We start from the raw sequence: 71,162 nt of genomic DNA on the forward strand, positions 1-71,162 counted from the left end.
CCTCCGAAAGAGAAAGCTAGTTTATATTGGTCGGCTTGGTCTACCTTCATAGTCCAGAATCCATTTGCCACGTCTACGGTGGAGAAGAACGTGGCTCCTTTTACTTTGGCTAGCTCTTGATCAAGGTGAATCATGGGCCAGCGGGACAGGGGGACTTGTTTGTTCAGAGGACGGTAATCGATGGTGAGACGCCATTTTCCGGTTGGTTTTAGCACTGGCCAAATGGGTGAATTGTAAGTTGAATTACATTCCCTGATTATACGTTTCTCTAACAGGGTGTCGAGGATGTCTTGAATGGACTCGTAGGCTGCCAATGGGATTTTGTACTGACGTACGAAGGTCGGAGGTGCGTTTGGATCCGTGGGGATACGCACCATGTGGAGGTCAGTGACTCCACAATCGGTAGAGTCTTTGGAGAAAATTGACTGGAAGTCAAGGAACAGATCCCGGAGCACTTTTCTCTGTGCGTCTGTTGTCAGGGCATCTGCTTTCTCTAGTTGTTGTCTGATCTCAGCCTCGAACCCGGGATATAGTTCTGCAGCCTGTGCATCCCCTGGGCTGTCCTGCCCTGGTTGAGTTGCTAGAGCATACACCATCATGTCCCCTTCTGTCGTCAGGGAGGCTCCACAAATGGCTTCATCTTGCAGTGACTCATGACGCATAACCGTGATCATGTTGGTTGGGAATGTGTGAAGGACTTGATCCACGGCGTCGTCTTTGGCTAGAGAAGGGGGAAGTTCCCCAATGACCGGTATCGTCAGCTCGAAATCGTGGAATGAGCTGTCAATCAACATTCCTATCACTTGGTGTGCTTTCAATTGAACGGGGCAGTGCGTGAGGTTTTTCACAAGCACATACGTCGTTCGGTGGTTCACTTCCAGCAGTGGCGTGCCACAGACTGCCAGGTTGAGTTCCTGGAAGGAGGGCAGCGGTTGGAAGAAGGCCTGCGGACCCGGTAACCTTTGTCCCTTGAGGATTTCAAGTCGGATCGGGGCCCCGGCGGTTCGTGGAGGAATGACCATGTCAACCTCACTGGCGACCTGGCAGGCTTGGGGAATCGTTTGTCCAGAGAGCATCTGGACTGGGTCGTTGGACAGGCAGTATCTCTCGGCGTTGACTTGTGACCACAAAACTTGGTTTATGGTGTCCACTTGTGTTCCAAGTCTGATGAGGAGATCTGCTCCTACCAAGAATGAGAAGGGAAGTTGGGCTACTACGCTCACGAAATGCCAGACCTGTCGTTTTCCGATTCACACGGAGATAGCGCACACTCCAGTCGCTTTGATAGGGGTCTGTGGTATCTCTGCTGAGAGAAGTCGGTGGCAGCGTCGCACAAAAAGAGGTGGGGGTTCCAGTCTGCACAGATCAGTGTACGTTTCCATACTGATTGCGGATTTCTCGGACCAGAGTGCTACTAGGGTTTTGGAGGTCAGGATGCCGTTTAGGAAAACGTCTTCTTTGATGCGGGGAACGTATAATGACGGGTTCTCATTGTTTAAGGAACATAGGAATGAATCATGGTTTCTGAAAGTGTTTCCTGAATCATGTGGTGGCCCGGGCCCACTTGCCGTGGTCCTGATGGGATTCGGGCTGGAGTCCGTTTCTGGAAGGGGCAGGTACATCGGGGAGATTCTGCTGGGTGTCTGGATGGCAGTGATTTGAATGGGAGGACTGGCGTTAGGCTCGAGAGGTTTTGGGTTATCGACTTGAGCCCAAATGCGTCCCTGATGACAGTCGATGAGCGGGGCCAATCGATCCAGCAGGTCCTGACCGATGAGCAGTGGTTCTGTGTCGATGGAACAGATGTAGATGGGATGTGCCAGACTCATCTCTTGGAAGGTGATATCGATCCAGGCACGTTTTGTGATGGGTGACTGGTCCTGAGTGTAGCTGGTGATATTAATGTTGCAGGTTTCAATTTGCAGGGGTTTTCCAAGGGATAACATGGTTGTTTCGACTTGGGAGAAAGTGTTAGCACACATCAGGCTGATTTCCGAGCCTGAATCAAGTAGGGCCAGGGAGCTGAAGCAGCCTCCTATTACCACTGAGGTATATATGCGCTGTGCGTTGCCTTTCCGGACAAGGTCGCCCAAGAAAGTTAAGAAGGGAGCAGTGTCTGTAGTGAAAATTTCAGGGTGTGGTCTAGTGGTGCTTGAGTTTCCCCAACCGACAAAGTACACTCTGGAGGTGGGGATGGCGGACACCTGTTCTAGTCACATTGATGGGGGACCACCATCTGGATTCTTTGGGGGGCCAGGCGGTGCAGTGGGGATCTTAGAGGCATCTTGTTTCCCTACTGCCTCTGACACCCATCGGCGTATCAGATCTTCCATTTGTGGATGCATCTGTTGATGCCTTTGTGGAGGGAGCTCCTGTTGATTCCAGCGTTCCTGTTGATTCATGGGTCCCTGTTGATTCATGGGTCCCTGTCTCCTCCCATGTTCTTGTTTCTTCCAATTATCCTGCGGATTCCATGGGTCCTGTTTCTTCCCATGTTCTTGTGACCTCCCTTGTTTGGGATATGTGTTGTCATACTTCTCGTGGCGTCCTCGCTCAGCCCAATCCCTGCCTCTCTGTTGAGAGGTTGTTAGGTGCTGTGACCTCTGGTTGCGGGGCTGGGTTGACCCCTCCCTTCCTTGGTTCCTTCTAGGATCCTGTTGGACGGGTCGACGTTCACGATCCTCTCTCCTGGGGTGTGTTTTGGCCAGAGGTATCTCGTTACCCTCCAGCGCCAGATCCATGTGGGGTTGAGCTTGGATCCCCAGAACCCTGACGTCCTGTTCTTGTCCTTTGTTTTGGCGTGTTCGCGTCTCCCAGGCTAGTTGAGAGTACCTTCTCATCTCTTGCATCGAGTGGTCACCAGCTCTGCAGTGCATGGTAACATCATATCGCACACTATCGTGGAGATTGTGCAGGAACAAGGATTTGAAAGCTGTGTCGTTTTCCAGCCCGGGGGCGTTACGCCCTTGGAAGTACGCCGTTCTCAGACGTCTGTAATATTCCCTCGGAGATTCATTCTTCCTCTGCAGGACAGCAAAGGCACCGAGGGTTGCGGAGGCCTGGTCGGTGAAGAGTGAGTACTCTTCGCGCAGGGCCTGACATAGGTCGAAATAATTGTCTCTGACCTTATGTGACAGAGTTTCCATGAAGGCGTGGACGTTTCTGGCTGTCGTCTTCCAGACTAGCTTCAGCTTTTCTCTGGATGAGGGGTTGGTTATGTCCAAGAGGCAGCGTTCTACCTCACGAAGATAATCGTCCACGTTGGACCCTCGGACGTCGGGATCGAACCGATCGATGTCTTTAGACAGGGACTCGATCTGTCGGGTGCGAATTCCCTGTACCACTGGTGCTTCATGGTGCTCAGAGTCATCCGAATCCGGTTCTTCCTGGTGCTGGTCATAGAAACCATCTTCTTGGCGTGCCTTCGGATTGGTGGACCAGTTCGGATGTGACCCAGAACCAGATCGTTCAGCCGCCTGCGTGGTAGGTGGAGGATGGTTGTTAGACGGGTTCCTCCCTGATTGTGAATATCCTTCAGCCATCCAGGGCGGCGTTCTTCCGTCGTCCTGATATGGAGCAGGTAAGTTTCGTACAGGGGGAGCCCTTTCTAAGGTGAGTTGATTTCCAACGTCAGCTGGACGGGCGTTCGGTGTTGCCTGATGGTCAAGAGTCACTGTGCTCCTAGGGGTTTCTGCGGGCTCCGTCCTCGCGTTGGCCGGGGTGGATCTCTGATCAACGTTATTGATAAGCCAGGGTGAATCAGTTTCGGCCACCTGACGTTGGCGTGGCCGTGCTTGCAGTTGCTCTTCTGGTGTCTCTACTTCACTGGCTTCTCCGGATAAGGTGTCAATTCTTGACCTTGTTTCCATTCCAGAGGGCCACAGACCGTTTCCTATATATCTTGCCTCTCTTTCACTCTGACGTTTGACCTGCTCGCGCAGGTTTTCGCACTCCTGCAGTGTCTGGTCCCATTCTTCACGGGACCTATCAACTTCCTGTTGTAAAGAGGAATTCCTCCCTTGCAAATGGGACTTTTCATTAAGCTCTGCCTGATGTACTGCTTCCATGGCACTGATCGCGTCAGAGTGTTGTTTGGCTTTCATCTGGGATCGGCGGTCGTACAGGATGGCCAGTTGGCCCAGAAGTTTGGTTACTGAGCGTTGGGGGCCAAAAGGGTCTTCAATGTACGTGACTATTTCCTTTATCTTGTCATCACAGGCACTGACATCGTAACCACTGAACTCACTCACCTCATCAATCGACAGCTTCACCAGATCTGCGACCAAATGTGGCATGTCGTCTGGCCTTGAAGAGGCCTGCGCCCCACTTTGGTCAGAGTTACTCATTGTCTAAGTATTATAAGACAATCAGTGGATTACTTAAACTCGCTGGGATACCAGCGGGTAACAATCTTAAATTGCACTATACGATCAGAAACACGGGTGAGCTCTACCCTGTGTCTATCACGTAACTTTAGGCAGGATAGCTCGGCGGCTCAATCCTCTAGACCTAGTAAGCAACAATTAATCTCAAAATCAAAACTAACATGCAGAAAATCTCCAATCAAAGTTACTAACAACTGAAAATGCGGTCAGCAACCAACCACGGTTACGCAAAGCCCTAATATACCTGCTTGGCAAAGGTTTAAGGGAATCAAAAATAAAATTTTGAAAAGAAAAATAAATCTCTCGAATATTTTTTCTTAACAATCAATTATGATCAATTTTGAAATTTCGGAAAAAGAAGAAAAAATAAAAATTATTAATTTTGGAAGAAGAAAAAAAAATTAATAAAATTTAAATTTAATAAAAAAAATTAAGTTTATCAAAAAATAAATCTATCGAAAATTAAATTTATTGAAAAATTTAACTATTGAAAAATTAATTTATTGAAAAATTAATTTATTGAAAAATTTACTTATTGAAAAATCGATTTATCGAAAAATTAAATTTATTGAAAAATTAATTTATTGAAAAATCAATTTATCGAAAAAAATTAAATTCATTGAAAAGTTAATTTATTGAAAAATCAATTTATCGAAAAATTAAACTTATTGAAAAGTTAATTTATTGAAAAATCCATTTATCGAAACAAATTAATCTATTGAAAATCAACTTATTGAAAAATCAATTTATCGAAAACTAAGTTGGATTATTGTACATAGATATTATGACAGTTGGAATAAGATAGCCTCACGCAGGGGCACCATTTATGTTGTGCAATAGTAGGGGGACTCGACGTTGGCTAATTATCAATAATCATGGAATATGATTATTGAAACAATAAAGATTATTTATTAAACAAAATAATTCGATTATTAATTGAAGATGATCAGTAATCAAATAACAATAAAACCATTAATGAGTAAATAAGGAAGTTCAACAATTAAGAATTATTAAATCACTAATTTGAGAATGATAAAGTTTATTGATTAAGAATAATTAAATAATTAATGTAAACTTTAAGAATAATCAATCAATGAATAACAACTACTAATGAAAAACAAGTAATTATCAATTTAGAAAGTACAAGCTATAAATTAATAATGATAAGGTTATCAACCAAGAATAATGAAATAATTAGTCACAACAATAAAATCGTCAATTTAAGAATGCTACTATCTATATTAATACTCGAGAAGGGGCACCACCCTGGTTACAGGGGCCAACGAGTCAGTCTATAAGTATCAGTCTCATCTGATAAAGTTAAATTAATAATCTCAATAGTTAATATTAGGGATTATATAATAAACGATGAAGGGTTTGAGTTCAAGCACTGGCTATCGTTATCCAACTGTGTTCACATAAACATGTACCAATAATCACAAGATTCAAATACTTTAAGTATAAAAGGGGTTTATTAAAAAGATATAAAAGTCAAAGTTGTTCCAAATGATTCTTCATTTAACACAATCCGCTATCTCCAATACAGTCGCAGATCATTTAGCACGATTGATCACACTGCAATCCTTCTGATAGGGCTGTGTGTGTGTTTGTGTGTGTGTGTGTGTGAGTGGGGGGAAGTGTGTGTGTGTGTGAGAGAGAGAGAGGGAAAGGGGGGTCGATGACTCACGAAGTTTAAGAGGGCCGGCTTAACCCTGGGGGTTTGACTACAAAATTGGTGATGTAATATACACCAGGACTACAACTCAAAATGGCGGAGTCGCCTAAGGAATTTAGAGTCCGAATGGAGGGCGGGCCTTGATGTGTATTGCAATCAATGGTCAAAGGACCCCGTAACTTAGAGTCAAGATGGTCAAAGATGGCCGACTTAAACACACGTGGGACAAAGGTCGAGGGAGGACAAAGGGGTTCTTTGTCTTAGCTTAGCTTAGCTTTAGCGCCGAATGGCGTCGAGGTGCGTTCAGGCCCTCCTTGATATCAGAATGACTATATGTAATGCGACTATGTGTGTGTGCGTGGGCGAGGATGTGTATGTCGGCGGATGTGAGAGAATACAATAGAGAGAAAGAGAGAAACATATAGTAACACAGATCGGAGATGATCTTAAAAACGCCGTCAGAGACGATCACACAGTGAGGCCGGCAATCCAGCTACGTAAGATGTGTCTTTTAACAGATGCACGTCTTCTGTGAGATCGGCCTGACGGAAACACGAATCAAACAGGAAGCGCCGGATCGTCACCGCGCGCTTTTCACAATAAGATCGACACGGCGGTCTTTCTATAAAAGCACAATCATATAAAAACACGCTAAGTATTAAACTAGACTCTGCCCAGACATATGTCTCTTACTTCGTGTTGCTTCGCGGGGTTTCGTGCACGACCGGAGTAGCGCGAATCCCGGAAGGAGGAAGTGGATGATGTCCTGGCCTCGGGCCGCTGATCGCGGGGCCGCTGGGGGCGACGGCGAGATTGCGCTGGGCCGAATCGGAGAGGATTCTTCTCGTTCTCCTTGGCAAGGTCTTTGCCCGTCTCGGAGAGAATGCTTCTCGTTCTCCTTGGCAAGGTCTTTGCCCGTCTGCAGGAAGGAACAACCGTCGCCGGATTGTCCGTGGATGGCGGGGAAAGTGTCTCTGTTCTCGGCCAGCGAGTGAGGGGGAGCTTCTGCCGCGCGCTATTCAGATTAAAAGCTTTAAGTAAAAAAAAAAAAAAATAAGCTTACGATGTACTAAAAAAGGATAAGTTAAGCTTAAACTGGATTAGAAAAAATAGCTTTAAACTAAAAGTGAAACTACGAAAAGATAAGTTTAAAATAAACTTATGAAAAATCAAACAGCTGTTAAGTTTGTTTCCTTTGTGTTCTGTGGATCACTGAGAACTAAACTGGAGATGCTAGCTCTAATGTGAGTGGAACTGGAAAGAAATATTTTCGGTGTGTTTGCCCTTAAATAGCACCTTAGAGGTGACTCCCGCCTTCTAGCAGGACTAAGGGTCTTAGGCCAATAGGAAGGTCAGAGTTCAAAATCTGAGGCGCGGCTAGAGACACAGCAGGGGTCATTGACAGTTTCAACTGTAGCCTGCTCCCCCCCCGTACTTTAGGCTGGAGTGGAATCTTCCACCAGTCCTCATTTTATGGTTCTCTGTGGCTGTAGGTCCCAACAATAATAATAATAAATAAATAAAAAACACAGTAGGATATTTTCAACTTATATATTTATTTTGTTAACAAACTAACTCGAATGATCAATTTGAATAAATAAATGAATAACAGACAAAACAAGGCCATATTGAATAACCAACTAATATGTTGGGGTTAGGGTTAGGGTTAGTGATGTTATGGGCTCCTCTGGACCAGGGTTACTGATTCTCCCTCATCTGTTTTACAAGTTGATGGCCTGATCCAAGATAAAATAGAGCTGCTACCCTGAGCTGCTTGCTGCAGTTCCCTGTCCTTCTGCTTTTGGAGTCTCTCTTTTCTTGGCATTATGCTGCAAATTTTGTAAATGAGATAAATCAATGTTGTGCATAATTATCAAGAGTGACTTACATACTCTCTATAAAGCTGACAACACAGTACACACACTTTTTTTACTGTTTTGTGACAGAGTTGAAGCATAAGCAGCATTACACTAATAATATACCACAATATACCTCACCAGACTGTCGTGTAGCTCAACTTAAGACCTACCTTTCATTTCAATAAATACGATTTTAAATGAAACAAAACTAGTGAACTTTTCTAATTTGTAGAACAGTAAAACTGCCCATAAATTCTCTGTCTGTCTGTCTGTCTGTCTGTCTGTCTGTCTGTCTGTCTGTCTGTCTGTCTGTCTGTCTGTCTGTCTGTCTGTCTGTCTGTCTGTCTGTCTGTCTGCCTGCCTGCCTGCCTGCCTGCCTGTCTGTATCTCTCTCCCTCTCTCTCTTCATTAAACATGACAATCATTAGTAAACAGCTGGACAAGGCTTTGAAATCACAGAGTTTTTTGTTTGTTTATTTTTTAGGAAACGTCGGACCAGTTGCGACGTAATGTTTTCAGCGGCGCTAATGTTGTGGTTCATTTATCACCAAACAACGTCGGGGGATTGCACAAAGCTTGTGAGCGCCGCGGAGCATGTCGGAGCGAAATTCTCACAAGAACTCAAATAAATGCCCCGTCAGATATCAAAACACATTTGAGGGTTATTGATGACAGAGAGAGTAATTTTTATTCTTAAATATTGATGAATGAAGACAAAATTGGGCTCCAGCAGAAGGGCACTTTTCTCATCCAGGGCAAAAGGGCTAGTGCTTGAGCACCACTTGGGGTCTATCTGTGCACATACCTGTATACACCTGAAGAAAAAACAATAGTGCAATTATGTGCAATAGTGCAAAGTAAAAAAGGGTTTATGAGGTCACAGTGACCTAGACCTTTGAAATCCAAATAAATTCACCAGGCCAATCTTGAAATCTCACGTTCAAGAGGCCAAAAATATGTTTTGTAAGGCCACAGTGACTTTGATCTTTGACTTATGACAACCAACATCTAACAAATTCACCCTTGAGTTCAAGTGAATGTTTGTGCTTAAATAATTCACTGAAGGTGTTCTTGAGAACCAATTCAAATTCTGGAGCACGGCCAGTACATTGTAGAACTGTTTGAGGAGGATTCTTGAACAATTAACAAGCTTTTCTTTGTTTAACCTGAGCAGTGCTATGTGAAGCTACAGTGAGATGACTGAGGTGTTAAAGCAGCATACAAAGCCTGGAACGGAAGTCTGCTGTGTTGGAGGTACACTGGTCCTTGAGGGCTCGAGCAACTATATGCCAGAGCATTTCAGGCAATGTTTGGTTTGCTCCATACTCTAATTGAATATCTATCACTGGAACACTGGAAGTACAGTTTGTACAGAAAATCTTTGTTGGACTGGGAGGAAGCTGCTTAAAAGAGACGCTTGTCTAGTTGATTATTGGGCTGAACACTGTGCTGCGGTCAGAGCAACTATTGCAAGGAATTGAGAAAACTTAAAGTGTTGACTTTGAAACTGATCCTTGTGTTCGTGTTTGTGTCCAGTCTGGATATTTTTTTTTTTTTTTTTAGAAAAACACCTGCTTGTTGCTCCATCCTTCCCACTGCTTGTCTAGTGCCTGACGCACAAACTTTATATAGCTTGCTCACTCTCATAGTCACATGTTGAGTGACACTTACACAGACACCTGGCTTGCACAGAGCTAATAGTGAAACCACCTGTTTTCCCAGTCAAGCATCAGAGAAGTGACAAACACTTTACAATACATCCTGTGATTTGTATTTCCATGTATGAATCAGGTAACGGTTAACCATTTACTGATTCTGGAATTTAAATGTAGATTTAGCGGAAGAAATTGTGACCTTAAGGAAAAACTAGCATTTGGATATTGTACAGGACATAATAAATTATTACAGTTTTATAAAATTTTAAATACAGTGCCGTGTAAAAGAAAGTTTGGGAATGATTCATTGTCTTCCACCTTGCCAAGGTATAAGTACAAGTAGATACCTGTAAACATTAATGGTACAGATTCATACACAGTATAATACAATGACATACTGTATTAATACATAATATGAAATATTATTGCATATTTATACAGATACTGCATACATATATATACACTCCTGATCAAAATCTTAAGACCAGTTAAAAAATTGCATGAATTTGCATTTTGCACTGTTGGATCTTAGGAAGGTTCTAAGTAGAGTTTCAAAATGCAAAAAGAAGAAATGGGAACAAGAGCCCAAAAGTTGTGAGCAGGCAATTTATTGAAAACAACAATTTAACTGAAGTAGGCTGTTCATCAGCTGATCAAAAGTTTAAGACCACAGCTCAAAAAAAAAAAAAAAAACTCCTAAAACAGAAATTAAAGTGTCAAAAACTGACTCAGTAATGAGTAGCTCCACCATTATTGTTGATCTCTTCAAAAATTCGTTTTGGCATGCTTGATGCAAGTGTTTCCAAAAGGCTAGTGCGAATGTTGCGCCAAGTGGTGAAGATGGCTTCACGAAGGGCATCCACTGTCTGGAACTGAAGTCCATTTTTGTAAACTTCCCTTGCCATCCATCCCCAAATGTTCTCAATTGGATTAAGATCAGGGGAACACGCAGGATGATCCAAAAGAGTGATGTTATTCTCCTGGAAAAAAGTCTTGGTCAGACGGGCATTGTGAATTGGAGCGTTGTCCTGCTGAAAAACCCAGTCGTTACCACACAGACGAGGGCCCTCAGTCATGAGGGATGCCCGCTGCAACATCTCCACATAGCCAGCTGCTGTTTGACGCCCCTGCACAACCTGGAGCTCCATTGTTCCATTGAAGGAAAAAGCACCCCAGATCATGATGGCGCCCCCTCCACTGTGCCGCGTAGAAAACATCTCAGGTGGCATCTCCTTGTCATGCCAGTAACGTTGGAAGCCATCAGGACCATCAAGGTTACATTTTTTCTCGTCAGAGAATAAAACTTTCTTCAACCTTTGAATGTCCCATGTTTGGTGCTCCCTTGCAAAGTCTAAACGGGCAATTTTGTGGCGTTGAAGGAGACGTGGCCTTTGAAGACGTTTCTTGTTTTTGAAGCCCTTCCTTCGCAGATGCCGTCTGATGGTTATTGGGCTGCAGTCAGCACCAGTAATGGCCTTAATTTGGGACGAGGATCGTCCCGTGTCTTGACGGACAGCCATTCGGATCCTCCGGCTCAGCGCCATAACCCTGAGGACCTTTTAAGAAATGCAAAATGACTGTCTTACTGCGTCCAACCTCAGCAGCGATGGCACGTTGTGAGAGGCCTTGTTTATGCAGTTCAACAATCCTACCACGTTCAAAGGCGGTGAGCTTTTTTGCCTTTGCCATCAAGAGATCTTCACAGTGTGATTACTTGACAGGAAATGACATGGAATCCAAATTTTTGCACAGATTTTGACTTTTAAAGGCTGTGGTCTTAAACTTTTGATCAGCTGATGAACAGCCTATTGGAGTTAAATTGTTGTTTTCAATAAATTGCCTGCTCACAACTTTTGGTCTCTTGTTCCCATTTCTTCTTTTTGCATTTTGAAGCTCTACTTAGAACCAGTGCTTAATTTGTAAATCACAAGATGCCGGAACGCAAAGTACATATGACAGCGCAGGGATGACGAGACGGGCACAGGTCCCGGAACGCATAAAGAAAACGGTGCTGAAAAAAACATGCAAATGCCCACTGACAATGCTGTGGGACTTACAAGCCTTAATTTCAAATAATATCCATGGTATAAATTTTATGACAATAATTTACAATTATTTTAGGCTATACTGCACAGGCAAATGCCCACATCAACACAGGTGGGACTTACAGTCAGCAATTAATTTCTCAACATAGATCTAACTTGTAAAATATAAAAAATAAAAGTTCAAAGCTTACAATAAATCACATAAATCTTCCATTATTATGATTTAAAGATTGGCACGGAGGCCTATTAATAGACAGTAAGCTCACCATATTTAGTTGTCCAAAACACCCCACATCACGACCATGTCCGGATTCTCCTCCTCCTCCCTGTTTCGGGTTTTACTGCGTGTGTCTGTGACTGCTGGCGCTGTAGCTAGCTCCCGCTCCGGCTGGCGGGCAACCTGACCTGCTGCTGCCGCGGTACCGGCCTCCTGCCCTGGCTTGGCTAGCTGTGGGTGAAGCTGGCTATCGGTTGCGGAGCTAGTCTCCTGCTGCAGCCGGTTTTGCTCGTCAACATGACCGCTGCAACTGCCCTTGTCGCCGCTTGTCGAGGCTTTTCTGACTCGTTTCGAAGCGTCATGCAACTCTTCCTTCTTTTTGAAAAAGGACAGTAAATTCAACTGTCTTTTTGACATGTTTGCATTGAACTGGTAACTCTTTGTTCCTCTCTGCTGCTTGCTCCCCAGATGCGGCAAATTTAAAGTTTTTGTCTGCGAAGCGGGGTGCATCAACAACAGATCTCGGAGTCTTTCAAATGATGTCGTTTTATCTTAATAAACAACATGAAATTCATGGGATTTGTTCTGTAAATTATTATATGAATATTATTGTTTTATTTTTTTTTTTTTTTTTTACATTTTATTAATATTAACAGAGCTGCCAACTTTTCAAAAAACCTTGGAGTGAGATTTTGTCGGGGGTGACCAAAATATAGCCGCGCAAGCAGAAACACGAGTTGCAAACACAAAAATCAAATGAGAGATTTATTACAAAACGTCACATCAGCGGCGGTGTGTCTTTAGCCGTCGCCGCCGCCACCCCCCGCCCTGGACGATGTAGCGAACCTCGTCAGCGGCGGATCTCTTGTCGGGGGGGGCGTGGCGGCGCCGGCCCACACTGCCTTCGCAATCGACGTATTGGCCACTTGTAAGAAATCAATTTTTTTTTTGGCGTGAGAAATTGGATGTGTGTCACACGCCGAAAGCGTGAGAGTTGGCAGCTCTGTATTAATATATTTTTTCTATACGAGAGGTACCGGATCAGCCCAAATAAGTCCCGGAATACGGGCAGGCCAAAACCAAGAGATGCCGGATCCTGTTCCGGCAGGATCCGGCACAAATTAACCCCTGCTTAGAACCTTCCTAAGATACAACAGTGCAAAATGCAAATTCATGCAATTTTTTAACTGGTCTTAAGATTTTGATCAGGAGTGTATATATATTACAGAGACATGCTGGAACTAATAAATAAACCAACACACAAATCCTTATGTTAGGGCGAGACGAGATTAGTCAGTTTAGGGGAGAGTCACATCACATCCAGCCATTACAAAGACCGGTTATGATTATGATCACTCCCTAGTTTCTATGGATACGGTTGTGTCTCAGCACGCCTGCCCTAAAACAACATCCAAGACATTGTCAGCATGAGTGCGTGGGTATCGGCGCTGATTCAGGGACAAACACCATGGAATAACTGACAACAAGTTGTGACAATATAACTTGCATACTTTCAGGGAGTACATGCAGCAATGTTGTAACAGGGATTTGCTGTGATTCAATATTAGTCACTGGGAATAAGTCTTGGAGAGTAGTTCATTGGCACTTAAGGGTCAAGAATTTGTGCGTACATTCAGATGAAGGCATGCACGGCATCTGGGCAGCTTGCTCCCTGGCACCAGCTCTCCCTAACAGACTTCCTTTTTTGTCTCTGTGCTCAATGGAAAAACTCCCAGGTTTACAGGGATTGTTGGTGATGCAGGGAAAATCTGCCTCAGGCAAAGATTACCCACTGTGAGTCAGATGCAGTTTGGCTCATCGCCAGGCGAGAGGTGATGACATTTGTAGACAGAGCCCGTCGAATAGAAGCAACTGGTGTTGTTAAAGAGGAGGTGGAGGAGACTCGAACCACACTGTTTCACTTACAGCAAGGTCAGGACGAGACGCCAGAATGGGGGGAGAAAAGTCATCGGGACACATTTAGCTGGAACGGGACAATGACTTTCAATCTCAACTTCCTGCCAATTTACAGGTGAGTCCCATACAAAACAATAAATTATCTGTTTAAATACACATGTTGATTAATAACCTTTTAATCTTTGGATATGGAGATGGCCCTAAATACTAATCCCCTTAGTGACTGAGGTGTCATAGTCTGCTATATGTTGCTCCATCATCCTTTTGAAAAAAATTAGATTAATGTCACACTGAGTTTTTTTCAGTGGAAATCAAACAAGAGAGTTTCACATGATGTTCAGCCTCAGTCATTTTAAATGGTAGATGTAAAACTAAAGAATTTATGAGCTGCTTGTTTGCTTGCCTGGGCCTCTGCCTACTCATAACACATCAACTAAGTAATGAAAAAGAGAAAGCTGTGAGAAAGAACATTTATGTGTTTGAACTGGTGGAGCACAGTGATGTAGCGACTGTTCAAGCAGCCATGATAAGTTGTGAGTGTGATTTCTTAATAACGTCCAGCTGTACCTCTCGGTAGAACACACCAACTTTCAAAGTCACTCTGGGAAATCAGCTCTCGGTGCTGGCCGGGGTCGGTGACACAAGGAGGGCCGTCAGCCTCCAGAGGATGGCTGCGACGGTTCTTGCTGCTGAAGCTGGTGACGGTGCTGCTGTTCCCACATGGAGTAGGCGTTTATCTGCTGTTGGGATGCATGTTGAGCCTACGTGCCCTGCTGTTGCTCCGCTCGCCTCACATCTCCACCAAGCCCTCCAACGTGTTCCTGGGCCAGCTAGCACTCTGCGACGGGCTGGTCCTGCTGCAGTGGGCCCTGTGGCTCGGAGCAACGCTGGCCTGTTGGATTTGGCAGGGTGAGATGGGCCTCATGAAGACGAAGGAATCGGTTTGGTGGAGGCAGGCTGTGAGTGTGCTTTGTCAGCAGCTGCTCGACGCGCACCACCTGGCCTCTCTGCTCCTGCTGGGTCTGCTGGGGCTGGAGGCCACACTAGTGTCACGCTGGCCACAGCAGACTCGGAACCTCAGGACTTCTTACTGGGCTCAGCTCAGCTGCGGCCTGGTCTGGGTACTTGTGCTGCTAGAACTCATGATGACACTACCCTGTGAGTTTTTAGAGATCTTCAACCTTCAAATCTACTTCTCAACACGACAGAACTCTCAAAATGCACATGCGGGTTTCGTGCCTCCGACCTCCCTGCCTGCTTTCTCCCTCATGCTGAGGAGGACGTTATGGCTGATCAATCTATGGTTACATTATGCGTTCTTCTGTAGTAAACCACAGAGGAGAAAGAGCTCCTTTCATTAGAACAACACACAACTGTTTGGTATTTGCTACTTTAATAAATTTCATTTATAAAAAATATAATATAATAAATGAATGTTTGGTGGATATCATGGGAAAGATATTTATATATGGATCTTACAAGGAAGGAATAGAAACTAAGTTTAAAAACATCCCCTGTGTTTACAGGTGGCTATAACATCACGCAAAGTGACAGTGTGTGTTAATGCACTTAATGCTCTCGTTGTTGTGGAGTAACTATTCACATGTTTCACAACATGCTTAAAAATGATGTAACATTAACACAAGAAGGTTAAATTAGGCTGTCTTAGGTTTAGGTTTAGGTTAAGTTATGTAACGGTTAGGGTAAGGGTTAGGGTTAGGGTTAGGATAAATTAAGTTAAATTGGGTTAGAAAAGGGTAAATTAGGTAAAATTAAATTAGGGTTATGGTATGGGAACTGAGCCCATCTCCTACGAAAGTGTACGGGGGGGGGGGTTAGTATTTTTCTCTCTATTTATTGATACAGTAAAAGATGAATTAGTTTTTCAATATAGTTCAAATAAACTTTAATGAAATTGAAATGAAATGTTATCAATGAAATATTTAATTAAAATATTGTGAAAATAAAGTGATAGTGTCACTATATTGTGTGCCTGTGGGCAACGTTGTGGTTCCTCTTCAGGCCCGTAGGCACATTTAAGTAAAGCAAAAAATGTTTTGGCTGCAGGTCTGATCAGAGATGGCCATTCCTGTACGATTGTCCGAGCAAGAATGAGCTGAGGGAGCTGTTTGTTCTCCTATTTTAAATATCCGGGTAGCAGTTAGAGGTCAATGATGGGTTAGGGCAGGCATGGGAGTGGTTAAGGTTAGGGTTAAAGGTCAAAGCTAGGTTTATTGCAGGGGTAGGACCATCTGGGCTGGATCATCCCTGTTGATATAGAGTTTTTGATCTCACTAATATTTTTTGCCACATTTAACAGGATATATGAGGTTAACAGGGTTATGAATTTTTGTTAAAGTTTAAAAATATTTGTGTTCCATTTATTACATTATAATAACAGATAAAATATTCGTTTTTGAGTTATATATGTTTATAAGGTTGGCATTAACTTAGAAATCTTTAAAATTCTTATTCTTTTTGTTGGCTTATATGACTTGATGGTTTTGATTCATGATATACCCTGATTCTCTATTATGGTCAAAAAAATATTGTTCAAGTTTGTGATTGAGTATCATGGTCACAGTCGAAATAACCTTCTTTCTGTAGGGCTCCTAATAATATTCTAACTGCCTTTCTGAAATCCTCATCCGGGGGCTAGGGTTAGGGTTAGGTAAAGTTAGATTAGGTTAGCGGCCTGCACTACGAAGAGACTTCATCATACCCAGGATATGCTCAAAGCTTCTTTTAACCTAACTTCGGCTGTCAGGACAATCTTTATTCCGAAGCTGATTGTCAATTGTCTTCATTTTTTTATACACCCACGAAATGTTAAATATGAGGGACAAATAAAGTTTATATATAAATAAAATATATTTATATGATATGAGAAGAACCACTGATATCTGCTGATCTGGTTTTAAAAGCAACATCGAAAAGTGACATTCAACAGTGACCTCAAAATTATCATATGACTAGAAATTGTAAATTTGCAAAGTGTATATGAAACCATTTAAATCGAATTTGAATATCGGGGCCTCCGGAAACTTTGATGACGCCCCACGAGCAGTATGGAGGCAAGCTATGTTTTTTTCTATTGTTTTATTATGTTTGAAGAAGTGGTCCCCAGTTAGTTATGTTGTATTGGATTCTGCTGCAACATTGTTTACCCCTAAAAATCCAAAAGGGTTTTGTGGACTCTGACACTTCACCCACCCCTCCATCGACATAGTGGTTAGTAGACAATAACTGAATTGTAATTTTTTGGTGAACTATCCCTTAAATGAAGAGGCCATTCCATGAAATGTAGCCCCACTATGATAATATATAACCTCAAACATGCGCACGATAAAAAGCTACAACAAACATGTATAATAAAAACAGGAGGCCTAGATGTGCGGTGAATTGTAGCTCTGTGTTGCATTTTCAAGCCAAAGTTTCCTCTGTTTGCATCTGAGATGCTTTAGAAGCTGATCTCACATTTCGTATCATAAACACTTTTCTCTCCATTGCTTAATGTGGAACAAAACCCCGGCTGTTAAAGTAAAACACTAATGAACAAAATGTTCGCTTGAACATCTCAATTAGAATTTAATGTTATGTTAATCCTTACACTCTCTAATTGTATTGTGTTTGTATGTCATGTTGCCCACCTAACCCTGCTAGAAAATGTCCCTGTTTACTTTTTTAGCAGTGATTCATTTTTACAGCAAAACTTATGTGGAGTGTATTACAACAAGAGGGATGATTCATTTTGCTTTGTTAAATGGAAACTGCTCTGGCTTAATTTGTTTTTAATGTCTGGCATCCACCCTGTCAGCCACCACACACACACACACACACACGCACACACGCACGCACACACGCACACACACACTCATACACGCACACACACACACACACACACACACACACACACACACACACACACACACACACACATACAAACACCCGCAAGCACGTACACAGTCACACGCAGGTAGCAACATTTTCTGCACGACACAAGTGTTAAACATGGGTCTCATAAGACAACTGCTGTAAACAGACAATTTGAAAGATGAAGATAAAGACGACCAAAGATGTACAGAAACTGATTGCCTGTGCTTTGTATAACCACATCCCTCACCACAGCCACTGCTGCTGTCAATGCTTGGAAACAGATAGAAGAGATAAACATCCCTGATGTTACATTAATGTGTACTCTGTGTTTGGTTTTAGGTCAGAGTAAAATAACAAATTAAGTACTTTGTTGATGTAGGTTTAGCTGTGTCCAGCAGAGAGAAGCACAAAGCTATACAGATTAACTGCCCTTTGAGGAACAAGTTGGAACTTAGCTTCTACACCAGGCTAATGAGCGAGTGTATGTGTGTGCGTGTGTGTGTGTGTGTGTGTGTGTGTGTGTGTGTGTGTGTGTGTGTGTGTGTGTGTGTGTGTGTGTCTGCGTGCAACTGCAAGTGTTCCTGGGAAGTAATCAATGAAGGCCGGAAACCAAGAAACAACAGGATGCAGAAGAACACTGAGGAAAAACTCCTTGCCACTTCTTTCCCATGATGCTCTCTGTTTGGCATTGGTAGGTAGCACTGAGTGGGAGGTCAGACTATATAACAACAACAAAAAAATAACAACACTCCCTGTTTGTCCTCTTTAAGAAGTCATGGTTCAAGTGTCCCCTTAATGTGATAAGGTGAATTGTGATAATTAGTTACAAAAAGTCAATAATGAGATGGAATCTCTCAAGACCAGCAAAATATGACTAATCTTTAATGCAAGAACACAAATATTATCGCATATATTTTGAGTCCCAATCGTAAAATGATACAGCCCAATGGTTGAATCCCCCTTACCTCCTGCCTTTATCCATGGTTCAACAGCGCCCCCTTTAGACTGGGGGAGGTTTAGAATATTAGTATTCAGTGGTGAGATACACCATTTGCCTGGGACATGTAGTACTTCTTGTTTCCAGATGATGGCCACAGAATAACAACATCCTTATGTTCTACATTTACAAACCTTGTGTTCTAATGTAGGTCTTTTTTTTCCACAGCACATATTTTGACCCTTCAATGCAGCAAAAACTCAGAGGTGGCTAAACGTGTCCATTTAAGCCTTGAGTGTGTAGCAATGAGCCATCATGCATGGGGAATGTATACATTTGCACATTTGAACTAACTATCAGGAATATCTGTAAGCTGTAATTTCCCATAAAGATTCCTCTAGGAAAGATCGATGCAAAGTCTGAAAATAGTTCAACTAAATAATATTGAGAATTTCCCCTTTGTGTGATCTTGATGTTTGGGTGACTCTTGGCTACAGCTCTGGCAACACAAAGCCTCTTTCTGCTTTTTCAATTTGAATAGAAGTAAATCCAATTATATAATTAGGTTATGCCAATCTTCCCCCCAAGAAGACCATGTTAGGACTTGAACTGATCAAAACTGTGTCTGACTTTGAGTTGACTTTTTACTGTGAGTGCCCGGAGGCACTAAGTCCCGTCAGCCCATTATATCATGGAGTCAAACAGCCAGCCCTCTGTGCACATGCAGACCAGGGTCAGCCTGTCTGCGGAGCTCATACATGGCTGCTCATGCTGCACCCATCAGTGCGCTGGGGTAAACAGCCGCTGCTCGGTCTCAGGCTGCAGTGTCTGCAGGCTCCCTCTGCAGCCTCAGTCCCATGCAGGTCAGAGCAGAACGCTGGCTCGCAAGGACTAAGGTCCTAAGCTCCAGACATAAACACACACACTTAGGAGACCCCACTGCTGTCATGTTAATATCAGTGTATAAAGCCTGTAAAGCCTGAGACGCCTGTGTTGTACTGGCCTCGCTGCTTTTGTGCAGATCTGTTGTCAGGGCAGAGGTATGTATGGCATGACGGGGCTGCCCCTAAACCCTCCTGGAGCCAGTGAATGAGAGGATGGACAGAGGCAGAGGGGGGAAAGCAAAGGAAATACACTCATCATCGTATTAAAGAGAGAGCAGGACAGGGGAGTGGAGGGGGAGAGGGAGAGGTAGAGGGAGGAGGAGGATGGGGGGGGGGGGGGTGCAGTAATGGGGTCTTTGTTCTGGTTGGTGTGATTCACAAAGCCTCGGCTGGGGCAGTGCAGCTTAGTTACCGTTACCAAACAGAGAATAAGGAGGGACAAGTGTGTGTGTGTGTGTGTGTGTGTGTCTTTGAGGACTGCAGGGGGATTTCTGCAGCAATTAAACGTTAAGGTTCATCTTGTCATTCTAGTCAAACATTTGGATGTGAGCATGTACAAGAAAGCGAAACCTTCAGACATGACCCAAGTTTATCATCATAGTTGTGAAGAAGAGTTTTATTTTAAAATGTAAGGGCGGGGGGGGGGGGGGGGGGCTGGGTTTAATTTGTTATTGGGGTTTCACCTTTGCATCAGTGTCAACATAATTTTTTTCCCCCCAAACTTAAAAAACCTGGTGACTATCGATAGCAGATCAAAAGAAATAACTCAAAACACTGAAACATGGAAAACTGTCGACATGTCAGAAGGATTGATGATAAAATATGTTGATAGATCATGCATCTACCGGAATAACGGATTATTAAAGACCCCTTTCACCCCAGCCATACAACATTTTTGCCTGCTGCCGTCTGGCCGACGGTACCGCAGCATCCGGGCCCGCGCCACCAGGCTCAGAGACAGTTTCATCTCCCCGGCCATAAGACTTTTAAACTCCTCTGAACTGCAATAACTCCACCAAACTAGCACCGTGACATATTTGCATATTTGCAACATTGCACAAATTGCAATATTGTTGTTTTATTTTCTCTTCAGCTGTTTATATATATATTTAGATATATATACTTTATTTTCTATTTAAAATTTTGATATTCTATTTTATTTTTTAGGTTGTAATTACTTGAGCATTGCTAGAAGAGAGCCTGTGACTCAAGCATTTCACTGCCAGCGACTGCTTAATGTTATTGTTGTGCATTTGATAATACAAATCTGTAATCTTGAATCTTGAAAACAAAACTTCCTGGATCCAAACGCTGCCATTTTAGACAGATATCAAGATTCCGCCAATACAGTCATGAGTCAGACTCAGCTGTCGATCATAACATTTCACATTTGATTATCTATTTTCCAGGAAAATTTGCACTTTGAGGAACATCAATTTGGGAATCACTACCTAAAATTACAGAAAACAATCTATACGAAAAAATGCATATGACATGTAATTTGACATTTTTATTTGGTCCATGTTCCATCCACTATCATTAGGGATGCACGGGTTTAACAACTATACTGTATTCAGCCACCAGAGGGCGAACAGGACGATCAGGGCACTTTCAAGACTTGATATCATCCACCTATGGGTAGGATTTGAAATACTTTCTCCTTTTAGGATATAACATGAAATCTCAAAATATTTTTTGACTAGATGAACAATAACATTCGAATCATGATATGAAACGCCATTAGAAAAAACATTTTTCCACCGCAAAGTGTGACACATTTCAGTACTCTTCAACACCAACAATCAAGTGGTCTAAGACATCTGGCAGTGTGTGCATGTTGAATGTGTGTGTGTGTGTGTGTGTGTGTGTGTGTGTTTGTGTGTGTCAGTGTGGGTCTGAGTTGGGCTTGTGGAGTAGGCAGGATGTCCTGTCCTCCCTGCTGCTATTGTCGAGTGGTCAGCCTGCCAGACGCTACCCCTAAAGACCACTTCCCTTCTTTCAACTGCCTCTCTCACTGTCGCTCACATGCATACACACACACACACACACACACACACACACACACACACACACACACACACACACACACACACACACACACACACACACACACACACACACACACACACACACACACGCATACATACATACACACAAACACATGAGTCCCATGCCAGCCTGAACACAATGGAAACCTGGCCCACACCGCCCTGTCACCCTGCTAAAAATAACTCTCTTGGTAGCCTCAGACATGAAGGTTGTATGGTAACAATAGTGTGACAGGACTTTGATCAGCTGAAATAGCTCCATGTTATTCTGAAGAATCGAGCATCACAGTTAGAATCCCAGTGTGGCTGCTGCAAGAGTCTGTGGCGCAGACTCTGAAGATGTCGTCCCAGTTCTGAACTATAATTATAGCTTCTGTTTATATGAGGTTATTTTTTGCACGGCTGGGTTTATTTTAAAGTCTCATAACTGTTGGTCTGAGGCCAGCCACAGTGTTATGCCAGTTACTCACTGTTGGAAGCTCAGTTATTATCTGATACACATAAGCACTTCATGTCCGATTAAAACTAATCAGACACAGGCTTTATAGTCCCTGAGGATCTGTAAGTTGTTTTGTTTATGAGTATGTTTTTAGACTCACTTAAGGTTATATGTAAACAATATCAAGAGTCATAAGATGCCGTATTAGCACCAGTGTCTCGGCTTTCTTGGCTGCACCTTTCCCCTCTCGTCCATTTTTCAGCTATTTGATACATTCTTGAAGCCAGGAAGAGAAAAGAAAAGAACAAAGGAACAAATATGCATTGTGCACAATTCGAGAGAAACATCTCCATCTCCCTTTGTCACACAACTTAGGCATCATGTAATTGATTTGATGGGGAAAAGAGACAAGTCTGATCTCATACAAATCAGGTAGCTATAGAATCTTAGTATTACAGTGTTCATGTCTGTTGGGAGCAGGTGCCTGTTTCACATGTTCAGTAGCCGTAACAGCTGTTTACATAGCAGCCCTTACATCCTTGTTGTTGTTTGTCTTTGTCAACCAGTCAAGTTGCAGAACAAATGATCAAAAATCTCCTCATCTGTTCCGAAGTTATGGTGTTTTTGGTTAAATGTTGATCCTTTAGACATGGAAAGTCAATATCATTATATCTGAACATGTCTGGAAATAGTTTATAATCAGAGCATTCATTATTGGGTTGTGGCAAAAAAACAACCAATGTTTTGTGAGGCTGGAATGACCTTGATCTTTGACCTCTGACCAAATCGAATTCATCTCTGAGGGTCATGTTGTGCAGAATTTCAGGGAATTCCCTCAAGCCATTATCGCGAGTCTCACTAGGCCAAAGACTTGTATTTGGAGGTCACACCAACCTTGACCTTCACAATCGAATCAGTCCAAGTGAACCTTTGAACAAATCCTCTGACGCCTTGAGATAAAGTATTCACAAGAAGAGGGATGAACTTGGATAGTGTGTGTAATTTTCACTATTTGTCAGACAAAGAAAAAACTTTATTATTCCACACAGGTAAACTGCTTTATCAAAACTGCGGCAACAATATTTGGCAAAATCTATTATATTAAGCTATTCAGGCAAGAGAGTTTTCCCATGTATAAGCTACAAATAAGATATAAATAAGCAGGGTCTTCAGCATCCCCACCACCAGCACCAACATCCAGAGACTGTATATAAAGATGTACAACATGATGGCTCTCCAAAAGTCATCAATCAATCAATCAAATTTTATTTGTATAGCCCATATTCACAAATTACAATTCATCTCATAGGGCTTTAACAGGGTGTGGCATCCTCTGTCCTTAACCCTCAGCAAGACCCTTTGGCTTCAACAAAAGTGAAGCCAAAGGGTCTTGATTATCATCTGGCAGCTGGCTACAGGTAGGTCATAAATCCAGTCTCCTCGTTGGTAGATGGGACTTGGACCAGTATAAAAAGTCAACATATTCCTCCAATACATATCTCTCAAGGAGGTTTCTGTCATTTTGGGAATAGATCTTATCAGACTGCTATGTTTAAGATCAAAATAAAAATGTTGATAAGTTTGATAAAATCATGTGAAATGTCATGATTGACAGCTGACGCTGACTTGGGATTGGTTGAGCAAGTGTATTGAAGGGACCTGGGTACCACCATTAACCGATTGCTACTGTGCAGACTCAAGCTTCAAAAGCGCAGTATGGCAGCTTTGTATCCTGGTAACCTGGCTTCTTTTCTTCATAGTAGGTGGATGTGTTTATCTTTGCATACAGTCTTTATCCTGCTCAGAAACAATGCTCGATTAAAGAAATCTGGGGGAGAGGTTGTTCTTTGCCTCAAATTAAAGGAGGTCCTTCTAAGAAAATATAAATAGGGAGGGTCTTGTTTATTGAATTAAGTGTAAAATGTAACACCCTGAAAACTCTCTGAATGTATCTGAAATGTGAATGGAAAAAGTATAAAGTATGGAAATACAATAAAAATATAATAATTGTAGCTAGTACAATGATATTTATACTTATAAGTATTTGGAAGTTGTTGTTTTTTACTCAAATGCATTATTTGTTTAGAGTGGATTCAGTGACAGCAGAGATGTCATTTATTTAATGAGTGTGAGTCCCTTCCACCTTCACCTCCTCTGTCCCTCCTTCACCACAACCCTCGGCTCACACCCCCTCCTTCCCCTCTCACCAGTTGAGCTGCTATTGTCTCGTTTCCTGTCCAGCTCTCTGCACATTTCACACGCACGCTCCTGAGTGTGGTAGCGAGCAGGCGGTGCGGTGCGGTCCCTGCGCGTTTGGCGGATTAATGGAAGGAAGAGACTCGCAGCCCCGCAGCAGGACGCGCTGCAGCTCCAGCCTCAAACTGCCCCGTTGGCTTTTGGATCCGGAGAGATGAGAAGTTCGGCTTGAAGGACACCGAGTCCTGGGACAACCGCTGCTGTGAGACTGACAAACATCAGGCTCCAGGAGGAGCTGAGCTGTCACCGTCCACTCAGCTGCGTGTAAGTTTGTCTCCGTACAGTTTTATATTGTGTTGATCTGACTAAACCACGGTGTGCAACTTTTGAGCTGCCTCGTCCCGCACGAGGGGAAACAAACATGCTGCTTGGTACCCATCGTTTCTTACTCCACAACATGTCATCGTGTGAGACCAGATGTCACCTGTTACAGCTGACACACAACTCTTTATCCATGGGATCAATTTGTCCCACTTCAATGTTTACTGTTTCTAAATAAACCAGATTTTTTGCTTTAGAGTTTTTGACTTTTACAAATTGAATAGGGACAAATAGGTAAACATTAAATTAACATGATTATGTATTTTCAATGTCCTGTGCGCAGAGTGTAGGTGCCAGTGTGTATTATAGTGTGCTGAGTGAATCAAAGCATAATCACAACATGTACGCCAAGACAACAAGGGGACGTTTGTTTTTATCATAAGAATTTAATATTTTAAGTGGTATTGTCGATTTAATGTATATCACATTAAAACCACCTTCACTGTCACACAAGACCAAGAAATGATGGTGTGGCACAAAAAGTTCCATCAACACCAACATTTTATTTTCAGTCTCATCAAATATTTTGATTTGTTCTTATCAATAGATATGATATAATTCATTCAGAAATCAAAGCTCAAAAACCCAAAAACTTGTTTGTGTATTGATTCATTATTTGGTTTGAAGGAAAAATTACCATAATGTGTTCTCAGATCTCAAGGTAACATCTAAAAATGTTTTGTTTGACCAACAATCCTTAAATATTAAAGTTTTTTTTAAATCAAAATCTGTTTATTGAAGGATTTTCAATATATATAAGTGCAATGCTGAATGAACATTACAGAGACAGGAGGTAAACATGAGTACAACAATCAACACCAATGTGTCCAGAAAGACATGAATTGGGCAATATAACTTCAGGAAAAAGAAAAAACACAAGGTAACAACAGAAAAAAAAAAAAATGCAACGTTATACAGAAAAGAAAGAGAAAATATAAAATAAAATCTTCAAATGAAAAAGAATCCCTTCCCAGTCACTGCCAATACACTACAATAATATGAGCACATTGTCACATCTAGAGGCTGCGCTGAAAATAAGCATAAGCAAAGAGTACATAGTGTTGTTAAGCTGCACCTAATGTCCAGGTTTTCACAGAGTCTTGAATGCATTAAGAAAAGGACCCCATGCCTTCTGAAATCTCCCACTTGATTGCTTAAGCGAGTATCTAACCTTCTCCAATTTAAGCGGGACATGATTTCTTCTAGCCATTGTGCGTGAGTGGGGGAGGAGGCATCCCTCCACCTGAGCAGATATTAAAGTTTTTAAAGCTGAAACCATGAAATAAAAATGACCTAATCAATTCTCAAAAATCGGACAGAGTATTTATCCATCATTTGGCGGATTATTGGTTAATTGTTCAGCTATTCAACTGATCATGAACCTCATATTCCTCCTATTTGGAGGATTTCGTGTGTGATGGTCCTTAGACCTTAGTTGTTAAACTATTACTATCTCTATAAGCTGTACTGGCTGACTGCTCGTCCTCCACCTTCGACCCTTCCCCTGTCTTCTTTCTCCCAGCATGTGAGAGAAAGGAACAGCTGGATGTGAGCTGAGCCTGAACCCGATCCGCTCAGATCAGCGGGTCCCAGAGGCCTGTTTCTGTCACTGCCGCCGCCGCCGCAGGCTGCAGGGGGAAACCCAGTGACTGTGCAGCTGTCCATGACCTGTACATGAAGCATACACACACACACACACACACACACACACACACACACACACACACATGCTCGCAGGACTGAAATCCCTCAGGAGGACTTCTAGTAATCCACAGCATGTTTAAATATGTCTGTGCAACAAGTCTGCAGTAGAGGCGCTTCTTTCTTTTTTCAAATACAAACCATATATCAGCCAAATTCAATGTTGTATAGGCTCGGCTCCCTGCAGAAACCGCATCAGCAGAATATGAATCCAGCCACTGTCGGGGGTCCTGGGCCGGAGCCACAGTACATAGAACCCTACAGTGTGTGTTTGTGCATGTGTGTGAGAGGACTGGCATATGTAAGTGTTTGCCTACTTGTGTATGCACGTGTGGAGACTTGTGCATATGTAAGTGTGCGTTGGGTGCAGGCGGGTACAGTGGAGGCATTGTAAGGCAGCTTTTTGGGGTAGGCGTGTGAAAAAGCAGTAAAGATGTCACACTGCAGCTGGCACAGGACAGCGCTGATGGACTGCTCACACTCACAGCATTGCCTTTGTTTTTAGTGTAAGACAGATAGTCACTCCCCTCCACAGACACTGGGTTTTATTACACGTGCTGCTAAAGGCCGACCACCTCACTTCTGTTTTTTCTCTTTTGCATAACACAAGTTATGGACAGTTTAGGTTGATAATTTGCATCCACAGTCAAAAATGTAAGTGGGTTTAATTCCCCATGGAGGAAGTAAAACAAGGAGCTTTTGTGAACAATATGATAATATGCTGTACAAAACGGAGTAAGTACGGGATGTTTACTGAAGACAGGTGACAAAGGGTCCAGGTCAGAGTGGTTTTCGGAGGGAGAGAGTGGCTGAGGAGCAGGCGGAGCGTGGCAGATTACAGAGAGCAGTAGATGATCCTGGCAGGACTGAGAACAGAGGTCAGAGAACAGGCGGGATGCAGAGACAAAATAATCTCCAAAAACAGGCTGCGTTGGAAAAAAACAAAGTGTAAATACTGCAAAGTTAAATGAAACATAAAGCAAAGACTGGACCAACCTAACACTAGGATGCTTGGGGATTCCATACCTCCACCAAAGCTAAATCCCTATCCTGCCGTGTGAAAGAAGGTCATTAAACAAACCCTGGCTCCAAATTTGTAATGGGCTTTTCTTTTGGTCTTGCCCCACCCCTCCACAGAATTTGATGGACGTCGTTCTGTAGTGTTTGATTCTGCTGAGAGACTCAGACTGACAAACAAACAGCAGTGCAAACAATAGCTCCTTGGCCAACATAACCAGAAGCAGTGATACTGCTGTGTTTTCATCAGGCTGATGGTGCTGCAACTTGTGTTAATCTGATGATGTTAAAAAGAAAGATTATTCAAGTTTCATAATAAATCTGGAAAATTATATTGAGAAATAGCTAAATCAATTATTTACCTGTAAAATTATTCTATGCATTTCTATCTTGTTACAAATACAACCTCCATTATTTGTAGAAAATATCCTACACAATTTGTAATTAAATGGTACAGTAATTTACAATTGTGTCACATAATGCATACAGTCTATATTCTTAAAATGAAATTTCAAATGTTATCCTTTGTTGAATGGGGTAATGTTTAAGGTTTGCACCTGATGCTTCATCCTATGGAGAACTGGAATTGTTTGTGTCTGTGTCAGTAACTTTTATTGTGAGGAAGTGACCGTCTGTTTTTTCCTCTTCTCTCCACAGGAGGATTGAGCAGCCTGGCAGCCGTGCATCCTGACTGTCTCTGTCTCCATTTGTGTGTCTGAATGTCCACGATGGCTCAGAGGGGCCTTGACTGGTGGATCCCCCGCTGACGCCTCCGATCCCCAAACATCCGCCCCAACTTGACCCATCTCCCGCGGCTTTGGAGTTCCCTTGTTCCGCGGCGCTTCCCTCCCTATTTAAGCCGTCGCCATGGCTAGCCTGGTGCTCAATGAGACCGGAATGGAGAACTGCAGGATTGACGACTCCTTTAAGTACAACTTGTACTCTGTGGTCTATAGCGTGGTCTTTGTCTTGGGCCTGATCACCAACTGTGCTGCCCTCTTTGTATTCTGCTTCCGGATGAAGATGCGCAATGAGACCACAATGTTTATGACTAACTTAGCTTTATCCGATTTAGTGTTTGTTTTCACGCTGCCGTTCAAGGTCTTCTACAATGTTAGACGCAACTGGCTGTTTGGAGATGGACTTTGTAAAATATCGGGAACGGCCTTCATCACCAACATCTACGGCAGCATGCTCTTCCTCACCTGCATCAGTGTAGACCGCTTCCTGGCAATAGTCTACCCTTTCCGCTCACGCTCTATACGCACACGCAGGAATGCGGCGCTGGTGTGTGCTGCCGTGTGGCTGACAATCGTGGGCGGAGGAATATCAGTGACCTTCTTCTCAACAATCAACAGCAAAAACAAAGCCACCAAATGCTTCGAGGGCTTCTCTCAGAGCACCTGGAAGACCTACCTGTCCAAAATCACCATCTTTATTGAGGTGAGTGAGCTGCAATGGGCTCAAAGTCACACAGTATTACATGCACACCATGTATACATACAATTTTGATAGAAAGTGAAGTTTTCTTACTCTTTTCATTATTATCCCAGATCGTGGGCTTCCTCATTCCCCTGCTGGTCAACTTGGTATGTTCCTCACTGGTACTGAGGACTCTGCGTCGCCCTGCAACTGTTGGTCACGGCTGCGACAGCAAGAGACGCGTCTTACGGATGATCGTGGTGCATCTGGGCATCTTCATCATATGCTTCGTGCCTTACAACTCTATTCTCTTCCTTTATGCCCTGGTGCGGACCCAGGCCCTGGCTAACTGCGCCATAGAGCGATTTGCTCGAACTCTTTACCCGATCACGCTGTGCCTGGCCAGCCTCAACTGCTGTCTGGACCCTGTGGTCTACTATTTCACCTCAGAGAGCTTCCAGAAAAGCTTGACCCTGGGAGGAAAAGGGTCAGGCTCTCGACCTGAGAGCATCCCTCGCAGTGACCCAGAGACCCAGGACACCACAGACACTCTCCCTGAAGACACACACACTGTAGCCAGCAATGGAAAAGAGGCAAATGTGTCTGAAAGTCAGTTCTGATTCAGCAGGGAACATGGAAGAGAAAGAAGAACATGGTGGGTTTTCAAAGACATGAGCCCTGATTTGGGGGGAAATAAGCAATCAGCTGTTTGGTCCTGGAAGTGACAAACACATAGCTCAGCAGATTAGTTAAGTCCTGAGGTAAGTCCTGAGGTATGGCCTGGGCTTTACGGATTAATCCGCCACAGGAGAACACAGGAATGTATCTGTGTTTATTATGAGAGAAAGCCACAGGGACCAGAGAACCACACAAATCACGACTATTTTGAAAGTGTAGAGACATGCAGAGACTCTAAAAGAGACTCCCATACATCACCACTCAGGCTTAACACGCACAAACACTCACAAATTCACTGGATAAGATGGAAAATTCCGTCCTCATTGTTGAAATACACTAATAAATACTTTTGTAACAAACTGAGCCCTTAGGTCTTATTGTTATAAAGCTCAAGCTTTCACGCTGTATTATATTATTTTAGACATTAATGTTATGACACTTCTAGTGTGGTGAGTCATGTTGAAGTTTGAGGCCATTAAATGTCTATTTTGAAATGCTTCTCTGGCAGTATTTATTATTTCTGTGTCGGTTGGTCCAGTCAATCTGGCCTTTGTCAGCGTGACTGTTTGAACCCATGGAGGAGTTTTTCTATCCCGGATCTTGATTTTCACCAAGAAGCCGATGTGGGCTTGTCCTCGGAGGAGAGGGCAGCACTGATCTGGTGGAGGACCACCATGGCCTGTGTGCTGTGTCACAGGCCAAATGCTTATTATGACTAAAGTAATTGTCCATTGTTTGCCTCTGAATGAGATCTCGCTGTCTTAATCTGGCCGTAGACTGCAGATCTGCTCAAAGTCGCTTACACATAGCTACGCGCACACACTCAAAAGTCCCCAATCACAGTGTTATGCTGCATGAAGCACTAATAATGAGTCAGCAGAATCAGAGGTTTGGGACTGTGTAAAGGAATCCGATGGTCGTTCGGTAAAACCCCTTTTCCAAATTTACAATCAGTAAATCAACCTTTATCATGTGGGACCTCAGCTAAATCAGTAGTTGACCATGTATTCACGACAAAACTCTCTTGGTCTGTCTTGAGAGTTCTGAAAGTTAAGAGCGAGGAGGGGCTATGCTTATTTGCTTGTTTTGTACCATCCACATCTCACCCACTGTCAGAGTACAAACAGCTCCATAGATGAGGTTTGGTTTGTAGACAGTTGTGAAATGAGAATCTATGGTGCAAATACTTAGACTGTATATTTAGATGGACAATACGTCACCACTACTTCCCATTATCCAGAAATCAAGCCAAAATATCTCAGACACAAAATCTGCCATTGTGTGCGTTTAAGTCAGTCTGTGCAGTAGTGAACGTGGGATGAAGCAGGAGTAGTGAGGTCCTGTCTATGCACATGCTCACCCAATCACGAGTCGGCCTCGACTGTCAATCATGATGCTCCACCCTGCTTTTATTCACATCACAGAACTAATTCAAATCAGATTTCAGAAAATGAACACACACATCAACGTTACATTATCTTCCTAAAAGGAAAAAATAAAAACTTTTAGATGATTGATTTGATTTATTCTTCGAATTGTTAGTTTTGTCCATGTCCCATCCACTAACATAGAAAAGGCAGGTTTTATGATCTATGCTTCACCCAACCACCAGGTGGAGATCAAGACACTTTGGCTTCACTTTTACAGAACTGTAATGATATGAATCTTTGTATGGAGTCTGATGAGGAGATAGAGGGAGCTAGATGTCGTTTTTAATAAACATGGAAGCTATTTTCTAGTTAGCATATTTGAGCGAACTTGATAGTCTGGAAAACTTTTATTTAAAATAGCTTAATTACTGAGAAAGTAGAAAGAAACTAACATAACTACTGTGAATTAGTTAGCCAGCTTGTTAGCCATTAATTCTCTAGCTGTAGTTACTTAACTGAGAAAAGTTACTTTAGGAACAAGCTTCTAGCAATACTTTCCTTACTAGGACACATGATAAAACTAAGCTGGTGTTTACAGTGACAGCTGCTTCAATATGGACCGGTCTTTATGTTTCTATACACACACTAAAGCTCCTGCTGGTGAATGAATTGACTTCTGTCTAGGCCATTATACAAAGTGTTTGTACAAGTTGTTTATCCATTCTTTCATAGAGCTGGAGATTCATGGCCATACTTGGGAATGCATAAGGTGCCTGTGGTATGTACAGGGTGTGAAAGAAAATCTAGTGATCCTAGCAACCCTATCTGGACGTGTGAGTGATGTGGCCACGTGTATCCAGCAACAGACACAGAGACAAAACTAGATGGACGCGACTGGGGTCAAGGAGGCTAGAAGTAGAGCAGGAAACAAGAGGAGTGGTAGGGAGGACATAGTGAAGAGCTCGCCATTACCCTTGAGTGGTTCGTGACAAGAATGTGACACAGAATGTTGCAGCAGAAGACACTTAAATATTTAAACTTTCAAACGTCTCATTTAGAGCATTGCGCTCCTCTGAGTGCAGAAGGAAAACAGCTGGATACTTGGGACGTGAGAGTTGGGTTGTTCTGACCTCTAGTGGCCATAAGCTGGAACAAACACCAAACTGAAGGCCACTGACATGTTTCTCTTTGTTTGACATGTTTCCTGAATGTCGGCCTGACTTGGTTTCATGTTGACCTGTGTTGAAGTGAAACCAAGAGGTAGCAGCACAGGAAGCGAGAGAGTCTCATACACATAGGTGCCTCATGGATCCCGGGAACCAACAGGATGGAAAACACAACTGAAACCATGACTTGACTGCAAAAGTGTGAATAACCTCCTCTAAAGATCAGTCGCTACTGAAATCTAGTTAAATTAAGTTTAAAGCACAACATTTAAATATCCAAACACAAACCGACCTTACGATATAAACTTGTTCAGAGGTTTCAAAAGTATTCCCATTCATTACTCAAGTAGAAGTATAGATACTAGGGTTTAAAAATACTTTTGTAGAAGTTGAAGTATCCACTCAAGCTTTTTACTTAAGTAAAAGTGTAAAAGTACTGGTTTCAAAACTACTTAAAGTATAAAAGTAAAAGTAATGTAAGGGGATTTTTTTTATGTAAATACATTATAGTACCATATGTGTACTACTAAGCATTAACATGCGTTTCATGGAGTGAAATACATGATAACTAGCTGCCAATAAGTATTGTAATAATGCAAAAAGTCAAACTTCAGTGGAATGTTATCAATAACCTTTATTGAAAGAGAACTTGAGACCTTTGTGCTAAACCTGTATGTACAACAACACTACCGATAGGCTTTGTTCAGCCGCAAAAGCAGCAGGTTCTCAAAGTTATTTGAGCCTATGCATGCTCTACCTGGCCTGAAGATGAGCCCTGCAACACTCAACAGTCTTTCACAGGCTGCTGAGGCCCTGCCCTTTGTACACACCGCCCGTCGCTACTACCGATTGGATGGTTTAGTGAGGTCCTCGAATCGGCCCCGCCGGAGTCGGTAACGGCCCTGGCGGAGCGCCGAGAAGACGATCAAACTTGACTATCTAGACGAAGTAAAAGTCGTAACAAGGTTTCCGTAGGTGAACCTGCGGAAGGATCAGGTTCGACGGACGACGGACGGACGACGTCAGGTCGACGGACCTGACAGCGAGGTGCGTCAGCGGAGGCGGTAGGATGACGGATGCGGCGAGGAAGGTGCCCCACGCAGCTCTGGCTTTGCTCTCCTCCTTCTCGGAACCCCTTTTTTTGGGGTGTTTTTGAACGATGACAAACCGGAATGAAAACAAGCCAAAATGAAATAGGAGTAACGAGGCTATTTTTAAAATGTAAGGAGTAGAAAGTACAGATATTTGCGTGAAAATGTAAGGAGTAGAAGTAAAAAGTCGTCTGAAAAATAAATACTCCAGTAAAGTATAGATACCCAAAATGTCTACTTAAGTAAGGTAACGGAGTATTTGTACTTCGTTACTTGACACCTCTGAACTTGTTGATCAACATCAGCTTTAAAAAAGGAAGTGTTCAATCTGATTGAGGAAGCAAATGGAGGCTCTTAATTTTGTCACAACTCCAAAAACTGCAGTATGCAAATTGAGCCATTTGCAAGACCATACAGTGCAGCAGGGTAGATGTAAACAAACTGCATGGTGCCCTCAGACTGTGCTATACCTTCTGAGCAGATCACCTGCTTCTGATGTAAGCGAGGGCAATATCTAACTGTCTGTGTTATAAGTACTTTAATTTGCCAGCGCCTTGATGATGTCACAGACGGCAGAAATACAGGCACATGCGGGTGCTCAGAACTTCCTCTTCCTGTCATACACAAGAAACTGAGAGACAGTCGAGAACATCTCAAACCGGACACCACCCTCCTGATGCCACATCACAGTCAAACTGCACCACTTTTTCACATGCAGACTCTGACAGCTTTTTCTTCAGGGTGCAAAGTGCGCCATCAAGATTTGCAGCTGACCCCCTTTTGCATCCGTGCATGCAGCTGGAGGAGCACAGTGTTGTCGTCAGTGTGATGTTCGCAGAGGAGCGTGAAGCATGTGGTCACTGGTGGTCGCTGACCTGGTAGGACTGACCTCTCCTCTCTATCCATGATCACTCAGAGACAATAATACAAGGTAATAGCACAGTCTTTGCTAAGAGATAATGTGTGTAGGCAGTAACTGCTGAGCTGTGGCTGCTGATTTGTGATCAAAGTCATGCTTCACATTTTGTTGAAGACAGGAGATGTATTAAATCCTTTTTAACTCATATATTTATATATATATCTCAATATATCTATATTTATAGATATATTAGAGTTTTATATTATAGATATTATCAAAGTCAAAGTAGGATTAAAATGTAAAGTAAGTTTTGTATAGCTTGTCTCTGTTGGGTCTTGCAGTTCAAACCATTATATGAAAAAAAAATCACACTGAAGAAAGCTTCTTACATAATAGCGTTAAGAAAGTGCAAGTTACCAATTTTACTGCGCCAAAGTCTTGCACAACTTCTTCACTGTACAGATAACAACACAGAGTCCATTGGCTGAGTGGAGCAGGCTGCTTCAACTGCCAATAGTTAAGAGTCAAAACTACAGTAAAAGCAGCAAAAAACATTGAGTGTTTCTCTGTTCCCTCTCTGGGGCAAGCGAGGAAGGGTGTGGTGTTGTCTTAATGGAAGAAGGAAGGGTGATGCTTCAGTGAGAAGCAGAGTCAATAATATTTCTTTCTCCTTTCTCGTTTCCTGTTGCAATCTTCAGACAGTCAAAGACTTCTTTGATTCTTAACACTTTCTATCAGGGTTTTCATGAACGTACTAAATCAGGGACACTCAAATGTTTTCTTGGGCCAGTAATAAGGTTCTTAGCTTAGACAAACTTATCACCAGTTTCTTACTAACTTCCTTACTTCATGAAATATACCCTGGGACATAAATTGCATTAACTAAAATCCCGGCATTGAAAATAATCCTCATGTAAAAGTGTATAATCAATAGCAGGATATACTTAAACCACCACAAGCAGTAGTACAAGTGCTCATAATGTCCCCCTTGAGTGTCTATATGTAATATAAATATATATATATAATATATACTATAGTAGCGTTTTAATTTAGTTGCTATAAAGGAGCCAAAAAATCTCATATTTTAAAAGGTAATCATATCTTTTGCATGTATATATAATAAATATAAATCAATGGGAGTACAAAGTATAATGTTAATTTCTTTATGTTTTGGGGTATCAGTTAAAGTTGTATGAAATAGAAGTACATGCAAAGCAAATCTGTACCTTAATACACAGCACTTATGTAAATATACCTATAGACTCAAAGGTCAGACCGACTCTGTGCCACCGTACTCCAACTTGACTTGTATTGTCTGTAGTTCATTATGGACAATCTTTATATTAAAAAAAAGTTTGATAATTCCTCACTTAATAAAATCCATCTGATGTGGAGATATAAATGTTTACATGGGTTTAGGTTGAGATCCTCTTTCACTCATGAATGAAAGAGGAAACACCAGCCAATGGGATTTGTCAGGACCTGAGAATCAAAGGCTATTATGAGTAATGACATATAGCTTATTTATAGCTCATCAGAAAAAGGCTTAATGCGATTGTAAAGCCACAAGTTAAAACATTTGACACATTCAAAACGGTGCCTCACTAATGATCGGTGTACTTCATAAACTATAATGTATTATCAATGCATGCCAACAATTAATTTTAATGGCAGTGTTACAGGAGTGTTAATAAGAAGATATACCAGCAGGTCAAGTTTGTTGAATTATTCTTCCAGAATCTGTGTGAGTGAGAGAATGTCTCTGAAAACGTCCGGGTCGTTGGAGGAGTCCCTGGTAAACTCTTCTTCATCATGCAACCACAACACGACCCTCTGGGAAGAGCGCATGGAGACGATGTACACCTATTTCTACCTGCTGCTCTTCATCCCAGGCCTGCTGCTCAACACCACTGCTCTCTGGGTCCTCTGCAGACATATCAGGTACACATAGCAGACTCATATAATGATAAACATATTCTGGACATGACTAACTCCTCTTTATGTTGCTCTGCAGTAAGAAGACCAAGGCAGTGATATTCATGATCAACCTGGCATTAGCTGACCTGGCCCACATCCTCTCTCTGCCCCTCAGGATCTATTATTACTTCACACACAGCTGGCCTTTTGGACGAGGCCTCTGCTTGTTCTGCTTCTACCTCAAGTACCTCAACATGTACGCTGCCATTGTGTTTCTGGTAAGCAGACAGTAGTGGTTTCAGAGACTTGTCGAAGACTAGCCGACTATCAAGGCCACAGTCCACTAATTTTTAATGGAATATGAATGTTGGGGCTTGCCAATGACACCACACGAGCATTATGGAGGCATTTTATGTTTTTTCTTTTGTTTACTACGATTGAAGAAGTGGTCGCCTGGGCTAAAACACTGATAGAATCTCATAATTATGACTTAATATCTCATTATTATTATATACTGACTGCTAATACTGACTGTTACTCTAACTGCAGCAGAGCAGGGGAGCCATGGTTGAGAGACCGTGGTCAAGCCAGCCGCCTCTCATGTTTGCATTGTCAAATCAGCCGACTGTTGTTTCTCGCGTGCTAAATAGATTGAACATTTAAGTTATAATTATGAGAGACCAAGTCATAATAATGCGATAGTATCCCATAATAATGAGAAACTAAGTCATAATAATGACATACTATCTCATTATTATTATTATTAGTAAGTCATAGTAATTAGATACTATCTCATAATAATGATATACTAAGTCATATTAATGAGATAGTATCTCATTTAAACCACTGACTCCATTTTCCTCACTTGTCAGTGAACAGTTGTAGGGGAGAGCGGGGTAATGTGGGACATAGGGTAATGTGAGACACCCCCTGTATCTAGGCAACGGAACACATTTGTGGTCATTTGACCATTATGTGTTCAAGCCCCTCCCATTCCCCCCTTGCCATGAAGGAGAAGTTGGTGGTGGTGCTGTGGAAAGTATGTTTTTTCACAAAAAAATGTTTTTTGCATGTAAAAGTAAATGTTCTTGCTCTGAACTTAATGAACTGTTGTTTCAAACAAATTGAATCAGGTAGAAAAACTTATATCATACATGTTGGTGAACCTCCAACATATAAAACCATGTGATTGATGCTAGCTGAAGATTAGCCTGAATTGCTAAGAGATGTTGTTTTTCTAAAACGGTGGCTGTGGGGCAATGGGACAAATGCTGCGGGGTAAAGTGGGACAGTGTCTCACTTTACCCCACCATGAAGCACAAGTTAAGTTTAGTCTTAAACATATTTTAGTGTTATATTGTGGCAAGACAAGGAAAGGCAGAGACGCAGGTACTGTTTACTGTGGTTTATTCAGTAGCAAGTAAGAACTGGCACATGTTCCCCATACGGGAAGTATATATAGCTACAGCCTCTAACATTACCCATCAACCCACTGGGTGAGAGGACACACCCCTGAGTGCATGCCACACAGCCCCCCCCCGAACACCCAGAGGGAAAAAAAAAATGGGACAAAAGTCAGTACCTCTCAGGGGGTTTAACGAGGCGACCATAACGGCTACGCCGACCCCCGTCCGCAAACGCAGGGGTGGAACAGGCAGAAGGGACATCATTTACAACAGGCACAGGATCAGGAGGCACAACTGGAGAAAACAACACAGGGGTCTTAGAAGGGGGGCGACCACGACGGGGAACCCGGGCCGGTAGCACCTCTTTGCCGGCCAACAGATGAGCTGGCTTAAGCCTGTCTAACGAAACGCGCTCCCTGCGCCCGCCCATGTCCAGAATGAAACTTTTAGAACCCGCCTCTAACACTCTAAACGGGCCGTCATACGGGGGCTGGAGGGGAAACCGGTGAGCATCGTGACGCACGAAAACAAACCGAGTGGTCGCGAGATCCGTTGGCACGAAAGACCGAGGAGAAAAATGAAGCATGGACACCGGTGCACAAGCGGCCTGTGACGCAGGACGCGCAACAGGAACCGGAAAGGGGGCCGAGCTCTGAGGCAGAAACTCCCCTGGGACGCGGAGCGGCTGACCGAGCACCAACTCTGCAGGCGAGGCATCCAGGTCAGCCTTAGGAGCCGAGCGCAACCCGAGCATCACCCACGGCAACCGATCCAACCAGTTCGCGTCTGAGAGCGCAGCCCGCAATGCGACCGGTGAAAACGTTCACACAAACCGTTAGCCTGGGGGTGGTAGGCAGTGGTACGGTGAACCTGTGTGCCCAAAGACTTTGCTAGCGCCGACCAGAGATCCGAAATGAACTGCGGGCCTCTGTCAGAGGTGATATCAGACGGTGCACCAAAACGTGAGACCCAAGCTGAAAGAAAAGCGCGTGCCACGTCCGCAGATGTCGTGGAAGACAGAGGAACCGCCTCTGGCCACCTAGTGGTCCGATCTACCATGGTAAGGAGATGTGTAAAACCCTGGGAAGGGGGAAGAGGCCCCACAAGGTCGATATGCACATGATCAAAACGCTTGGCCGGAATCAAAAATGGCTCGAGGGGCGCCCTAGTGTGCTGGTGAACTTTAGCGCGCTGACACGCCACACATGTGGCCGCCCACTCTTTGACCTCTTTGCGAAGGCCAGGCCACACAAACTTCGAAGACACCAACTTCACCGACGCCCGGACACCCGGATGAGAAAGAGAGTGCACCATATCAAAGACCCGACGGCGCCAAGCAACCGGCACCACCGGGCGGGGGCGGCCCGTGGAGACGTCGCAAAGGAGGGCAGGCCCACCATTTTGCACCACTGCCTCCTCCAGCTCCAGACCGGTACTCGCAGCTCTCAGTGCAACGATACCCGGGTCCCCAGGTTGATCGGCAGCCAGTGCTGAAAAATCAACCCCAAGATGCACAGGGCACACCAGCACCCGCGACAGGCAGTCTGCCACCGGGTTCGCTTTACCCGCCACATGTTGGATGTCCGTTGTGAATTCGGAGACCGCCGCTAGATGGCGCTGCTGGCGAGCAGACCATGGCTCTGTCACCTTCGCCATAGCAAACGTCAATGGTTTGTGGTCAACATAGGCTGTGAAAGGGCGGCCTTCCAGCAGGAAACGGAAATGACGCGTAGCCAGGTACAACGCTAACAGTTCCCGGTCAAACACGCTGTATTTTCGCTCACTGTCTCGCAAACCGCGGCTAAAAAATGCAAGGGGCTGCCACGCACCCGCAACACGCTGTTCAACAACTGCACCGACAGCCACATCCGAAGCATCGGTCGTGAGGGCGATGGGCGCCCGAGACGCGGGGTGCGCCAGAAGCGCCGCGTTAGCCAGGGCAGCCTTAGCCCCCTCAAAAGCCTGGATCCTCACAGGGGTCCAGTCAACCTGGTCCTTGGCTTTCTTAAGCTTCAAAGCACCATACAATGGTTGCAGGAGTTGGGCCGCACGAGGCAAGAAACGATTGTAAAAGTTTACCATGCCCAAAAACCCCTGTAGCGACCTGACTGAGACCGGACGGGGAAAATCCGCAACTGCATGCACCTTCGAGGGCAAAGGAACCGCGCCTTGCTGCCGAAGCGCTGATGGAAGAAACACAGCTGGCCGCGCTGTCTGCGGGTGGAAACTGCAGCCGTCAATGCCGGAACCTCGTCCTCCAACGTCGGCTGCAAGAACTCCACGGCCACACTCTGCACGGAGACGTTCCTCGAAGTCAGCAGGATCCGGTCCGCCTGCTCAGATAATCCACGGAAGTCGCCGGCCGCCAAACAAGAAGAGTTGGCGAGGGCTACGCCCACCTGCCGCGGGAGCTGGCGCAGAAAGATGTGCGGGAACAGGAAACCATCATCCTCGGAGCCAAGCAACGACAGCATCTCGTCCATCAGGTCCACTGCCGAACCATCGCCCAAACCGGGAAGCGACAGTAGCTTGTCCGCTCTCTCCGCGGCTGACAAGCTGTAGCGCCGGAGGAGAAGCTGCTTGAGGGCGGCGTACTTTCCGCGCAGCGGCGGGGCTCGCAGGAACTGCATCACGCGCCGGGTGGATTGCTGGTCCAAAGCCGCGACCACCAAAAAATACCTGGAGTCATCTGCCGTTACTCCTCGCAGATGGAAAAGAGCCTCGACGTGCAGAAACCACGGCGCGGGGTCGTTCTGCCAAAACTCCGGCAGTTTAACGTGCTCCGCGGAGCTGGTCGATCGCGGAAGCTGCGGCGCCATGGTCGTTGTGGAGACACGGTCCACGGGCGCCGGGGAAGAAAATACGTCTTCCCCCGATGAGGAAGGGACACTATCCTCCTCTACCTCGAACATGTCCAAAAAACGGGGTCACCAATGTGGCAAGACAAGGAAAGGCAGAGACGCAGGTACTGTTTACTGTGGTTTATTCAGTAGCAAGTAAGAACTGGCACATGTTCCCCATACGGGAAGTATATATAGCTACAGCCTCTAACATTACCCATCAACCCACTGGGTGAGAGGACTTACCCCTGAGTGCACGCCACAATATTACATTATATATGTTTTATTTTTAATGTCATAAACATTGTAGAAAAGCCATCATGCCAAGAAACTGCACACCAAGAAGACAACCTGGGGCCAAACACCCCTCGCAGAGATGGAGAGTGCAGCCGCTGAGGTCATGCAAGGAAAGAAGTCCTTAAGAAAAGCTGGAATGGATTGAAATATTGATAAGACAACCCTCTAAAGATTCATTAAGAAAAAAGAGAAAGTGAAAGTAAAATCAGTAGCCTGGGGTGCAGTAGCTGAGGCAAAGAGAATATTCACAGATGAGATGGAGGAGGAGCTTGCCAAACACTTGAAACAACTAGCTGACCAGTTCCATGGCCTTGCTCCAGTTTAGTGCCGTGAACTGGCATTTGAATACGCAGAGAAAAACAATATCCCTGTCCCTGCCAATTGGACAGAGAAGCAATGTGCCGGTAAGCTAGGGTGTGCAAGAGATCACATGATTCATAATAATCATAAATGTGCTTAATTGACCAATCCCCATGATTCTGTTACTAGTCCAATATTAGTTTTGGAATGTGTGGTTGTCAATCTAGCTGTCAGGATTTTAACTATTACAACTTTTGCTGTTATGGTAGCTTTACCCCCTTAGCTGGGGTAAAGCGAGACACTAGACCACTTTTTTTTTAAACAATCATATTTTCACTGCCCTTTGTCCTGAAGACATTCTGATCATTTCCATTGCCAGAAAACATCCTGAATTAATGGGCAATGTGTAAATTTTACTGATATATCATTTTAGCTCGCCTAGAGGGGAGCAAATGTAAAAAAATTCCCACATTACCCCGCTCTCCCCTACTGTCTGTAAAAGTGGCAGAAGATTTCATGTCATTGTTTTCTGTGTTTCCAGGTGTGTATCAGCGTGCAGCGCTGCGTCTTCCTGCTCAACCCGTTCGCTGCTCGTCAGTGGAGACGGCGCTACGACCTGTTGATCAGCGTTATAGTGTGGGTTGTGGTCAGCTTGGCCTGCTCGCCTTTCATTCTGATGCGGAGCAGCAGTAGTGTCACCAGTGCCGGCGTCAGTACACAGACAATCTATAACATGTCTGATATTTTGGATGCCACTTCTACCCAACATCCCTTAGGTTACACCAAACTGGAACCATATTGGATTGTAAGCCCCACTGGACTAGTGCCAGTCTCTCATCCCAGTTCTGTCAAAGTGGGTTGTTTTAAAGACTTGCCCATGCGGCGTCTGCCTCCTTCTCTGGCTGTAACCATGATGGCTCTAGCTGAGCTGTTTGGTTTCCTCATTCCTTTGACCTGCATCACTTACAGCTCCATCCGCATTGTCCAGTCCCTCAACCAAAGACAGACCCGGGATGAGCAAAGCTCAACCACTCCGAACTCCTCAGCACGCAGCCGACTTCAGTCAGTCACCTCCAACGGTCAGACGGATAAAGTCCACGACAGGCTGACCAACGGTGAGAAGCAACGCGCCCTGCGGATGGTGCTGGGCTGCTCTGCCCTTTTTCTGTTTTGCTTCGCCCCCTACCACATTAACTTCCTGCTCTACCTGATGGTGTCACAGGACCTGGTGACCCACTGCCGCACCAGACAGGCTGTGGGTCAGTTCCACCCGGTGTCTCTGTGCATAGCGAGCCTGAGCTGCTGCCTCAACCCCCTGCTCTATTATTTTCTGACAGCCGAGTTCAGGCACCACCTCACCCGACGCACCTCCTCCTTCTCCTCCTCGTTCCTCTCCTCACCGATTAACTCCCCAAGACAGCGCGCAGCACCTCACAGGGTGTTGAGCATGGAGAGTTACTACTCAGACAGGGAGTAGAATAAATAGAAAGGAAATAGCTTAACATGACAAACACAAACATATCCATGTTGCATTGTGTTAAACTTGATATCACAAGATGATTTCACGCTAAAGAGCATTGACCTCCATGTCCTTTGGATCAATACTTTGAACTGAAATGGTTTATATCTATGCTTCATGAGAGTGAATCTAATGTCTGCTGCCCCAGGTAGGAACTGGTGCTTGTTTTTTTTTATCATATATCCTGCCCTCAAACCCCAGTCTCAACTAAAAACAACTTTAGATAAGCTAGATTGCAACTGTCAAAGCTGTATTTGAATGCATGTGACTGATGCTAAATAAAACGCTATTTGTGCTTTCTTTCTTATCCGGTGCTGTTATGTGTTATTGTATCTGAGGATGAGGTTTCCTCTGGGTGGTAGCAAATGAAACCAGGTGCCAGCTCATTTCTGCTGTTTCTTCCTTTTTGTGATGTAAAGTGATGAAGGCAGTTGGCAGCAGTTTTGCGCAGCTCTGAGAAACCAGTAACTGCCAGGATCTGAGGTCGTCTCTCAAACTGAAAACTCCGCCGCCCTCCACCCACCTCCTCTTGCGTTTGCTGAACCAAGTGTGAGCCAACTTTGAGGCGACCCCCACCTCCACGCAGCCCACCGTAGGAAAGAAGCGGCAGGTGTCTGATTCACCCGACACAATGTGTGCCCACTAGCTGTTTGGTGTCATACTCCAGCACTGCGTACAATTGTATCTGGTGTTTAATCACTGGAAATATCATTTTGTGAAATATGTGGAGGAAAGAAACCAAAGGAAGAAGAAAATGTTTCTGTTTATTTAGCTTTATCATTACAGGAACATTACAAGAGCAGATCAGAAGAAAAAAAAGCGGTGATGAGCATAATAGCAGAAGTTCTAGTGCGAAACATTTTGGTAAACCACACCCCTATACTCACAGGAAGCCCTGTGTGTGCTAAACCCCAGTTCAGCAGTCACATAGAGAGAGAGAGAGAGAGAGAGAGAGAGAGAGGGAGCAGCAGATAGAGACGTTGAGAGAAACCAAGTTTTTTATTAACTCAGGAAATCATATCATATGAGAAACAGACAGAAGAAGCTGTGATTAACGAAGAACGACAGATGATGTGTTAGAGGGGGGAAGAGGGAGGGGAAGGAGGGTGTGTGTTGCCTGATGGTTCACCGTGCTGCTTTCTGACGCGATGTGGCTTCAAGTTGGAAGAAGGAGGTGAGATTCTGTCCATCTTATGAATTCTGTTGGAACAAGAAAAGAAGAGTGAGTGTGAGCTTCAGTCTGAGAGGCTGGATGCTTTCAGTGTGGAGTCATGCCTCATGGGGGATCTCATGTGTTTCTCCAACGTGTGGAATGTCTGTAATGTTGAGTGTGTGTGGGTGTGTGTCTGTGTGTGTGGGAGAGAAAGAGTGAGAGAGACAGAGAGAGTGAGAGAGAGAGAGAGAGAGAGAGAGGGAGAAAGAGTGTGTGTGTGGGTGTATGTGTGTGTGTGTGTGTGTGTTTAAGTGTGTGAGAGAGAGAGTGTGTGTTTGTGTATGTGTGTTTCTATGACAGAGAGAGAGGGAGGGAGAAAGAGTGTATTTGTGAGTGTGTGTCTGTGTGAGAGAGAGAGAAAGAGAGAGTGAATGTGTGAGTATATGTGTGTGCGTGAGACAGACAGAGAGAGAGAGAGGGAGGGAGAAAGAGTATATGTGTGAGTGTTTGTGTGAGCGAGGGAGAGAGAGGGAGAGTGTATTTGTGTGTGTGTTTGTGTGTGTGTGTGTGTGTGTGTGTGTGTGTGACAGAGAGAGAAAGAGAGAGAAAGAGATTGTGTACATGTGAGAGAGAGGTAGAAAGAAGGAGAGAGTGTGTGTGTCTCTCCTGCTCTCTGTGTGTTAATATAAAGTTACAGTATGTTGTATCTGTGATGGAGGATCATCATGGGCAGGTTGTGGGTGTTGCAGCAGCACATGTATAGACCTGGGAGCTGATACATGAGGCCAGATGTAGTGTCTGTATGGAAACACCGCAACGCACCAACAGCCCACAGAGAGATGAGTCACAGCCGATAAAATAATGTTTCCATTAAGAAGATCTTAGACTTAGGACTTTCACTGCTGGATCCTAAGGCAGAGCTGCGACTCTCACTGAAACACACATTTCATAACGCTTCACCCACTGACCCACTGTCCACTGCCACTAGCCCCAAGGAGCAGACTAGTCCCTTGAGATCACATGGACAGAAAAACACAGTACGTGCTAAAGTGAGCATAATGCGAGAATAATCACTCAAGAGAGCACACCAAGGTCAAAGGTGAATGAGGCTAAGAGTGATATGGAGGAGTTATGAGATATTTCTTCATACAAACTGGACGAAATCCCCTCTTTACTTATCCAGATTTCCTCTGCTTGTTGATGTGGAAAACACTGACAGAAAGAATATTTATGCTGCTGTACTTAAGAACGGTTGTCCTTTACAATAGTTGATACTTCTTTTGCCTTATCACACATTGATTCCAAGTCATACCATGCAAACACTGTGTATACCACAATCAGGTAACGTTAACTTTTTGTGTATTGTGACAGCATTCACATGGTATCAGAATAAGTTTCCAAAGGGGAAAATTCGCGTGAACGACACCTCATCTCGGAACATCAACTCCAAAAATCTCCCCATAAAAATGAAAGTAATATAAAAACTAGTCTCATCTGAAGAAATCCAGTGTGTGAATTAAAGAGCAAAACAATGAAAACAAAACAATTCACTGTGCTCCATGATTAGTTAACACAGTCGGGTTATATACTGAGGAGACACATGAAACTCACATTGTTAACCACATTCTAATTCTGATTTGCAAACTTTGCTTATTGTATATTTAGTTTCATGCTGAACTCCACGGGCGAAACTGAAACATCAACTTCTCTCCGGGTCTGCATATTTGATCTCAATGCCACAGCAATAATTTGCATGGTGTACGCGTGTGGTGCAGCATCAAAGGAAATAACTGCCAAATGTGAGTGGGTTTGCATGCGTGCTTGCGTTTGTTTGTGCCTCAGTGAGTGCTGTTCAGAGTGTTATTATGTGTCGTGTTGAAAAGGTTCTTTATCAGTATCTGATGCCTGTCGTGCAATATGCAGTTTTGCATATCCCAGCATGCAGGTGGTCAAATAGGACAGGCATCATAGACCTCAACTTCAAGACTAAATTACAGCATCTGTGTCATCTTGTTTTTGGACTGATTGAGGCAAAGACACAGCAACAGACGCAGTCCTTGTTGATGTGAGGTGACACCGACGGTTCGTTTCTGCTTTGTGGCTTTTGGACACTGTTGTTTTGCTAGAAATGTCCTTTATTTAACTCTTCTCTTGACTCGTCTTTGACTTTTCTCTCCTCTACCAGGATGCCATTGTCTGAGTGAACTGGACCACCAGTTGATCAGTGCACGACATACAATAAAGTTCAATTTGGTAAAAAACACAATTTCTCTGGGACGCTGCAGACAACAGGACAATAGTGGGGACTCCTCCCCGTCACTGTGGACAGCATGGATCTTCAAACAAACCCATCACAAGACTACAAGCAGCTTTCCTGATACAAGCTCCCTGCTGGTTGACAAGGCAGCTCAACAGAAAACAGCCCTCGGCTTAAGATGGACTTAATTAATCAAAGCTGTAACACCACTGACGATATGCGCAGGTACCAGCACTACATATATGCAGTGGTGTACAGTGTGATCCTAGCACCTGGCCTGCTGGGTAATGTGCTGGCGCTCTGGGTGTTCAGTGTCTACATCAGAGAAACCAAAAAGGCTGTGGTGTTCATGATGAACCTGGCTGTGGCCGACCTGCTGCAGGTAAAGACAACTCCATGTCTTACATATATACTCATCTACAGTCGTTGGCGGCTAGAGGTGAAATGAGCCTGCCTTCAAATTATGTTTTCCTTTTTAGTTTATTCAACAAGTTTAAATAAGATAATACAGACAGTACTTGTGACATGTGTATAAGTTTGGGCACCTTTCGACTTGTTATACACTCAGAACTTTTTCCCACCTGAGTTGGGCAAAGCTATCATAGTAGCAAAATGCTTAGAAATGTCCCGTCCAATCAGAATGAGCCGGACACTTCTAGGCACTTATCATAGTAGCAAAATGCCTAGAAATGTCCCGACCAATCAGAATGAGCCGGACACTTCTAGGCACTTATCATAGTAGCAGTGCTTAGAAATGTCCCGACCAACCGGAATGAGCCGGACACTTCCATGCACTTATCATTGAGGCAAAATGCCTAGAAATGTCCCACTCTTGTGGTTAGGGATCTGCAATACTTGGGACCTTGCCTGCCTCTGACATAGGTTTCCCTGTCCTCCTCCTGAACCTTGACCTATCATCACTCTCGTTGAGTGACCAGTCAGGTAGGACAGGTGCGGGTGTTAGTCCACCTCAGATGGCGTTATAGGGTAAAATCATTTTCTTCCTCTAGAACAACTTTGCACTGTGTTTTCTCCTCAGGTGCTCTCTCTGCCTCTGCGGATTTACTACTACTTGAACAACACCTGGCCCTTTGGAAATGTCCTCTGTATGATCTGCTTCTATCTCAAGTACGTCAACATGTACGCCTCAATCTACTTCCTAGTGTGGGTCAGCGTGCGTCGCTGCCAGCTGATCATGCATCCGTTGAGGTACAGCTCATCCAGGCGGAAGGGGGACATGTGTATCTGTGGCTTTGGCTGGCTGTTCGTCTGTCTGGGCTGTCTGCCATTCCCTCTGCTGAGGAACCCTGTTGCTGCCCAGAACATCCAGCCGGTGTGTTTCTCAGAGCTGCCCCTGAGGCCTGTCAGTGCTCCAGTAGCCTTGAGTCTCCTGATCCTAGCGGAGATGGTGGGCTTCATCATCCCCCTCATCCTGGTGTTAGCCTGCGCCTGTCTGACTGCGGGCAGCCTTCGGGAGGTGAGAGATGGGGCGATTCCTGACCGAGGGGAGAAGCGGAGGGCGTTGAGGATGGTGCTGAGCTGTGCTGCAGTCTTCTTGGTGTGCTTCGCTCCTTACCATGTAACCATGCCCCTGGATTTCTTGGCCAAAGCCAACGCTCTCAGCAACTGTGCCCTCAGGAACCAGATTCTGCTGTGCCACCCCATCACACTCTGTCTGGCCAGTCTGAACTGCAGCCTGGACCCGATCATGTACTATTTCACCACAGATGAATTCAGGAGGCGACTGAGCAAACCAGAGATTCCGGAGGGCAGGACTATCAGCAGGAATCTGTCCTGCATGACAGGACGAGAGAAGGCAGAGGACAACTAGACTGCAGTCATATTGAAGGATCAATAAATCTCAACCATAAAACATTGACATTAATCCTGTGCACTCCAGCAAACTAGGGAAATATTACTTAAAGGCATACCAGTAAGAGAAAATATGGGAGAAATAACTTTAAATGTGAATTTGTATTTCTATTTATTTTTCAATAAAACGTGTCTGCTTTTTCTAATTTGAATTTTCATCAGTGCAGACATCTCTAAATCAAGATACTTGCAAAACCTCTAATACAGCTCTAAGGCTAGTTTGCATAGGATTATAAACATGTGACTGCTGGCTTTCATTGGAGCTACAATAAAAAAGCAATCTGCCAAAATGTTCAGTAGGTAAAGAAATGCAACTTTATTCAACAACAAAGTGAAGTTCACTTCAGTAGCTGTACACAACATTGGTTTTTTTATCTATTCTTCTAGTTTTCAGTTAAAAAGCGGAGACAGAAACAGTTTTACGAGCACACTTCCTGTCTGATTGTCTCTCTGTGCAGACATTGTGTAGGAAACTGACTTTATTTGCCAAAAAAGCCACTTTTTCATACAAATTTTTTCTTTATGACTTTCAACATCAAACCAACACATTTGTGCAGATAATTGTTACTGTAGTAACATTTTTTAATATATAGTGTTGTTGAAAAAGAGATGCTCAACCTACAGTAATCTATTTCTCACTGTCTCAAGACAATCCCATGATATGGGACCATAAGAACTTATAAATAAAAAATTTCAAACTAGAGTCAAATTTCCCGTTAGCTTATACTTTCATCAACCATCCTTCAAGTTTACTGTCACAAATGAGGTTTATACACAATCACATACACTGGTCATATAGGGTGTTTAACTGTTTACCATCAGGGTTACATGAAATCATGACACATCAGGGACAGCCGAGGCTTCTGGGTTACTCTCAGAAATATCTACAAAGTGCAGGCTGAGAGCTCGGGGCTTGTGCACCTCTGGTACCATCCATAAGAAAACAATGACAAAGACATGGGCTGAACTGTAGCGTACCTCCGCAGGGTGACTTGTGCTGTATCACACTATAACACGTAGTGTATCTCTATAAACCCCAGGAGGAGTGGGCTGACACACAGACACGGCTGAGACGGATAGCTTCCCCTAATATCTAGATAATTCAGCAGAATGACCCTCGTCCGGAGGCGACGAGATGTTGTAACACGTCAGTAACAACGATAAGATTAGTCTGCAGAAATCTACGGCAACAGAACAAAAACCATAAAAACATAAATGAAACTTGGTTATATTCTTAGTTAGCAGGCTGACGGAGGTTATCAGTACAAGACTAGTTAACACTTGAGTAAAAGGGTTATGACCTATGTAGGTTCAGGGGAGAATAGCAGAGGAGGAGCAGGAGGAGCTGGGGGGGGTTAGGCTCTAATGCTGTAACTTAAATTCACTTATCACTGTGGTTAAAGCAGGGGAGGCAAAAATTGGATTTAGTGTTTTACACAAAAGTAACTTTCTACTTCTACTCAAAGTTGTGCCCTCCTGTATACACTCCCATCATCTCTCTCACTCTGGCTTCTCTCTCGTACTCTCTTTCTTGCTTTCTCTCTCCGACGTATACGTTCAGGCTTTCACATCAGGCCTTGCAGATCCGGGTCTCCGTCACAAACTTGTTCTCAAAGTGGTGGATGGTGAAACAGTCGTCTGCAGAGCGCTTCTGGATACCTCCACCTGACGGACGCAGAGACACACAAACATTAGGGATGAATAGTCAAGTCGCTGTGTGTTTGGTAAGTTTTTAAACACAAAGGGCATAAAAGTCTGCAGCTTCATCACAATATGAAACGATACTGATTCACTGTCGATGTCACAAAATCGGTTTGTCAAGTCAAAGAAGTGTGCATCAGCCTGTAGCCGTGCTCCTAGAAATATTTCACTTTTGCATTAATACATTATATCATTGCTACTTGAATCAATATATTGTTCCAGATCAATGCATGGTTACACCCCTTTAAAAACACATGGACTGAAATTCATGATTTTATTAAGAACCACAACAGCTAAGTGGCCTTGATTTTGTCTTGTCTTCAAATTTGATCAGAACTGCTATTACCGAAAATAACTAATTTAAGTTTAATTTCTGTTTCTGAAATAACTGCAGATCCAATATAAGTGTTGTGTGCTTTGTTAATTTGACAAAAAAAGTGTCTGTATACAAAGATGGATGACACAACTTACTCCCACTTCACAGAAATGAAGGCCAAATAACCTGGATTCAAACCCTGCCACCTTGTACATTTGAAGCCAATCATGATTCAGTTTTCTTAGTCGTCAATAATGATGCTTCACCCCAGTTTTAATAGCAGCGAATAAATAAATAATTAAAAGCAAACTGATTGAGAAATATACACATTGCAACCCTGTAAACAATGGATTTTATTTGGAGGTTTTCAACGTCGACACACAGTCAATCAACTGCTGCCGTTTCAAATGCTCCCCAGAGGCTGTCAGCCTGTTTAATCAAATATCTAAAAATGCTAAATGCTCTTTAGAACAATATAAAAATATGCAGTACATGCTGATTATTTTCTAATTAGAACAGAGGTTAAAAACATGACAGGGTCTGTCAGTTCTGGCTTTGCACTACACTGTACCTGGCAGGCTGGAGCGACGCTGCATCCTGTACGTCTCCTTCCCGTCACACAGCCGGCGGATGTAGAAGCCTAGAGGTTTAATGTCCTCAATACGCTCCGTCACCACCAGGTCCTCGTGCACCAGGTAGCTGCGGTAGGAGCCAGACTGGGACACAAAGAAACAGAACATGGAGGAATTACAAAAAAAAATGTTTAAACTACTTTTATAGAAGAAGGAAGAAGAACATTAGTGGGAAGGAGTGTGACAACTACGAGTGGGAGGGACTCTGTATAATAAATGAATCATCCTCAAGCTTCTACATTTTCAAACCCATCAGATAGTTAAAGTCACCAGTTGCACAACCACCGACCAATAGCCAACTGCTCTATAACATGACATGGTGGATATCTCAGTGAGAAGTCACACCATATTTGAAATGACTGCTTTAAAACTTGCAGTAAACTTTCCATCTATATAAAGCTGAAAATGTTTTCTATAGGAACCTGATAGTGCCCGTGGAAAAACCTTTATCTGGGGTAACACAGCACTTTGTTTTCACGGGTAAAAATGTATTTGTAGTTTGAAGTTGCGACACAGCTTTACTCTTTGATCTAACAAAGGAAACTTGGGGTATGCAAAAAAAATGCATTTGAGGCCTTTTTCTGTTGAATATTAACGTCACTTATCTAAAGACAATGAAAAGGTGCACAAAACATGCCAGAATCAATACCTGGTTGTGATCACTAGTCTGATTCACAATGAGTAACTGAAGGTCTGGAATAGGCGAAGATGTGTGTGCTGGAATAGTTTACTTGACAAATTGCAGACGTGTTGGATATTGCATTAAAAGTTATTGCAAATCCCTGGATATCCCCAGATCACATTTAGTCCTTAATATTGGAGCCTATGCATAAGTTTCAATGAGAGAACTATTTGACTATAGTTGTACTACTATAAACCAAGTTTGCTATGGATCTTATATTTAATCTTTCATAGTGTACTTTTACTGAATTGGTTTTAATTGAATGTGTTTTGCTATTTGATGTTTTTAACTGTTTTGAAAGGGGCAATATGAATAAAGTTGTTTTTATTATAATATTAAGTTGGCAGCTGCGTCCTCAGATCACAAGGCGATCACTAGTACTCACCATCAGCTGTGAGAAGAGGTCAATGAGGTCCTGAGGGGGCAGCACCACCGAGGTGTTCAGAGGGATCACAAAGCAGGTCCGCAGAGTCAGGTCCAGATAGGCCGTCAGCTTCTACTCACACACACAGAGGGAATTTCAACCATCTACCAAGCTGGTTGAATCATCTGAAATACTGTGTGTGGGGTTGTCAGTGTGGTTCTTATCCTCGTCCTCACCCTGTTGAAGTCGTGGAGGATGTATGCAGGGTCTCCAGATCTGAAGCGGGGAGGGGGGACGCTGATGACGGCCATGTTGTCAGAGATTTCCACCTCCTCCTCGACCCGGGGAAGGTAGTAGGGCTGGTTCTCTCCTCTAGGTCCACCGGACACGTCATTGAACTGCATGGCGCCGTGATACAACCTCTAACGGAGACAAATTAATAAACCAATCGAAGCCTAATCACCATCAAAGTGTTATTTAGTTATTAAATTCATAAATGTATGTCTTTTAATGCTCACACTTTCCTCAATGTAGCATCACACACTTGTTATAACGTCACACTTTAACACAAATACACAGATCTAAACAACCAGTGGGTTCTCTGCATCGTCCACCTGTTTGTACAGCCAGTGTCTCAAGTTTAACAAACAACAGCAGCCTTACTTCGAAAGAATAACATACTGTAGCAACTTTTGGCTGCCAGGGGGCGCCAGAGCACATGCTAAATTTAGTTTGGGCCTGTTAAAGTGGAGTTAGGGCTGGAGTGGTAACAGTTCTTTGAGTTGGTCTAATAAAGCTTAGAGCTGAGAACAGGATTATCAGACACTAGAGGTTGGATAATAGACTCAATACTGAATTTGTTTGCAAAGTTCTTTAATATATTTTTTGTGTTTGTGTATATTTTTGCAAGAATGCATGTAAATATTATTTTATGACAATTTGTCTACTAACAATTTTACAGTTTACATTAGGAGAAACTGTTGCTTTAATTTAACAACATTACAAATTTAGGAAGACGAAAGTAAGAAGCTTGTTAAATGTTAAATATCAGAATAAATATAGAAGATTAATCTCCTACACAACGTTGAATTCCATTGGAACTACAAAGGTGTTTAAACATGGAATGAATAGTTTAATGAGACGCTTTAGAACTTGCTTCATTTGCATAAGAGGAAAATCCCTGTGGCCACAGTGGAGCTACTCTCACTGAGGGACCCTTCCCACTGACAACACAGCAGAATTCAAATAGGTGAAGTCTGCACTTTCCCATGAAGACTGAAGCAGGCGAGAGTCAGCACTCTGGTTTCCCACCAAGGCCTCAGTGTCTCCTCAGCAGTCGCAATAATTCTACCCAAACCAAAATAACACTTCCCCCACGCTCCTCCTGCCCTTGTCTCTAGTCAAAGCACCAACAACCTTCTAAAGAATATTTTTTTGGCATTTTCTCTTTATTACACAGTAACAGTGTATAATCACGATGAAAGAGAGAGGTGCAAAACCCCAGACATTTCATGTAGCTTGATAATTTTTCTATTTACTTAAATGCAAACATCTGCCATGTAATTATCTCAATTCATCTGATGCTGGCTGAACTTAGGGCTGAGTGATATGGCCAACAATCATTTTTCGAGATGAAGATTTTCATACCGGTTATTATCTATAAATGTTTGTAAGTGTAAAGACTTTTTGCTTCAGAATGAAGAATGTGGTGTTAAATCCTTCTTCTTATACAGACTCGATAAACATACTTATTTGAGGTACAGTATAAAAACATTCTGTGTTATTATACCTCCTCATTGTGTTTGAACCGTAATGTATGGATATATAGCTCTGGAAAAAAAAACTAAGAGACCACAGCAAGATTACCAGTTTCTTTGGTTTTTCTTTTTAAAGCCATGTGTTAAAATAAAATGTAGATTTTGTTCTTCAAACTACTAACAACATTTCTCCCAAATTCAACGGACACTGGAATGAAATGTCTGCAAAATGTAGAGATGCAGATATAAGACAAATCTGGGGTGCTGCATATTGACTGATCTTTTGTTATATAGCTATTAATAAATAATATTGTGATAATTATTGTAATTCTTGTTTTGCCCAGTCCTTGCTTAAGGGCAGATTAAAACATGCAAGACATTATGCAATGTCAATAGAACATGTTTGATTGTGTAATCAGTATTTTGCATCAAATGCATTCAATTTAGCAAATGAGATGTGGCAGTTTGATAAAGTTCATATGGGACAAATAAAAACTAAAACTAAAACTAGTTATTTCATGTTTTCCTGAGGCGTCTTTAACAATAAAATAGCATAGAAACCCCTATTAATTACTTTAATATATAACTAGAAACAGTAAGATTAAAATATTTGCACAAATACACATTTTTGCACAGCTATCCTTACTAGGAATTTGCATTTACTTCAATCAACCCTAACCCCATTCATTATGGACACCCCTAACACAAGCAATTTATACCTACCCTTAACCTAACCATAATACAAACACACCCACCTAACCACAACACAAACACATAACCAAAATCTAATCCTAATACCTAGTCTTAACCCCCAAACAGTCCATTTAAGGGGGGTCACAAAGTGAGGACCTGACTTTCCCAAAATGTCCTCACTTCGTTGTAGACTAAAACTGGTCCTCACAAAGATAGCTGTACAAGAGAACACACAGAAACACACACACACACACACACAGAAACACACACACACACACACATACATACATACATACATACCTTTGGAGTAAAGTATCGATAGAGGCAAGCCCCCCCCACGATGAGCCCGCTGAGGATGAAAGCGATGCCCAGCAGGGTGAGCAGACAGCGACCTGTGGAGCCCGCGTTGCCCACAGGATCAGAGGCCAGCTCAGGGTCCTGCACACACACACAAACACAGACAGAATATAATATTGCAAGCACTAATTATTATTTAGAATGAATATGATCCTCAGCAACATAATCCAGCTGCTGATGGGCCTCTGCAGAACAGCTGTGCAGGATATGGGCGGTGCTGCGTCAGATGCAAAACATTTGGAGGAAAACAAAACTCCAGCGACGATGTAAATAGCATATGTGCAACATGCATGATCCCACAAACAGACCCTGTGAGAACATGCATGAGCAAAGTCGCAGCTAAGTGCTTAGTGCGGGTCGGGGCAGGCCTGGCTAACACCAGCCTGAAAGGACGAGAAGCGGACACCGGGGCTCCAGACTCTGAAAGCCCGTTAACTCACCTTCTCTGCGTCTGGCGCCTCTTTACCCAGCGCCTTCTGCGCCAGGGCCGAGTTAAAGGCGATCTTCACCATGCTGAAGGTGGAGGAGGACGTGGGTTTCTTGTGGCGGAGAAGCGGAGTGCAGCGATGGGATGTCGGTGCTTCTCGGCAGATCCGCGATGTGACGCACTTTGCAGCCTCGGCTTTATCCAGCGCTTCCGGTGCACGCAGGGGGATTAAAGATGTCGCCCAGGACGGAAGCTGCACAATGTGCTTTGAACATCTATGGCTTTGAAGACAAGAGATACAGCCCTGCTTTTATTTGTTTTATATTATTTCATTTTATTTAGATTATCGCTGTTGCTTTAACTATGGCCGTTAAAATAATGTATTCTCTTACCACAACAATCTCCTAAGGGGTAAGTCCTGTCTGTTTGGCGCCATCTAGTCGCGGCAGGTGGCAACTACCCACATCTGATACGATGAAAACACTTCCTATTGCACTGTTCTATTCTGAACAGCTCATGAGAAAAATATAACTCACTCACGCACTGACTCAACTTTAATGTCGTGAAAATACTTGGAGTATGTTTATATATATAGCAGTCAATTCATCTGAGTGAATATTCCACTAAACTGACTCTGTAAATACATTCCCTCCTACAGGCTGCCAGTGTGTCTGCCCACTCACACACAGACACAGACACACACACACACACACACACACACACACACACACACACACCCACACACACACACACACACACACACACACACACACACACACACGCACACACAGCACCGTGTGGAAACACAGGACGGTGCCAAGGCAATACAGCCAGTCTGACACATATCCTCCCTTCCTCCATCCATCTCTCTCCCTCTCCCTCTCTCTCTGGTCTGTGGTGGTCCTCTGCTTCCTCTGCTTTCACTCTCCCGACTCAGGCTTGTTCATAAGTGTAAATAAACACTTGTGCAGCACCGGCTCTCTAATTCCACGCAACTCCATGGGCATCCCTCCAGCCCTCTGCACTGCAACTGTACCATAATGCATCTGCAGTCTCACACAAACATACACACACAAACTCTACCAGGCTATGATATTTCCTCTGTTAAACAGACAGATTGGACCGGTAATCACCACTGAAAGGTACATAAACAGAGCAGCTGATTTCTGCAGCTCACTCCCCCTCTCCCCCCCCAAACACTGACTCTCCCTGAAAATCCTAAGTGGTCCTGAAGGCTTGTTTATGGGCTCGTCTTACGCTGCGTTTGATCTGAGAGCTTGCCCACACATGCACGCGTGGACACACACAAACACATACACACACACACACACACACACACACACACACACACACACACACACACACACACATAAGCACATTCTGCAAGAGAAAGGGAGAACCAGCATCACCAGTAATAGCTGAGATGATAAACAAAAGACTTAAATTTTAATCCTGAGGGCTTCTCAGCATCACACACAACAGGAGAAGGGGGGGGGGGGGACGCGCAGTCTGAGGGAAACTTGGTATTTTTGGGGGATGAAATGCGGAGGCAGGTGGGGGTGAAATGGGGTGATTCAGGGGAGGGAGTAAAGTGATGACTGGGAAAAAACACTGAGAGGGAGTTACTGGGAGAGACAGAGCAATCTGCAGCGTCTGATGCTTGGGTGAGTTTTCCGAGGAGCTGATTAACGGCAGATTAAACTCGCCGTCCATCCAGTTTACATCTCAAACTTTCTAACACGCCTGTGAGGTAGAGTTTCTGTGCCTCTCAAGACTGAATGCAGCAAAACACACACAAATGCACACCCGTGTTATTGTGCACAGGCACGCAGAGGTAGCAGGCGTCATAATGGTGGATGGCAGGCATGTAGAATGAGGAGTCTTGATGCCAATGTTTCCCTGTGGTCTGCAGCAAACGTTCCAATAAAATCCATTAAAAATGCATAGGCTTACACACATGCACATGAATACACAAACACACACTCCTGGCCCGCAATGTCAGCAAACTGTGAAAGTCTGCAGGGGCACAGTTGGCTTAGTAAAGTGTGAGAAAAAGAAGCTCTCATGCATGACATCACCCACTTGCTGGCCAACAACTATGAAGACACACACACACACACCCCTCATAGAATTGTCATCGATTTCAATACCAGACATGTGAAGCCGCAAGTGACAAATGACTTTGTCCCTTTTGCTGCTCCAAAGCCATACATAGAGTGTACACACACACACACACACACACACACACACACACACACACACACACACACACACACAGAGAACCAAAAACTGCTATGGTAATAGCTGGCCGCGGAGCTGCGCTGAACCATAACGTTAGACACTGCTCAGTGCCTCATAACGTCACTGACATGTCTTGTGGACCCACCATAATCACCATGTGCCTCGAGTGGGAGAACACTTAGTGGTCAAAGAATGAGAGAAAAAGAGAACGAGAGAGCGGGAGATGGAGAAACAAAAGAGCGGATCATGGGGGTCGACATGTGGCGGAGAGGAGTGATGCTGCTTCAAAGCCTCCTTCCACATCAGTGTGCATCACACTCTCAGGATCCTCGTCCGGCCCCACACACACACTCCTGGCAGTCACATATGGCTTCAAGACAAGGGTGACAAATGAGTCTTTCCTGCGAGTATCAGCTTCTAAAGCTACCTTCGCTCTCCCTAGCACTGCCTGTCTGCCTGTCTGCCTGTCTGCCTCTCTGCCTGTCTGCCTGTCTGCCTCTCTGCCTGTCTGCCTGTCTGCCTCTCTGCCTTTCTTGTGCTCCTCATCTTCTCGGCTTGGCTCCCCTCAGGGAAATGTGATAATTTCTTGCTGAGCTCTGGTGGTACTGGGGAGGCTGGAGGGAGTGATGGTTGGTGGGGTACTGTTAGAATAAAGAACAGGATGAAGTTGCACCAGTTTGGGCGGAAATGCCCTTCTGAAAGTCTTCATAACCAATTGGATAGTTTTTAGCCAGCCTGTGTGTGTGTTGCAACCGTAAGACTGAAAATAAAGAGGAACACTGCGTCGCCATTTCCTCCCCGTGACCAGAAAAGAAGCTAGAATCACAAGTCAGTCTCAGCCGTCAATCATCATGACATCACAGCCTGTTTCCAGTGTGATAAGAGCTACCTGCAATGACATAAACCATCTTTGAGAAAATGTCATTCAACATGTTGACTATTTAGTTTGGTCCAAGTCCCACCCATTAACATGGAGGAGGCTCTGTTTTTGACCTTTGCTGCAGATAACCACCAAGTCATAGAAAAGGGGAGAAACATCAAAATTGACAACGGAGACTGACTCACGATTGGTTGAGCATGTGTATCGACAGGACCTTGCTTCCGAGGCTCCATCCCCCAATCAGCACAGACTGGCTCCAAATGTGCAAGGTGCCATATTTTATATGTGGGATAATTTGGGATAATGGGAGGAAGTTCAGACATATTTGTCATTGTTAAATGGTTAGGTTTAGGGAATGTGATTGTGCCATAGAGTCTCATCTCACTGCACACACCAAATCTCATCTGTGGAGCTATTTGTACTCTGACAGAATGGTCGAGCAAATCTGTCGCTGGGACCTTAGTACAAGAGCTCCATCCCACCAATTACTTTATACTGGGCCGACTCTGGCGCCGAATGTGCAAGATGGCAATGTTTAGATATTTGCACTTAATTTCTGGACAGTTGGAGGAAATAGAGAGTTGTCGTCTATCTTTATAATCTATGATGCAAATATTTACAATTATTGCCAACTTATATTCAGTTCTTTAAAGATATTAGCAGTTGACTTAAATGATGTACGAAAGTAATAATTAAAACATACAAATATAAAATTCTATCTAGGTTAAGTGTGAACAAACTACAATAACAAGATAATCTTGATTAAAATAATTTTTTTGAAATGTCTTCTCTCATGTGTCCCACACAGAAAGTGAAATTGAGCACCCTCAGTTGCACCCACCGAGTCGTTTACAGAGTCTAAAATAATATGTGATGTAACACAAAACGATACCTTTTGTATGACTGTATTTATAAGGAATTTTTTTTTTTAATCTGAGCTTATGACCCAACGTTGCTGCCTATTTGTCCATTACATCTCTCTGTCTGATGCAAGAGGTGATGAAAAGACTCTGAGTCTGTGGAATGAAAGGATGTTTGAAGCACAGGAGTGAAAGAGAGGACAGAAGGTATGACTGGAAGGAGGAGAGAGGTGGGTCACACATGTATGTGATGAAGGACGACTCAAGGTAAGCAACTGGCACAGGTAGAAAGAAAAAAGGGTAAGAATCAGATAGGAGGAAAAAAGGATGAAAGGGTACAGGGAAGGACAGAGGGATGGAAATGGACGGATGTCTGTTATGTTCCTGAGGGTTAAACTCTGGGGAAATTACCTCATCATCCTGAGACTGCTTCACAGCACTGCAGCCATGTTGACTTTACTCACACACACACACACCCTCTTCTGAATTGTAGCCAATAGCATCATAGCCTGGTCGAATCACTTCCAGATTCACTGACGTTACCTCTGTCAGGTTCACAGGAGGAGCAGAAACACACACACACACACACACACCTACACACACACAAACACACATGCACACATACAATGAGCACCTTTCCACTGGAGGATGATGGACTGGTCTGTATTTTTCATGACACAGAGGTTGTTTCAAGGCTTTATAGCTCATATACAGTGTATTGGACTGTACAGTGGCTGCAGCAAAGGACTGACGCTCTTATGGCTGCACTCGTCCCTGGACACTAAAATGGCCATGATGAGGTGTTAGCGGTCTGCAGAGTTCAGAGGAAGAGGCTGTCGTCAGACCATTGGTTTATATCAGTCAGGGAAAAATGAAAATAGTAATAGAGTATTGGTTGCTTATTACCATTATTAAAGAAATACACAAAAATGCATTACATATGATATTTCAGAGACATAGAGACACTTTATGAAATCTCAAGAAGTTCATCCTGATTGAAAATATTATATATATTACATTTTTGTTAAATATGTTGTATTATTTCAAAATAATTATTATTATTTTCGAATGATTGATTACATTTAATTTTTGTTTGTGTGTTTTCATTCCCTTTTAAATGTTATATTAATTATTGTTTTTCTTATTTCTCTCTGTCTGCTTTATGTTCATTTTAAATCTTTATATAGGGCTTTGTTTCATGCTTTTCTGTTGTGTTGCTTTGTTGAATTTAATGTAATTTAACATTGATATTACTACTGCTGCTACAACTTAAGAATAAACTCAACTGAGATCTGTAGTTAGTCGAAGAGAAACCTGTAGAAAATGGGTTTGATTGCAAGTGTATGGCCACTGTGAATGTGTGGTCTTTTGTAAGGCTCGATTTCATATGACCCATGATAACTAACAGCATCATTGTGTTAAGGTATCGTAATTCTCTCTCTCTGTCTCTCACTCTCCCTTGCTGTGTGTGTGTGTGTGTGTGTGTATGTTTGTGTGTTTGTGTGTGTGCGTGAGTGTGTTCGGTGTGTGTGTGTGTGTTTGTGTGTGGAGGGGAGGGGTTGGAGGATATAAGAGTAAGCTGCTTAAATTGATGACATCCCCAACACCACCCGTGTTTCTCACCATGTCAAAGTTCACCATGCTAGAAAGAAGATGAATGTGATGTGATATACTCAGGATGAAAGCGATAGCCTGTGTGTGTGCGTGTGTGTGTGTGTGTGTGTGTGTGTGTGTGTGTCTGATTGTCTTGAAGGCCTTTCCTGCGCTTCAGAAGTCTAAAGCCCTGGTCAGGATGTAGTTATGGAGCGCTAATTTGAGAGCTGTCTGATTGCGGGCTCTCTGTGGGCCCCTACCAAACACATGCACATGCAGACAGACACACACACAGACACACACAGACACATACACACTTTATCAGTCATTAATCTATCAGGTGTCATTAAAAGAGGAGGATGGGCTGATTGGAACCAGAGGGAGACAGAATGATGTCACACAAACACACTTTACTGCCAGAGTGCTCATGTGTCTGCCTGTCTTTCTTCCATCCCCATCATCACCACACACACACACACACACACACACACACACACACACAGGAGAGACTGACATGTAGACAGATAAAAGTGATACAAAAAAAGCCTACAAGGGAAACACTTATTCACACTGTTCTGATTCTCTCCAACATCTGAGGCGCAGCAAATGAGGAAAGGTTCAAGCCAACACCAGCGTAAAAATGGATCCGAGCCTGTGGAGAGGACTTAAAAGTCTGGATACAACAACCATGGGATTGTTCTTTTGTGTGAATACAAATGTGTATGTTTAATGAATGAGTCTGTGGTGAGAAGGCGAGATGTATTGTTTCCCCGGGCGCTATTTTGACTCCCCTCCCGCAACATACATGAACACACTCGTACGCAGAGCTGAACACACACACACTACAGGGCTATCCTTGGAGGTAGAGCTATTGTTTAGCAGCGACCGTAATCCTTTAAAGAGGTGCTGTGTTTCCACGCTGAGAATGGATCTCTTTATTAACACTGACGGAGGCTCATTATCTATAAATACAGGCGGGAGCCACTAATAAATCATTTCTCATGGCCCTGATAGAGCACTTACCACAAGGCATTAAGGCCCCGTGAATGCAAACCACACGTTGGCAGGCGCGCTTTCTGCATGTGTGTGTTTATGTGTGTGTGAGTTACACCATGCTTTGGCAGGCAGGATGATGGGGCAAGAACTGGGCTTTTGATTGAAATAGCATGTTGTCTTGAGTTCCCGTTTCGGCAGCGTTTAAATTATAGTGTCTCTGCTTGGCTGCATAAAGTCTCATGGGGTGGGAGTAAAGTAAGGAAAGAGAAAATGCATTTCTTTACACGTGAGGGCGATCCAGATCTGATTAAATATATGTAAAACGATTTCTCCTCTGAAGATTTGTTTCGATCAGTGGCACAAACTGCTAACATGTTTGTGGATTCTCAAGTTCACAGGTGCTGTGTCACTGTTGATCACTGGTGATGGAATTTGAAGGAATACCAAAGGGACTTACTGTAGGTTGGTTTCCACGAGCTGCATGTTTCGCTGACTATATCCTCCAAATGTTAGTAGCCAGTTTCAAAGCACAAATTAACCAAATTGTGATGCACTATTTAAACAAAATTGTGTTGTCTGTTGCTTTTTTTCTTACAAATAATAATACATTAAACTTGACTTCCAATCTTTTGTGAGAGCATGTTTTAACTTCTGCCAGGGTTGTTGTGTTTTCACCCCTGTCCGCTTTTGTGTTTGTGAGCAGGATTACGCAAAAACTACTGAACAATTCTCATGAAACTAGAGGCAGGACATGAGTCAAGATTGTAGACTCATGTTGAGTTGTTGATTCACTCATTCAGTTTCCGAGCCGATCTCTTTAAAGATTTCATCATTTTATTGAACATTGTGAGAGAGGCAATTCTTTCGTTTCACTAATTTCCCTGGGAATCATTTGTGGATTTTGATGAGAAATATCCGCCATTTAAGGGATCATCAAATGTCACTTCAAAATCTTTAAGCATGTTATTCAGTGTCTCAATTTGTAGATCGTTTTCAAAATGATATTTTTTACACGTCACCAATCCAGTCATATATCAGCATTCAAAGCTGAATCCCCCCCCCCCCCCCCCCCCCTCCACTAACATCTGGCTTTTGTCTTCAGCGGGAACGGGTACAATCAGGACTCATTCCTGGGTGAAATGACCCAGTGGTCGTCGTGAGTATCGGGTCCAGAGATCGACTCCAGGTCAGATGATATCTTTTGCAACTTTCCGCCACAAATTCCATCCATGCAGCAATTAAACATTGTTGGGTTGACGTTGAGTTTACAGAGACTGTAACAATAGATTTGAAAAAGTAACCGCTGTGACTTAGTGACTGGCTACAAAGTAGTTTTCTGGTGCAGCCTGCTCTATTCCAGTGGAGAAGAGTTACTATGGAAACAAAACTGGAATAAAGGGACATCTCTTCATTAAGAGTTCACATTCAAGTGCATACACAGTGTTTTAATGCAGGGCCCAAACAATGCTCATTCAGTGTGAGCCACTGTCCTTCAGTCTAAACAACTATTGGATTACAATTATTCCCACTATTCTCATTCTTCACTTGGTTCCACCGCAGCCAGAGGCAGATCGAGCCAGGCCCCACCAGCCAAACTCTGACAGTTTAACCCTCCTCAGAGGTCACCCCTATTTCTACAGCAGCCAGGGAGGCACAGCCTCCTGCTTGAGCTCACGCCAGCACCACCGAGCCAATCGCACCCTGATCCAGGACCGTTCTGCCGAGACGGGGGGAATGAAAGGTCTGACCAGGGCCTGCTGGAAGTATTCAGTGTGCAGCCCCCGCCCCGCCCGCCCCATCACCCCAGTCGCGGCCCCTTCTAACCGGCACCGCTCTCCTCGGCCCTGCACTGCTCCGAGCTGTGATTGACATGTGAATTACAGTGTGTGGTGATGATAATAAGAGTGCTAACGGGGGCCAGGCCTGAGCCTTCCAGCCAGCAGCCGATCCCAGCTGGCACGGCCTGAAAGACAACCGCTGCCACCATCTAAAGAGGCAAATAAAAATGACAAGCTAACTGTTAAAGAACTGCTGATTTTTCACATGTTGTTTTAAAAGCTTTTGTGGCACTGCCAGCTTTTTTTCTTTTCCTCCCCCATCTCTCTCTCTGTTTTCTCGTAAAATTTCACTCTTCCTCCCCCCGACCACATCCAGATATATGAAACCCCTCATTTATCAGGGCAATCTAAAAATAATTCCCCTGCACTGTGGCAAGGCTTTGATAAAAATATTGGTGTTCAAACTGATTGCACTCAGTGGGACAGAAACAGACAAAGACGTGTGTGACCGTGGGGTTCGTCAACAGCCTCCCACCACATGCCCTCACAGAACGACAGATTCCCCCAAAATAATTACTACCTCACTTCACCATGCGTGTTAACAACACCAGAAGAAGCCCTCAACACATTTCAAACTCTCACTGAAGTCGGCTAACAATCTGACATTGTGTTTATGTTGGAGCGCTGGCATTGTTCGCTTGTATGCATTATTTTATCCAAACATAATGTCCTTGTTACACATTATGGTATTAGGGAAATTACACCCTAACACCCTGCGGATTACATTTCCACCCCCTTGACATCCTTCTGGGAAGAACAATTCTATTCCCAAACCCCAACTCCCCAAAGCCCCCATGGATCCCAGTGCCCTGTACAATCAAAGTGCCGCTTGGCAGAGCAGCCCGTCTGGGCCGTCACTCCGAGGAGCTGACGGGACGAGGAGGAGAGCGGAGATGCTCGGCCGGGATCCTCACATGCAGAGTCTGACTCTCATTATCAATTACGGCTGTTTTTGTTTCTTTTCACCGCAACCATTAACCACACAGTTACTGGCAGAGAGAGAGAGAGAGAGAGAGAGAGAGAGAGAGAGAGAGAGAGAGAGAGAGAGACAGGCGAAGAGAGAAAAGGCAATTTTCATCAAAAAGAATTAGCTATCCAAACAAGTGAGATAAATGTGCCATGGAGCCAGATTTGCAGCAGGCCTCATGAAAGTGCTGTGGACAGATGAAGATCTATATGTGTTTAATAGGAAGAGGGTGAGTAGCAAGGGATAAGAAAAGGGGAGAAAGAGGAAAAAAGAGGCTGTGGGGTGCAGGGAGAAGATAATTCACAACACACTTGTGGTGAGAGGAGGAGGGTGCGTCTTGGCAGAGATGTCACCCTCCTCTCCTCTGTTTTCCTCTTGCCTCCGATCCCTCGTTACCCGCCCGACCAGGCAGAGGGAGCCAGTGAAGGCTGGATGCCGTGGCACATGAGCCATTAAATCTTCCTACACTGTGGGCACAGGGAAGGCAGCAGCACCAGGCCTCATGCCCAGGCTTTCCAAACGCTGCCAGGCCCGAGACCCAGAGTGCAGAGATTCTGCATAGAGGGACAGGAAGGTGATGGATAGGAGGGCAGTACAAAACAGCATTGGCTTTGTTGATGTAAAGTTAATCAATTTGTAAATTGGCTGCAATTATTCCAGCAATTTGTGTGCTGACTATGACCAGAAAGAGATCACACATGGCACTTCATTAACACCCAGTTTAAAGCGGTGCTCCATCAAATCCACTTCCATTAAGTTTGGGTATTTACAGACTAAAATAAAAATAAAAGCACTAGTGAAATCCTGTCCAAAGTTTTAAACATTTGTAGATCTTTAATGTTGCTTTAATTGTGTTTTTAAAGGAAATTTGCCAAGTCCCAAAATATGAAAAGTAAATATATATATGACTAATAAATCTTGTTAGTATGTGAAAGATATTGTATTTTATTAAATCATCCAGTCACACAATAAAATTTGAATACACATTTTTATAATCATATCATTGCGTGCAAGGGTAAGCGTGCATTGCAAGCATTTGGGGAAAACGAGTCTTGGTTAAAAACTTGAAAAGTAACCTCCATTAAACCCCCCATCTTAATCAACCTTATAAATTATGGAACATGCCAGTATAGCAGGAGTACTAGATCTTTGTCGTCATGGTAACAATAATAAATATTAGATAAAGGTTGTGGAATATACTTAGTTTGGTTCAGAAAAAGATTGTGAATCATAGACCCATCCATCCACCTCGACCTCCACCTAACGTCAACTCTGACCCTTATTAACTACATCTCCTGACTCCTTCCTCAGCCCCTGACCACGGCTGCCAGGGTTCTCCTGTTCAGAAATAAAACTATGAGTCATTGTAAAATCCTTGTGAAGACATACAATACCAGTCGAAAGTTTGGATACACCTTCTCATTCAATGGGTTTTCTTTATTTTCATTTCTTTCTACATTGCAGATTAATATTGAAGAGATCCAAACTATGAACACATATGGAATTATGTGGTAAACAAAACAGTGTAAAAACAAAACAGAATATGTTTTATATTTTAGTTTCTTCAAAGTAACCACCTTTTGCTTCGAAGATAGCTTTGCACACTCTGGGCATTCCTTCAATCAGCTTCAAGTGTAGTCACCTGGAATGGTTTTCAATTAACAGGTTTGCCTTCTCCCTTCAAGAGTTCAATTGTGGAATTTCCTGCCTTCTTAATGTGTTTGAGACCATCAGATGTGTTGTGCTGAGGCAGGGTTGGTGCAGAGTTCTATACAGTGAATAGGCCTATTCGACTACAGTTCTAATCCATAGTATGGAAAGAGCCACTCAACTAAGTAAAGAGAAACGATAGTCCATCATTACTTTAATACTGGAAGGTCAGTAAATCCGGAAAATTTTAAGAACTTCGAATGTATCCTCAAGTCCAGTCGCGAAACCCATCAAACGCTATGATGAAACTGGCTCTCATGAGGATCGTCCCAGGAGAGGAAGACCCAGAGTTACCTCTGCTGCAGAGTAAATGTTCATTAGAGTAACCAGCCTCAGAAACCACAAATTAACAGCACCTCAGATTAGAGGCAAAATAAATGGTTATATATATATATATATATATATATATATTATGTAAAATGTGATGGTGTGGGGGGGCTTTGCTGCTGATACTGTTGGTAGTTTATTCAAAATTCAAGGCATACTAAACCAGCATGGCTACCACAGAATTCTGCAGCGACAGGCCTCCACAACCACCCGACCTAAACCCAAATGAGATTGTCTGGGAAGAGTGGGACCGCAGAGTGAGGGCAAAGCAGCCAACAAGTGCTCAGCACCTCTGGGAACACTTCAAGACTGTTGGATAACCGTTCCAGGTGACTACCTCATGAAGCTGATTGAAAGAATGCCAAGAGTCTGCAAAGCTGTCATCGAAGCAAAAGGTGGCTACTTTGAAGAATCTCAAATATTAAACATTTTCTGGTTTGTTTAGCATTTTTTGGGGTTTACCACATAATTTCATATGTGTTCCTTCATAGTTTGGATGTTTTCAATATTAATCTGCAATGTAGTAAGAAAGAAAAAGAAAGAAAAAACATTGAATGAGAAGGTGTGTGCAAACTTTTGACTGGTACTGTACATCCCTTCTACTACCTCCATCTAACTAAAATAGAGTTAACTTTAGAATTATGTGAGATGGGAGACATAGGCCTAAGAGCATCTAGGCCTATATCTGTCCCGAATTCCGCATTTTTTTGTTTTTGTTTTGAAACTCTTAACTCGCAGCATCAGCATCTTCCATTGAAGGAAACGTTGCTTTGAGGATTGGGTTTATTTAAATTTTCCTCTTAAACAATCCAAATTTATTCAGTGGTTTAGTTTATGTTACAGTTTTTCTCGATTGCTTAAGCACGATTTTTAAATCAGGGCCCGGTTTTTCAAAACTCTACACACAATTAGCACAACCACAAATTAGTAAAAACTATACACTAATTTATCAAAACCATGTTTTTTTACCATATGAAACACACACGTTTCATATAACTTAATTCAGTTTGATCCAGTGACACTGCTTTTACAAACCTAAAACACTTTTAGTAATTCTACTTCTCAGTGATCAGTGTATTGTAAGTGAAGTACACAGAGAAATGGCAAATATACAATAAATTCACCAAACACCAAACCTGATTGGTGTGTCTACAATTAAGCAATCATGTGTGTGCGCACCTGATGGCTGTGTTGAACCATCATCATTTGACAGTCATTGCTTTGGAATTGCCATCTTGATATACGAGAGGCGGTGAACTAGTGGCAGAAAATCGGACTATGGGCAGAAAATCAGACTGGATGGTCCCTTGTTCGACTCCACGGAGTGACAACCAAAAAACATACCTGGATGGGCAACCTGGATCCGTCCAAAAAGTCCAAGAGGACTCTCCCTACCCACTGTCCAAGTGTCCCTGAGCAAGGCACCTTACTCCCCCAACACCTGCTCCCCGGGCGCTGTGCATGGATGCCCACTTCTCTTTGTGTCCTCCTGTGTTCACCAGATGGGTCAAAGGCAGAGAACAAATTTCCTCCCATTTTGCATGTCATGTGTGTGCATGTGTGTGTGGGACCGATAAATGTATCTTCTTCTTCTTCGTCTTCTTCTGTGTCTAATGTATACATGTGTGTTTAGTGTTTTGCAAATACTATGTGTATTGTTTTGCAAAATGTGTGAAGCTGACATTGTGCTTATACTGGGGCAAATCTGGGAGGAAGTTTTGCTCCTTGAGTGTAAGGTTTTGATAATTGTGTAATACTTTTGATTTTAGTGTTTATGCAATAAAAAAAAAACTATATTTCTGTGGAAAAAGAGACTAAAACAACTCTCATATGAATTCTAATCAGTCCAATATTTACTGTTCACTACTTACTGGGCAACTCCCATTTTTCTCATCAACTGTTAATGGTAGGGGCAAATAGATCCGTAGACCTGGGAAACTTGCACTGGGCAAACACCTGGAACTGCCTTTAAAATCACAATGATTAGCAGATCCCTTTCACACTTGCATCAGTGCCAAGAAAGGATCCTTAATGTAATTTACATTGGTCGCTAAATACGATGGACCAACACTAAATTATACACGTGTTGGGCTCATTAAGATGGTACTTATAAATATTGTAGAGTACCATGCATCTCTACTGTAGAATACCTAACCAGAATGTTGTGCAATAGTGCTTAAAAAGTGTTACCATAGAATGGTGTGCCTTTATGCACTCAATAAATTTGGTTATCAAAATAAAATATAAAACATTAATATTTAAAAATATTAATATTAAATCATAACTTTAATTGGTTAAAGTTCTCGCGGGGCACCACCCTTCATAGAAGGGAAAAGATAGCCAATTTATTGATTAAGATCAGTCTCATTTAGATCTAGTTCAATTAGAAATCTCAAGATTTTACCATTAAAGATCATATAATGAACAGGGAAGGTTATGGAGTTCTTAACAGTGTTACGGTTGGCAAAATTCACTTATGCCATATTAATGAAATAACAATTGTGAAAGAAGAACATTTATTATGAACATAATAAAGTATAAAAACACAAATTACTAAACAATCAAACTAACTAATGACTAACTGACTAAATATGAGTGTGTGTGTGAATGTAAATTAGGGGCCTCCCAAAATGGCTGACCAAATTTCACACCTTTCTAGAATGCTTTCAAAATGGTAGTTTATCCCCTAAGATAAGAGCCCCCCCCCCCCTTCTTCTGAGGTTGCTTTACGGGGGTAGGTTTAACAAGGTGGAGATTATGCGTGTGTCTGTGTAGATGTTAATCAGATAATGCAAGAGTCAGAGAGACCTACAAAGGAGGCCTGTGAAGGGCCTAACTAACAATTACTTTCAAATAACTTGTTGCCACAATATCACACCACATATCAAACTTATAAACACACACCGATCAAATAAACAGTCTTGCTTAGCGTAGTATAATTATTAAGCCCAGATTATGTTACCAGTCCGAGGGAAAGGGGAAAAGAAGTCCAGTTGCAGTTCTGTGACGTTTCCTGGGTTTGTCGGAAGGGTTCTGCCTTAGCGGTTCTGTTGAGCTGTGAAGCTCCGTTGCTTGTTGAAGTTTTCCTGCAGAACATCGCGTCGCTACGAGGAGTTTGTAGAACTTGAAGGGCGAGGAGATTTCCTCGAGAAGATGAGCTGGGATCTGCACCTTTGACCTCCGGTAGTTGGTGGGAAGAGAAGATTAGGCTGGGGCAGCCAGGCCCTCTCCTCAGCAATGCAGGAGAAATGGCTGGAAAGCCCTGCTGTCCTCGGTGGGTGGATGGAAAAGAGAAGGAAGCTGGATCAGCCAGGCCCCCCCCTTGGCGATGTAGGAGAGAGAGGCTGTAGAAGCCTTCCGTCCTAGGAGGGATGATAGAAGAGAGGAAGATTTTGGGGAGACCTCTCCTTATATTGGCCCCGGTGACCTCACAGGTCTTGGACCAGAGTGACCAATAGGAGTTGACCCTGGTGGTTCTTGACACCTTTGTGTGACATTGCCCAGACCCCCGGACATGCAGCATCCTGTTACATCCTCTGGGAGACTGAGTTCCTTGACTTTCTAAGATCAATGGAACCTGTGGCATCTTTGGGGATTGAGTCCACTCCAGCACATGCGGCCTGTTTGTTTCAAGTTTGACTGAAAGGAGGCCTGTGGTTTGCACAAAAACCATGTCCAAACAAGAATAACAGCATCGAAAATTTTTGGGTGGAGTCCACCTCATGGGAAAAATTGAACCGAAGGGGGAGGGGGGCCCTTGAAAAGCCCAAATGAGTCAAATATATAATTAATAGTATTAATTTAGTTCAGTTCTTAATTAAAATGGCTGAATAAATCTATTGATTGACTGAAATTTCGATCCAAATATAGTGGAGGCTTCCTGAAGTCACCTGTCTCACCCCTGCAAACAAATGGTTTAGTCCTTGCTGCTTGTTTCTTCTGTTATCATAATCAAAGTGCCTGGCTGACTACACAAGAAGTGGTGTTCAATCAGGACAGCAACGTAAAGTGAGGGAGTGAAAAAAGAAAAGTAATAAAGGAAAGAAAGAGAAAGCAAACAGAGGACAGACACTGCTGACATCCACAGAAAGGTGAGTCAAGCAAGTTTATTACATCACACTGGCTGTCTGTGTTTCAGATTCGTCGGATGTGTGTGTCGGTAGTGTGTGTGTGTGTTTGTGTGTGTGTGTGTATGTGCGTGTGTCTGTGTGTTTGTGTGCGTGAGTGTGCGTGTGAGTGCGAGAAAGAGCCTGATGTCCTTCATCTGACATTTTATACATTAACTTTTTATAAAACATTTGTGAGGTTTCATTTTTTTCAATTCTTAAGATGGATATATTGACAAAGCACTCTCACTTGTTTATGATGACTGATGTGATTTTTTAATGTTTCATTTACCTTTACAGAGATCTATTTGGGGATGTTGCCATTATCTTTCTTTTGGTTTTAGTTAGGTGTATTTTACAAGTTGTGTTGCACCCTTGTATCACCAGTTCATCAAACATAATCCGATTTTAAGTTTAAGAAAATATGAACACCAGGGATGAAACTACAACAGAATATCACAGTTTGAGAAAATCAAGCCAGTAGGTCTGTTCGTGTAGTTATGGCAAAAGAATCAGCAGGAAAGTAACAAGAGCAGAACTTAAAAGTTTTCCCCATAGTTGTGTGCTTTGTTGTCAGTGATGTCTGATGATGTTGTTGTGCTGAAGAGAAAGTGTGTTCCTACTCCGAATAAGCATCCAAACAACAGCTGAGGGTTGTGAAGAGGCAGCCACCTGCTGCAGTGTCCTCCCACCACTACTACAGCATCTGGCAGAGAAGTCAGAGAGGCGGAGGAGACTCGATCTGAGGCAGCAGAGACGATCCACTGACCTGACAGCAGACAGGACCTCAGCGGTAAGAAACACTTTTGTTTCTTTTGTTCAGGGGAAGACAGAGAAGTTAAATTAAAGCATGTAACTGTAATGTTTTGAGTAGCCATTCACTGTTTGAGCAGTGTAAAGCTTTCATTGCTATATAAGTGGTCAGCAACCTTTTCAAGCCCAGGATCAATTTTTAATTCCAACTGTAACCCGAGATCTACCACCCTGATATCTTCCAAAAAAAAACACTCCTATTTATTAGTTTTTGCAATTTCTGTTAAAGGCTGAATGTACGAGCATAAATATACACATAGAAAGGCGGTTGTACTATCTATTCAATGCACAATATTCAGATTAATATCAATTCATATTTGCAGCATCTGTTCAGTGCATACTATTTAGCTTCAGTTCTGCAATGTGTTCTGCAGAGGAGCTGCTACTGCAGCACAATGTTTTAACAAGGCTTTGCCTTGAATATGAACATAAATATGACTAGTACAAGTACTATACAATATGAAGGAGTGTGTCTTCAGCTCCAGCAAATGTTTCACAGTAAAAAACACTTTTTAAACAAAAG

At 43.3% G+C, this 71,162-nt stretch overlaps 5 protein-coding genes across 7 annotated transcripts in view; 4 read left to right on the forward strand and 1 right to left on the reverse strand.

Annotated features, from left to right (window-relative positions):
• Positions 1–24,214: 24,214 nt before the first annotated feature.
• On the forward strand, positions 24,215–29,826 carry lpar4 (lysophosphatidic acid receptor 4). Its single transcript, XM_053428867.1, has 3 exons — positions 24,215–24,457; positions 27,890–28,675; positions 28,786–29,826. The coding sequence occupies exons 2-3, from the start codon at positions 28,100–28,102 to the stop codon at positions 29,272–29,274; spliced, it is 1,065 nt and encodes a 354-aa protein (XP_053284842.1). The 5' UTR covers positions 24,215–24,457; positions 27,890–28,099; the 3' UTR covers positions 29,275–29,826.
• A 2,931-nt stretch (positions 29,827–32,757) lies between these two features.
• On the forward strand, positions 32,758–42,404 carry p2ry10 (P2Y receptor family member 10). Of its 2 annotated transcripts, none has more exons than XM_053428196.1 (4): positions 32,758–33,837; positions 35,556–35,759; positions 35,833–36,013; positions 41,120–42,404. In XM_053428196.1, the coding sequence occupies exons 2-4, from the start codon at positions 35,575–35,577 to the stop codon at positions 42,053–42,055; spliced, it is 1,302 nt and encodes a 433-aa protein (XP_053284171.1). In that variant the 5' UTR covers positions 32,758–33,837; positions 35,556–35,574; the 3' UTR covers positions 42,056–42,404. The 2 variants fall into 2 exon arrangements, with proteins under 2 accessions (XP_053284171.1, XP_053284170.1); XM_053428195.1 differs by having other exon boundaries at positions 32,761–33,890.
• Positions 42,405–42,557: 153 nt separating this feature from the next.
• Positions 42,558–48,782, forward strand: gpr174 (G protein-coupled receptor 174). 2 transcript variants are annotated; one of them, XM_053428197.1, is made up of 3 exons: positions 42,558–43,271; positions 45,436–45,889; positions 46,547–48,782. In XM_053428197.1, exons 2-3 carry the CDS (start codon positions 45,686–45,688, stop codon positions 47,336–47,338), a joined length of 996 nt encoding a protein of 331 aa, XP_053284172.1. In that variant the 5' UTR covers positions 42,558–43,271; positions 45,436–45,685; the 3' UTR covers positions 47,339–48,782. The 2 variants fall into 2 exon arrangements, with proteins under 2 accessions (XP_053284172.1, XP_053284173.1); XM_053428198.1 differs by lacking the exon at positions 42,558–43,271 and adding an exon at positions 45,056–45,332.
• Positions 47,672–54,514, reverse strand: LOC128445489 (integral membrane protein 2A). Its single transcript, XM_053428199.1, has 6 exons — positions 54,322–54,514; positions 53,825–53,962; positions 51,311–51,496; positions 51,096–51,206; positions 49,968–50,112; positions 47,672–49,044 (listed from the first exon to the last, which is right to left on the reverse strand). Exons 1-6 carry the CDS (start codon positions 54,391–54,393, stop codon positions 48,950–48,952), a joined length of 747 nt encoding a protein of 248 aa, XP_053284174.1. The 5' UTR covers positions 54,394–54,514; the 3' UTR covers positions 47,672–48,949.
• A 15,172-nt stretch (positions 54,515–69,686) lies between these two features.
• The window catches only part of LOC128446135 (cysteinyl leukotriene receptor 1-like), a 3,490-nt gene continuing 2,014 nt past the window's right edge, over positions 69,687–71,162 (forward strand). The window contains exons 1-2 of the mRNA XM_053429088.1: positions 69,687–69,811; positions 70,460–70,619. The gene's annotated coding sequence lies outside the window, so the exon portion shown is untranslated. The remainder of the gene's footprint in view (positions 69,812–70,459; positions 70,620–71,162) is intronic.

The sequence above is a fragment of the Pleuronectes platessa genome, chromosome 8, assembly GCF_947347685.1.
Source record: "Pleuronectes platessa chromosome 8, fPlePla1.1, whole genome shotgun sequence".
NCBI classification, from domain to species: domain Eukaryota; kingdom Metazoa; phylum Chordata; class Actinopteri; order Pleuronectiformes; family Pleuronectidae; genus Pleuronectes; species Pleuronectes platessa.

What these genes read in the sequence shown, in the direction of transcription:
- gpr174 (XM_053428197.1), top strand. Translation starts at nt 45,686, where the DNA reads ATGGACTTAATTAATCAAAGCTGTAACACCACTGACGATATGCGCAGG. An exon ending in CTGTGGCCGACCTGCTGCAG is followed by an intron (nt 45,890 to 46,546) that starts GTAAAGACAACT and finishes TTTTCTCCTCAG; the next exon opens with GTGCTCTCTCTGCCTCTGCG.
- p2ry10 (XM_053428196.1), top strand. Translation starts at nt 35,575, where the DNA reads ATGTCTCTGAAAACGTCCGGGTCGTTGGAGGAGTCCCTGGTAAACTCT. An exon ending in GTCCTCTGCAGACATATCAG is followed by an intron (nt 35,760 to 35,832) that starts GTACACATAGCA and finishes GTTGCTCTGCAG; the next exon opens with TAAGAAGACCAAGGCAGTGA. An exon ending in ACGCTGCCATTGTGTTTCTG is followed by an intron (nt 36,014 to 41,119) that starts GTAAGCAGACAG and finishes CTGTGTTTCCAG; the next exon opens with GTGTGTATCAGCGTGCAGCG.
- lpar4 (XM_053428867.1), top strand. Translation starts at nt 28,100, where the DNA reads ATGGCTAGCCTGGTGCTCAATGAGACCGGAATGGAGAACTGCAGGATT. An exon ending in AAATCACCATCTTTATTGAG is followed by an intron (nt 28,676 to 28,785) that starts GTGAGTGAGCTG and finishes TTATTATCCCAG; the next exon opens with ATCGTGGGCTTCCTCATTCC.
- LOC128445489 (XM_053428199.1), bottom strand. Translation starts at nt 54,393, where the DNA reads ATGGTGAAGATCGCCTTTAACTCGGCCCTGGCGCAGAAGGCGCTGGGT. An exon ending in ACCTCTTCTCACAGCTGATG is followed by an intron (nt 50,113 to 51,095) that starts GTGAGTACTAGT and finishes TTTGTGTCCCAG; the next exon opens with TCTGGCTCCTACCGCAGCTA. An exon ending in GCGTCGCTCCAGCCTGCCAG is followed by an intron (nt 49,045 to 49,967) that starts GTACAGTGTAGT and finishes TGCGTCCGTCAG; the next exon opens with GTGGAGGTATCCAGAAGCGC.